The sequence below is a fragment of the Lasioglossum baleicum genome, unplaced genomic scaffold, assembly GCF_051020765.1.
Source record: "Lasioglossum baleicum unplaced genomic scaffold, iyLasBale1 scaffold0031, whole genome shotgun sequence".
NCBI lineage: Eukaryota > Metazoa > Arthropoda > Insecta > Hymenoptera > Halictidae > Lasioglossum > Lasioglossum baleicum.
This window is the reverse complement of record NW_027469091.1, coordinates 547,684-619,772: the sequence shown is the minus strand read 5'-3', so window position 1 is coordinate 619,772 and position 72,089 is coordinate 547,684. Positions and strand designations below refer to the sequence as shown.

The 72,089-nt window shown below is 41.9% G+C and overlaps 2 protein-coding genes and 1 long non-coding RNA gene across 3 annotated transcripts; 2 read left to right on the top strand and 1 right to left on the bottom strand.

The window, feature by feature from the left end:
- The first annotated feature begins 36,716 nt into the window (after positions 1–36,716).
- On the top strand, positions 36,717–39,055 carry LOC143219489 (uncharacterized). The gene is made up of 2 exons (XM_076445437.1): positions 36,717–36,868; positions 36,940–39,055. Exons 1-2 carry the CDS (start codon positions 36,717–36,719, stop codon positions 39,053–39,055), a joined length of 2,268 nt encoding a protein of 755 aa, XP_076301552.1.
- Positions 39,056–40,931: 1,876 nt separating this feature from the next.
- Positions 40,932–44,567, top strand: LOC143219488 (uncharacterized). The gene has a single exon (XM_076445436.1). The coding sequence runs from the start codon at positions 40,932–40,934 to the stop codon at positions 44,565–44,567; it is 3,636 nt and encodes a 1,211-aa protein (XP_076301551.1).
- Positions 44,568–59,217: 14,650 nt separating this feature from the next.
- LOC143219500 (uncharacterized) lies at positions 59,218–60,084 on the bottom strand. Its single transcript, XR_013011361.1, has 3 exons — positions 60,000–60,084; positions 59,629–59,904; positions 59,218–59,324 (listed from the first exon to the last, which is right to left on the bottom strand). It is a non-coding gene; the product is annotated as an uncharacterized LOC143219500 (long non-coding RNA).
- Positions 60,085–72,089: the final 12,005 nt, after the last annotated feature.

Genomic DNA, 72,089 nt, shown 5'->3' with positions numbered 1-72,089 from the left:
CAATGTAAATAACTTTGTCTAATAAGATTTTACTAAAATTGATTTTAAACTTTCTCTTCAAAATAGATCAGTCGACTTACTGTTGTATTTTACAACATCTCACCCAGCTAATTTTTGGTAGCCTACTTGTATTTGTATTTTAGGCACTATTGTGTATCTAGATTTTACTAAAAATTGATTCTCAATTTTATTTTCAAAATAAATTACAGTCGAAATCCCAATTTGTTTTTAACTTTTGCATTTCTAATTTTTGGTTACTTACTTGTGATCACAGTGTAAATAACTTTGTCTAATCAGATTTTACTAAAATTGATTTTAAACTTTCTCTTCAAAATAGATCAGTCGACTTACTGTTGTATTTTACAACTTCTCATCTAGCTAATTTTTGGTAGCCTACTTGTATTTGCATTTTAGGCACTATTGTGTATCTAGATTTTACTAAAAATTGATTCTCAATTTTATTTTCAAAATAAATTACAGTCGAAATCCCAATTTGTTTTTAACTTTTGCGTTTCTAATTTTTGGTTACTTACTTGTGATCACAGTGTAAATTACTTTGTCTAATCAGATTTTTCTAAAATCGATTTTAAAATTTCTCTTCAAAATAGATCCGTTGACTTACTGTTTTCTTTTACAACTTCTCACCTAGCTAATTTTCGGTAGCCTACTTGTAGTTGCATTTTAAATCCTATTGTCTAACTAGATTTTACTAAAATTCATTTTAAATTTTATTTTCAAGATAGAGCAAAGTCGAATTCCTACCCTATATTCAAGCTTTTTACCTGTCTAATTTTTGATTACTTATTTGCTATCACAGTTGTTACGGATGACGAACAGGTGTTCAATATCATCTCTGGCAGAAACCGTCCTAGATAAACGAACAGAGCTACCCTAGATAAATCTACATAATTGTTTAGGTTAGTTTAGGGCCCAAACGTACGCACGACCAACTGGTCGTTGACAAAATACGAATGTTCACTTGAAGGGTACTGACAAGTACCATCCGTCATTGCAGGGCTATATAAGCCCTTACATTTCTACTCTCGTGGGCTAGTACTGTCGTAATCACGAATAGTGTCGCGTCGTGCTGCATCTCGGAAGTCAACTACCAGTGAGATCGGACGTTCGTTCCTTTTGAATCAAAGTTTAACCGTACAGATTCCGCGAGTTCGGTCTAAAATCTGTTAGGCAGTGACAAGTTTGCTCCGAGTCCCCCGCATTGCCGGTGCGTCAACACCGTGCGTCTTAGCTTAGGTAATATCACCTTTCAATTTCTTTCCTATTCTAAATTCAGTTCATTCGCGACACAAGTACACTTGTAGAACGAAACTCTATAGTAGGAATATATTTGTCTTCTTTGATAATTAACTCAAATTCATTAAACCCATAATTATCGTCCAATATCCTAACCAAGTGATTAAACGTCCCCACATGATACATTCTTACCGCTCGGATTGTATCAATTAAATTATACTAGTTACGAGGCTTACTAATTATCCTAGCAATTCCCTGATTAACCATCAGGCTCTTTCGCGACATTCCAATTGTCCGAACAGAGATTTATCCAACCTAGCGGCTCCCCAGTTTTGCATTGGGTTCGTCCTCATCCTAACAGCTCCCTGATTTCGCATCAGGTTCGTCTGTGCTATTATACAACCTCCTAGCAGCTCCCCGGTTTTGCATCGGGTTCGTCTGCGTTTGACTCCATTCCTAGAGGCTCCCTGACTTCGCGTCAGGTTCGTCCTCGCTGTCAATAATCCTAGCGGCTCCTCAATTTCGCATTGGGTTCGTCCGCGTTCCTTAACTAACAAATTTATATCATATTCCTAGGGTAATAACCCTTCGCCGGCCACTCGTGCTGCTAGCGGCCCTGGCTCGTAACACAGTGCAAATAACTTTGTCTAATCGGATTTTACTAGAATTGATTTTGAACTTTCTCTTCAAAATAGATCAGTCGAATTTCTGTTTTATTTTTCAACTTTTCACTTAGCTAATTTTTGGTCGGCTACTTGTATTTGCATTTTAAACACTATTGTCTATCTAGATTTTACTAAAATTGATTTTAAATTTTATGTTCAAAATAGATCAAACTCGAGGTCCTAATTTGTTTTTAAACTTTTGCCTTTCTAATTTTTGGTTACTTATTTGTGATCACAATGTAACCAACTTTGCCTAATTGGATTTTACTAAAATTGGTTTTAATTTTTTTCTTCGAAAATAGCTATTGATCTAGATCAGTCGCATTTCTGCTTTACTTTACATCTAATTTTTGGTAGCCTACTTGTATTTGCTTTTTTAGATAATATTGCCTAACTACATTTTATGATAATTAATTTTCAATTTTATTTCCAAAATAGATCAAAGCCGAATTCCTACTCTATATTTAAGCTTTTACCTGTCCAATTTTTGGTTACCTACTTGCAGTCGCAATGTAAATAACTTTGTCTAATAAGGTTTTACTAAAATTTATTTTAAACTTTCTCTTCAAAATAGATCAGTCGACTTACTGACGTATTTTACAACATCTCACCTAGCTAATTTTTGGTAGCCTACTTGTATTTGCATTTTAGGCACTATTGTGTATCTAGATTTTACTAAAAATTGATTCTCAATTTTATTTTCAAAATAAATTACAGTCGAAATCCCAATTTGTTTTTAACTTTTGCATTTCTAATTTTTGGTTACTTACTTGTGATCACAGTGTAAATTACTTTGTCTAATCAGATTTTTCTAAAATCGATTTTAAAATTTCTCTTCAAAATAGATCCGTTGACTTACTGTTGTCTTTTACAACTTCTCAACTAGCTAATTTTTGGTAGCCTACTTGTATTTGCATTTTAGGCACTATTGTGTATCTAGATTTTACTAAAAATTGATTCTCAATTTTATTTTCAAAATAAATTACAGTCGAAATCCCAATTTGTTTTTAACTTTTGCGTTTCTAATTTTTGGTTACTTGCTTGTGATCACAGTGTAAATTACTTTGTCTAATCAGATTTTTCTAAAATCGATTTTAAAATTTCTCTTCAAAATAGATCCGTTGACTTACTGTTGTCTTTTACAACTTCTCACCTAGCTAATTTTCGGTAGCCTACTTGTGGTTGCATTTTAAATCCTATTGTCTAACTAGATTTTACTAAAATTCATTTTAAATTTTATTTTCAAGATAGAGCAAAGTCGAATTCCTACCCTATATTCAAGCTTTTTACCTGTCTAATTTTTGATTACTTATTTGCTATCACAGTTGTTACGGATGACGAACAGGTGTTCAATATCATCTCTGGCAGAAACCGTCCTAGATAAACGAACAGAGCTACCCTAGATAAATCTACATAATTGTTTAGGTTAGTTTAGGGCCCAAACGTACGCACGACCAACTGGTCGTTGACAAAATACGAATGTTCACCTGAAGGGTACTGACAAGTACCATCCGTCATTGCAGGGCTATATAAGCCCTTACATTTCTACTCTCGTGGGCTAGTACTGTCGTAATCACGAATAGTGTCGCGTCGTGCTGCATCTCGGAAGTCAACTACCAGTGAGATCGGACGTTCGTTCCTTTTGAATCAAAGTTTAACCGTACAGATTCCGCGAGTTCGGTCTAAAATCTGTTAGGCAGTGACAAGGTTGCTCCGAGTCCCCCGCATTGCCGGTGCGTCAACACCGTGCGTCTTAGCTTAGGTAATATCACCTTTCAATTTCTTTCCTATTCTAAATTCAGTTCATTCGCGACACAAGTACACTTGTAAAACGAAACTCTATTTGTAAGAATATATTTGTCTTCTTTGATAATTAGCTCAAATTCATTAAACCCATAATTATCGTCCAATATCCTAACCAAGTGATTAAACGTCCCCACATGATACAATCTTACCGCTCGGATTGTATCAATTAAATTATACTAGTTACGAGGCTTACTAATTATCCTAGCAATTCCCTGTTTAACCATCAGGCTCTTTCGCGACATTCCAATTGTCCGAACAGAGATTTATCCAACCTAGCGGCTCCCCAGTTTTGCATTGGGTTCGTCCTCATCCTAACAGCTCCCTGATTTCGCATCAGGTTCGTCTGTGCTATTATACAACCTCCTAGCAGCTCCCCGGTTTTGCATCGGGTTCGTCTGCGTTTGACTCCATTCCTAGAGGCTCCCTGACTTCGCGTCAGGTTCGTCCTCGCTGTCAATAATCCTAGCGGCTCCTCAATTTCGCATTGGGTTCGTCCGCGTTCCTTAACTAACAAATTTATATCATATTCCTAGGGTAATAACCCTTCGCCGGCCACTCGTGCTGCTCGCGGCCCTGGCTCGTAACACAGTGCAAATAACTTTGTCTAATCGGATTTTACTAGAATTGATTTTGAACTTTCTCTTCAAAATAGATCAGTCGAATTTCTGTTTTATTTTTCAACTTTTCACTTAGCTAATTTTTGGTCGGCTACTTGTATTTGCATTTTAAACACTATTGTCTATCTAGATTTTACTAAAATTGATTTAAAATTTTATGTTCAAAATAGATCAAACTCGAGGTCCTAATTTGTTTTTAAACTTTTGCCTTTCTAATTTTTGGTTACTTATTTGTGATCACAATGTAACCAAATTTGCCTAATTGAATTTTACTAAAATTGGTTTTAATTTTTTTCTTCGAAAATAGCTATTGATCTAGATCAGTCGCATTTCTGCTTTACTTTACATCTAATTTTTGGTAGCCTACTTGTATTTGCTTTTTTAGATAATATTGCCTAACTAGATTTTACTACCATTGATTTTAAATTTTATTTTCAAAATAGACCAAAGTCGGATTCCTACTCTATATTTAAGCTTTTACCTGTCTACTTTTTGGGTACATGCGTGTGACAGCATTGTAAATAATATTGTCTAACTGGATTTTAGTGAATTTATTTTAGATTTTATTTTCAAAGTAGAGAGATCCCAGTCGAATTCCTACTCTATTTTAGACTTTTACCTGTCTACTTTTTGGTTACTTTCTTGTGATCACAGCGTAGATATCTTTGCCTAATTAGGTTTTACTAAAATTGATTTTGAATTTTATTCAGTCGCAATTCTGCTTTATTTTACAATTTTCTAATAATTTTTTTTTTATTTGGTAGCCTACTTGTATTTGCTTTTAAATAGTATTGCCTAACTACATTTTATGATAATTAATTTTGAATTTTATTTCCAAAATAGATCAAAGCCGAATTCCTACTCTATATTTAAGCTTTTACCTGTCCAATTTTTGGTTACCTACTTGCAGTCGCAATGTAAATAACTTTGTCTAATAAGATTTTACTAAAATTGATTTTAAACTTTTTCTTCAAAATAGATCAGTCGACTTACTGATGTATTTTACAACATCTCACCTAGCTAATTTTTGGTAGCCTACTTGTATTTGCATTTTAGGCACTATTGTCTATCTAGATTTTACTAAAATTGATTTTAAATTTTATTTTCAAAATAAATTAAAGTCGAAATCCCAATTTGTTTTTAACTTTTGCATTTCTAATTTTTGGTTACTTACTTGTGATCACAGTGTAAATAACTTTGTCTAATCAGATTTTACTAAAATTGATTTTAAACTTTCTCTTCAAAATAGATCAGTCGACTTACTGTTGTATTTTACAACTTCTCATCTAGCTAATTTTTGGTAGCCTACTTGTATTTGCATTTTAGGCACTATTGTGTATCTAGATTTTACTAAAAATTGATTCTCAATTTTATTTTCAAAATAAATTACAGTCGAAATCCCAATTTGTTTTTAACTTTTGCGTTTCTAATTTTTGGTTACTTACTTGTGATCACAGTGTAAATTACTTTGTCTAATCAGATTTTTCTAAAATCGATTTTAAAATTTCTCTTCAAAATAGATCCGTTGACTTACTGTTTTCTTTTACAACTTCTCACCTAGCTAATTTTCGGTAGCCTACTTGTAGTTGCATTTTAAATCCTATTGTCTAACTAGATTTTACTAAAATTCATTTTAAATTTTATTTTCAAGATAGAGCAAAGTCGAATTCCTACCCTATATTCAAGCTTTTTACCTGTCTAATTTTTGATTACTTATTTGCTATCACAGTTGTTACGGATGACGAACAGGTGTTCAATATCATCTCTGGCAGAAACCGTCCTAGATAAACGAACAGAGCTACCCTAGATAAATCTACATAATTGTTTAGGTTAGTTTAGGGCCCAAACGTACGCACGACCAACTGGTCGTTGACAAAATACGAATGTTCACCTGAAGGGTACTGACAAGTACCATCCGTCATTGCAGGGCTATATAAGCCCTTACATTTCTACTCTCGTGGGCTAGTACTGTCGTAATCACGAATAGTGTCGCGTCGTGCTGCATCTCGGAAGTCAACTACCAGTGAGATCGGACGTTCGTTCCTTTTGAATCAAAGTTTAACCGTACAGATTCCGCGAGTTCGGTCTAAAATCTGTTAGGCAGTGACAAGGTTGCTCCGAGTCCCCCGCATTGCCGGTGCGTCAACACCGTGCGTCTTAGCTTAGGTAATATCACCTTTCAATTTCTTTCCTATTCTAAATTCAGTTCATTCGCGACACAAGTACACTTGTAAAACGAAACTCTATTTGTAAGAATATATTTGTCTTCTTTGATAATTAGCTCAAATTCATTAAACCCATAATTATCGTCCAATATCCTAACCAAGTGATTAAACGTCCCCACATGATACAATCTTACCGCTCGGATTGTATCAATTAAATTATACTAGTTACGAGGCTTACTAATTATCCTAGCAATTCCCTGTTTAACCATCAGGCTCTTTCGCGACATTCCAATTGTCCGAACAGAGATTTATCCAACCTAGCGGCTCCCCAGTTTTGCATTGGGTTCGTCCTCATCCTAACAGCTCCCTGATTTCGCATCAGGTTCGTCTGTGCTATTATACAACCTCCTAGCAGCTCCCCGGTTTTGAATCGGGTTCGTCTGCGTTTGACTCCATTCCTAGAGGCTCCCTGACTTCGCGTCAGGTTCGTCCTCGCTGTCAATAATCCTAGCGGCTCCTCAATTTCGCATTGGGTTCGTCCGCGTTCCTTAACTAACAAATTTATATCATATTCCTAGGGTAATAACCCTTCGCCGGCCACTCGTGCTGCTCGCGGCCCTGGCTCGTAACACAGTGCAAATAACTTTGTCTAATCGGATTTTACTAGAATTGATTTTGAACTTTCTCTTCAAAATAGATCAGTCGAATTTCTGTTTTATTTTTCAACTTTTCACTTAGCTAATTTTTGGTCGGCTACTTGTATTTGCATTTTAAACACTATTGTCTATCTAGATTTTACTAAAATTGATTTAAAATTTTATGTTCAAAATAGATCAAACTCGAGGTCCTAATTTGTTTTTAAACTTTTGCCTTTCTAATTTTTGGTTACTTATTTGTGATCACAATGTAACCAAATTTGCCTAATTGAATTTTACTAAAATTGGTTTTAATTTTTTTCTTCGAAAATAGCTATTGATCTAGATCAGTCGCATTTCTGCTTTACTTTACATCTAATTTTTGGTAGCCTACTTGTATTTGCTTTTTTAGATAATATTGCCTAACTAGATTTTACTACCATTGATTTTAAATTTTATTTTCAAAATAGACCAAAGTCGGATTCCTACTCTATATTTAAGCTTTTACCTGTCTACTTTTTGGGTACATGCGTGTGACAGCATTGTAAATAATATTGTCTAACTGGATTTTAGTGAATTTATTTTAGATTTTATTTTCAAAGTAGAGAGATCCCAGTCGAATTCCTACTCTATTTTAGACTTTTACCTGTCTACTTTTTGGTTACTTTCTTGTGATCACAGCGTAGATATCTTTGCCTAATTAGGTTTTACTAAAATTGATTTTGAATTTTATTCAGTCGCAATTCTGCTTTATTTTACAATTTTCTAATAATTTTTTTTTTATTTGGTAGCCTACTTGTATTTGCTTTTAAATAGTATTGCCTAACTACATTTTATGATAATTAATTTTGAATTTTATTTCCAAAATAGATCAAAGCCGAATTCCTACTCTATATTTAAGCTTTTACCTGTCCAATTTTTGGTTACCTACTTGCAGTCGCAATGTAAATAACTTTGTCTAATAAGATTTTACTAAAATTGATTTTAAACTTTCTCTTCAAAATAGATCAGTCGACTTACTGTTGTATTTTACAACATCTCACCCAGCTAATTTTTGGTAGCCTACTTGTATTTGTATTTTAGGCACTATTGTGTATCTAGATTTTACTAAAAATTGATTCTCAATTTTATTTTCAAAATAAATTACAGTCGAAATCCCAATTTGTTTTTAACTTTTGCATTTCTAATTTTTGGTTACTTACTTGTGATCACAGTGTAAATAACTTTCTCTAATCAGATTTTACTAAAATTGATTTTAAACTTTCTCTTCAAAATAGATCAGTCGACTTACTGTTGTATTTTACAACTTCTCATCTAGCTAATTTTTGGTAGCCTACTTGTATTTGCATTTTAGGCACTATTGTGTATCTAGATTTTACTAAAAATTGATTCTCAATTTTATTTTCAAAATAAATTACAGTCGAAATCCCAATTTGTTTTTAACTTTTGCGTTTCTAATTTTTGGTTACTTGTGATCACAGTGTAAATTACTTTGTCTAATCAGATTTTTCTAAAATCGATTTTAAAATTTCTCTTCAAAATAGATCCGTTGACTTACTGTTTTCTTTTACAACTTCTCACCTAGCTAATTTTCGGTAGCCTACTTGTAGTTGCATTTTAAATCCTATTGTCTAACTAGATTTTACTAAAATTCATTTTAAATTTTATTTTCAAGATAGAGCAAAGTCGAATTCCTACCCTATATTCAAGCTTTTTACCTGTCTAATTTTTGATTACTTATTTGCTATCACAGTTGTTACGGATGACGAACAGGTGTTCAATATCATCTCTGGCAGAAACCGTCCTAGATAAACGAACAGAGCTACCCTAGATAAATCTACATAATTGTTTAGGTTAGTTTAGGGCCCAAACGTACGCACGACCAACTGGTCGTTGACAAAATACGAATGTTCACCTGAAGGGTACTGACAAGTACCATCCGTCATTGCAGGGCTATATAAGCCCTTACATTTCTACTCTCGTGGGCTAGTACTGTCGTAATCACGAATAGTGTCGCGTCGTGCTGCATCTCGGAAGTCAACTACCAGTGAGATCGGACGTTCGTTCCTTTTGAATCAAAGTTTAACCGTACAGATTCCGCGAGTTCGGTCTAAAATCTGTTAGGCAGTGACAAGGTTGCTCCGAGTCCCCCGCATTGCCGGTGCGTCAACACCGTGCGTCTTAGCTTAGGTAATATCACCTTTCAATTTCTTTCCTATTCTAAATTCAGTTCATTCGCGACACAAGTACACTTGTAAAACGAAACTCTATTTGTAAGAATATATTTGTCTTCTTTGATAATTAGCTCAAATTCATTAAACCCATAATTATCGTCCAATATCCTAACCAAGTGATTAAACGTCCCCACATGATACAATCTTACCGCTCGGATAGTATCAATTAAATTATACTAGTTACGAGGCTTACTAATTATCCTAGCAATTCCCTGTTTAACCATCAGGCTCTTTCGCGACATTCCAATTGTCCGAACAGAGATTTATCCAACCTAGCGGCTCCCCAGTTTTGCATTGGGTTCGTCCTCATCCTAACAGCTCCCTGATTTCCCATCAGGTTCGTCTGTGCTATTATACAACCTCCTAGCAGCTCCCCGGTTTTGCATCGGGTTCGTCTGCGTTTGACTCCATTCCTAGAGGCTCCCTGACTTCGCGTCAGGTTCGTCCTCGCTGTCAATAATCCTAGCGGCTCCTCAATTTCGCATTGGGTTCGTCCGCGTTCCTTAACTAACAAATTTATGTCATATTCCTAGGGTAATAACCCTTCGCCGGCCACTCGTGCTGCTCGCGGCCCTGGCTCGTAACACAGTGCAAATAACTTTGTCTAATCGGATTTTACTAGAATTGATTTTGAACTTTCTCTTCAAAATAGATCAGTCGAATTTCTGTTTTATTTTTCAACTTTTCACTTAGCTAATTTTTGGTCGGCTACTTGTATTTGCATTTTAAACACTATTGTCTATCTGGATTTTACTAAAATTGATTTAAAATTTTATGTTCAAAATAGATCAAACTCGAGGTCCTAATTTGTTTTTAAACTTTTGCCTTTCTAATTTTTGGTTACTTATTTGTGATCACAATGTAACCAAATTTGCCTAATTGGATTTTACTAAAATTGGTTTTAATTTTTTTCTTCGAAAATAGCTATTGATCTAGATAAGTCGCATTTCTGCTTTACTTTACATCTAATTTTTGGTAGCCTACTTGTATTTGCTTTTTTAGATAATATTGCCTAACTAGATTTTACTACCATTGATTTTAAATTTTATTTTCAAAATAGACCAAAGTCGGATTCCTACTCTATATTTAAGCTTTTACCTGTCTACTTTTTGGTTACTTGCGTGTGACAGCATTGTAAATAATATTGTCTAACTGGATTTTAGTGAATTTATTTTAGATTTTATTATCAAAGTAGAGAGATCCCAGTCGAATTCCTACTTTATTTTAGACTTTTACCTGTCTACTTTTTGGTTACTTTCTTGTGATCACAGCGTAGATATCTTTGCCTAATTAGGTTTTACTAAAATTGATTTTGAATTTTATTCAGTCGCAATTCTGCTTTATTTTACAATTTTCTAATAATTTTTTTTTTATTTGGTAGCCTACTTGTATTTGCTTTTAAATAGTATTGCCTAACTACATTTTATGATAATTAATTTTGAATTTTATTTCCAAAATAGATCAAAGCCGAATTCCTACTCTATATTTAAGCTTTTACCTGTCCAATTTTTGGTTACCTACTTGCAGTCGCAATGTAAATAACTTTGTCTAATAAGATTTTACTAAAATTGATTTTAAACTTTTTCTTCAAAATAGATCAGTCGACTTACTGATGTATTTTACAACATCTCACCTAGCTAATTTTTGGTAGCCTACTTGTATTTGCATTTTAGGCACTATTGTCTATCTAGATTTTACTAAAATTGATTTTAAATTTTATTTTCAAAATAAATTAAAGTCGAAATCCCAATTTGTTTTTAACTTTTGCATTTCTAATTTTTGGTTACTTACTTGTGATCACAGTGTAAATAACTTTGTCTAATCAGATTTTACTAAAATTGATTTTAAACTTTCTCTTCAAAATAGATCAGTCGACTTACTGTTGTATTTTACAACTTCTCATCTAGCTAATTTTTGGTAGCCTACTTGTATTTGCATTTTAGGCACTATTGTGTATCTAGATTTTACTAAAAATTGATTCTCAATTTTATTTTCAAAATAAATTACAGTCGAAATCCCAATTTGTTTTTAACTTTTGCGTTTCTAATTTTTGGTTACTTACTTGTGATCACAGTGTAAATTACTTTGTCTAATCAGATTTTTCTAAAATCGATTTTAAAATTTCTCTTCAAAATAGATCCGTTGACTTACTGTTTTCTTTTACAACTTCTCACCTAGCTAATTTTCGGTAGCCTACTTGTAGTTGCATTTTAAATCCTATTGTCTAACTAGATTTTACTAAAATTCATTTTAAATTTTATTTTCAAGATAGAGCAAAGTCGAATTCCTACCCTATATTCAAGCTTTTTACCTGTCTAATTTTTGATTACTTATTTGCTATCACAGTTGTTACGGATGACGAACAGGTGTTCAATATCATCTCTGGCAGAAACCGTCCTAGATAAACGAACAGAGCTACCCTAGATAAATCTACATAATTGTTTAGGTTAGTTTAGGGCCCAAACGTACTCACGACCAACTGGTCGTTGACAAAATACGAATGTTCACCTGAAGGGTACTGACAAGTACCATCCGTCATTGCAGGGCTATATAAGCCCTTACATTTCTACTCTCGTGGGCTAGTACTGTCGTAATCACGAATAGTGTCGCGTCGTGCTGCATCTCGGAAGTCAACTACCAGTGAGATCGGACGTTCGTTCCTTTTGAATCAAAGTTTAACCGTACAGATTCCGCGAGTTCGGTCTAAAATCTGTTAGGCAGTGACAAGTTTGCTCCGAGTCCCCCGCATTGCCGGTGCGTCAACACCGTGCGTCTTAGCTTAGGTAATATCACCTTTCAATTTCTTTCCTATTCTAAATTCAGTTCATTCGCGACACAAGTACACTTGTAGAACGAAACTCTATAGTAAGAATATATTTGTCTTCTTTGATAATTAGCTCAAATTCATTAAACCCATAATTATCGTCCAATATCCTAACCAAGTGATTAAACGTCCCCACATGATACATTCTTACCGCTCGGATTGTATCAATTAAATTATACTAGTTACGAGGCTTACTAATTATCCTAGCAATTCCCTGATTAACCATCAGGCTCTTTCGCGACATTCCAATTGTCCGAACAGAGATTTATCCAACCTAGCGGCTCCCCAGTTTTGCATTGGGTTCGTCCTCATCCTAACAGCTCCCTGATTTCGCATCAGGTTCGTCTGTGCTATTATACAACCTCCTAGCAGCTCCCCGGTTTTGCATCGGGTTCGTCTGCGTTTGACTCCATTCCTAGAGGCTCCCTGACTTCGCGTCAGGTTCGTCCTCGCTGTCAATAATCCTAGCGGCTCCTCAATTTCGCATTGGGTTCGTCCGCGTTCCTTAACTAACAAATTTATATCATATTTCTAGGGTAATAACCCTTCGCCGGCCACTCGTGCTGCTCGCGGCCCTGGCTCGTAACACAGTGCAAATAACTTTGTCTAATCGGATTTTACTAGAATTGATTTTGAACTTTCTCTTCAAAATAGATTAGTCGAATTTCTGTTTTATTTTTCAACTTTTCACTTAGCTAATTTTTGGTCGGCTACTTGTATTTGCATTTTAAACACTATTGTCTATCTAGATTTTACTAAAATTGATTTTAAATTTTATGTTCAAAATAGATCAAACTCGAGGTCCTAATTTGTTTTTAAACTTTTGCCTTTCTAATTTTTGGTTACTTATTTGTGATCACAATGTAACCAACTTTGCCTAATTGGATTTTACTAAAATTGGTTTTAATTTTTTTCTTTGAAAATAGCTATTGATCTAGATCAGTCGCATTTCTGCTTTACTTTACATCTAATTTTTGGTAGCCTACTTGTATTTGCTTTTTTAGATAATATTGCCTAACTAGATTTTACTACCATTGATTTTAAATTTTATTTTCAAAATAGACCAAAGTCGGATTCCTACTCTATATTTAAGCTTTTACCTGTCTACTTTTTGGTTACTTGCGTGTGACAGCATTGTAAATAATATTGTCTAACTGGATTTTAGTGAATTTATTTTAGATTTTATTATCAAAGTAGAGAGATCCCAGTCGAATTCCTACTTTATTTTAGACTTTTACCTGTCTACTTTTTGGTTACTTTCTTGTGATCACAGCGTAGATATCTTTGCCTAATTAGGTTTTACTAAAATTGATTTTGAATTTTATTCAGTCGCAATTCTGCTTTATTTTACAATTTTCTAATAATTTTTTTTTTATTTGGTAGCCTACTTGTATTTGCTTTTAAATAGTATTGCCTAACTACATTTTATGATAATTAATTTTGAATTTTATTTCCAAAATAGATCAAAGCCGAATTCCTACTCTATATTTTAGCTTTTACCTGTCCAATTTTTGGTTACCTACTTGCAGTCGCAATGTAAATAACTTTGTCTAATAAGATTTTACTAAAATTGATTTTAAACTTTCTCTTCAAAATAGACAGTCGACTTACTGTTGTATTTTACAACATCTCACCCAGCTAATTTTTGGTAGCCTACTTGTATTTGTATTTTAGGCACTATTGTGTATCTAGATTTTACTAAAAATTGATTCTCAATTTTATTTTCAAAATAAATTACAGTCGAAATCCCAATTTGTTTTTAACTTTTGCATTTCTAATTTTTGGTTACTTACTTGTGATCACAGTGTAAATAACTTTGTCTAATCAGATTTTACTAAAATTGATTTTAAACTTTCTCTTCAAAATAGATCAGTCGACTTACTGTTGTATTTTACAACTTCTCATCTAGCTAATTTTTGGTAGCCTACTTGTATTTGCATTTTAGGCACTATTGTGTATCTAGATTTTACTAAAAATTGATTCTCAATTTTATTTTCAAAATAAATTACAGTCGAAATCCCAATTTGTTTTTAACTTTTGCGTTTCTAATTTTTGGTTACTTGTGATCACAGTGTAAATTACTTTGTCTAATCAGATTTTTCTAAAATCGATTTTAAAATTTCTCTTCAAAATAGATCCGTTGACTTACTGTTTTCTTTTACAACTTCTCACCTAGCTAATTTTCGGTAGCCTACTTGTAGTTGCATTTTAAATCCTATTGTCTAACTAGATTTTACTAAAATTCATTTTAAATTTTATTTTCAAGATAGAGCAAAGTCGAATTCCTACCCTATATTCAAGCTTTTTACCTGTCTAATTTTTGATTACTTATTTGCTATCACAGTTGTTACGGATGACGAACAGGTGTTCAATATCATCTCTGGCAGAAACCGTCCTAGATAAACGAACAGAGCTACCCTAGATAAATCTACATAATTGTTTAGGTTAGTTTAGGGCCCAAACGTACGCACGACCAACTGGTCGTTGACAAAATACGAATGTTCACCTGAAGGGTACTGACAAGTACCATCCGTCATTGCAGGGCTATATAAGCCCTTACATTTCTACTCTCGTGGGCTAGTACTGTCGTAATCACGAATAGTGTCGCGTCGTGCTGCATCTCGGAAGTCAACTACCAGTGAGATCGGACGTTCGTTCCTTTTGAATCAAAGTTTAACCGTACAGATTCCGCGAGTTCGGTCTAAAATCTGTTAGGCAGTGACAAGGTTGCTCCGAGTCCCCCGCATTGCCGGTGCGTCAACACCGTGCGTCTTAGCTTAGGTAATATCACCTTTCAATTTCTTTCCTATTCTAAATTCAGTTCATTCGCGACACAAGTACACTTGTAAAACGAAACTCTATTTGTAAGAATATATTTGTCTTCTTTGATAATTAGCTCAAATTCATTAAACCCATAATTATCGTCCAATATCCTAACCAAGTGATTAAACGTCCCCACATGATACAATCTTACCGCTCGGATTGTATCAATTAAATTATACTAGTTACGAGGCTTACTAATTATCCTAGCAATTCCCTGTTTAACCATCAGGCTCTTTCGCGACATTCCAATTGTCCGAACAGAGATTTATCCAACCTAGCGGCTCCCCAGTTTTGCATTGGGTTCGTCCTCATCCTAACAGCTCCCTGATTTCGCATCAGGTTCGTCTGTGCTATTATACAACCTCCTAGCAGCTCCCCGGTTTTGCATCGGGTTCGTCTGCGTTTGACTCCATTCCTAGAGGCTCCCTGACTTCGCGTCAGGTTCGTCCTCGCTGTCAATAATCCTAGCGGCTCCTCAATTTCGCATTGGGTTCGTCCGCGTTCCTTAACTAACAAATTTATATCATATTCCTAGGGTAATAACCCTTCGCCGGCCACTCGTGCTGCTCGCGGCCCTGGCTCGTAACACAGTGCAAATAACTTTGTCTAATCGGATTTTACTAGAATTGATTTTGAACTTTCTCTTCAAAATAGATCAGTCGAATTTCTGTTTTATTTTTCAACTTTTCACTTAGCTAATTTTTGGTCGGCTACTTGTATTTGCATTTTAAACACTATTGTCTATCTAGATTTTACTAAAATTGATTTAAAATTTTATGTTCAAAATAGATCAAACTCGAGGTCCTAATTTGTTTTTAAACTTTTGCCTTTCTAATTTTTGGTTACTTATTTGTGATCACAATGTAACCAAATTTGCCTAATTGAATTTTACTAAAATTGGTTTTAATTTTTTTCTTCGAAAATAGCTATTGATCTAGATCAGTCGCATTTCTGCTTTACTTTACATCTAATTTTTGGTAGCCTACTTGTATTTGCTTTTTTAGATAATATTGCCTAACTAGATTTTACTACCATTGATTTTAAATTTTATTTTCAAAATAGACCAAAGTCGGATTCCTACTCTATATTTAAGCTTTTACCTGTCTACTTTTTGGGTACATGCGTGTGACAGCATTGTAAATAATATTGTCTAACTGGATTTTAGTGAATTTATTTTAGATTTTATTTTCAAAGTAGAGAGATCCCAGTCGAATTCCTACTCTATTTTAGACTTTTACCTGTCTACTTTTTGGTTACTTTCTTGTGATCACAGCGTAGATATCTTTGCCTAATTAGGTTTTACTAAAATTGATTTTGAATTTTATTCAGTCGCAATTCTGCTTTATTTTACAATTTTCTAATAATTTTTTTTTTATTTGGTAGCCTACTTGTATTTGCTTTTAAATAGTATTGCCTAACTACATTTTATGATAATTAATTTTGAATTTTATTTCCAAAATAGATCAAAGCCGAATTCCTACTCTATATTTAAGCTTTTACCTGTCCAATTTTTGGTTACCTACTTGCAGTCGCAATGTAAATAACTTTGTCTAATAAGATTTTACTAAAATTGATTTTAAACTTTCTCTTCAAAATAGATCAGTCGACTTACTGTTGTATTTTACAACATCTCACCCAGCTAATTTTTGGTAGCCTACTTGTATTTGTATTTTAGGCACTATTGTGTATCTAGATTTTACTAAAAATTGATTCTCAATTTTATTTTCAAAATAAATTACAGTCGAAATCCCAATTTGTTTTTAACTTTTGCATTTCTAATTTTTGGTTACTTACTTGTGATCACAGTGTAAATAACTTTCTCTAATCAGATTTTACTAAAATTGATTTTAAACTTTCTCTTCAAAATAGATCAGTCGACTTACTGTTGTATTTTACAACTTCTCATCTAGCTAATTTTTGGTAGCCTACTTGTATTTGCATTTTAGGCACTATTGTGTATCTAGATTTTACTAAAAATTGATTCTCAATTTTATTTTCAAAATAAATTACAGTCGAAATCCCAATTTGTTTTTAACTTTTGCGTTTCTAATTTTTGGTTACTTGTGATCACAGTGTAAATTACTTTGTCTAATCAGATTTTTCTAAAATCGATTTTAAAATTTCTCTTCAAAATAGATCCGTTGACTTACTGTTTTCTTTTACAACTTCTCACCTAGCTAATTTTCGGTAGCCTACTTGTAGTTGCATTTTAAATCCTATTGTCTAACTAGATTTTACTAAAATTCATTTTAAATTTTATTTTCAAGATAGAGCAAAGTCGAATTCCTACCCTATATTCAAGCTTTTTACCTGTCTAATTTTTGATTACTTATTTGCTATCACAGTTGTTACGGATGACGAACAGGTGTTCAATATCATCTCTGGCAGAAACCGTCCTAGATAAACGAACAGAGCTACCCTAGATAAATCTACATAATTGTTTAGGTTAGTTTAGGGCCCAAACGTACGCACGACCAACTGGTCGTTGACAAAATACGAATGTTCACCTGAAGGGTACTGACAAGTACCATCCGTCATTGCAGGGCTATATAAGCCCTTACATTTCTACTCTCGTGGGCTAGTACTGTCGTAATCACGAATAGTGTCGCGTCGTGCTGCATCTCGGAAGTCAACTACCAGTGAGATCGGACGTTCGTTCCTTTTGAATCAAAGTTTAACCGTACAGATTCCGCGAGTTCGGTCTAAAATCTGTTAGGCAGTGACAAGGTTGCTCCGAGTCCCCCGCATTGCCGGTGCGTCAACACCGTGCGTCTTAGCTTAGGTAATATCACCTTTCAATTTCTTTCCTATTCTAAATTCAGTTCATTCGCGACACAAGTACACTTGTAAAACGAAACTCTATTTGTAAGAATATATTTGTCTTCTTTGATAATTAGCTCAAATTCATTAAACCCATAATTATCGTCCAATATCCTAACCAAGTGATTAAACGTCCCCACATGATACAATCTTACCGCTCGGATTGTATCAATTAAATTATACTAGTTACGAGGCTTACTAATTATCCTAGCAATTCCCTGTTTAACCATCAGGCTCTTTCGCGACATTCCAATTGTCCGAACAGAGATTTATCCAACCTAGCGGCTCCCCAGTTTTGCATTGGGTTCGTCCTCATCCTAACAGCTCCCTGATTTCGCATCAGGTTCGTCTGTGCTATTATACAACCTCCTAGCAGCTCCCCGGTTTTGCATCGGGTTCGTCTGCGTTTGACTCCATTCCTAGAGGCTCCCTGACTTCGCGTCAGGTTCGTCCTCGCTGTCAATAATCCTAGCGGCTCCTCAATTTCGCATTGGGTTCGTCCGCGTTCCTTAACTAACAAATTTATATCATATTCCTAGGGTAATAACCCTTCGCCGGCCACTCGTGCTGCTCGCGGCCCTGGCTCGTAACACAGTGCAAATAACTTTGTCTAATCGGATTTTACTAGAATTGATTTTGAACTTTCTCTTCAAAATAGATCAGTCGAATTTCTGTTTTATTTTTCAACTTTTCACTTAGCTAATTTTTGGTCGGCTACTTGTATTTGCATTTTAAACACTATTGTCTATCTAGATTTTACTAAAATTGATTTAAAATTTTATGTTCAAAATAGATCAAACTCGAGGTCCTAATTTGTTTTTAAACTTTTGCCTTTCTAATTTTTGGTTACTTATTTGTGATCACAATGTAACCAAATTTGCCTAATTGAATTTTACTAAAATTGGTTTTAATTTTTTTCTTCGAAAATAGCTATTGATCTAGATCAGTCGCATTTCTGCTTTACTTTACATCTAATTTTTGGTAGCCTACTTGTATTTGCTTTTTTAGATAATATTGCCTAACTAGATTTTACTACCATTGATTTTAAATTTTATTTTCAAAATAGACCAAAGTCGGATTCCTACTCTATATTTAAGCTTTTACCTGTCTACTTTTTGGGTACATGCGTGTGACAGCATTGTAAATAATATTGTCTAACTGGATTTTAGTGAATTTATTTTAGATTTTATTTTCAAAGTAGAGAGATCCCAGTCGAATTCCTACTCTATTTTAGACTTTTACCTGTCTACTTTTTGGTTACTTTCTTGTGATCACAGCGTAGATATCTTTGCCTAATTAGGTTTTACTAAAATTGATTTTGAATTTTATTCAGTCGCAATTCTGCTTTATTTTACAATTTTCTAATAATTTTTTTTTTATTTGGTAGCCTACTTGTATTTGCTTTTAAATAGTATTGCCTAACTACATTTTATGATAATTAATTTTGAATTTTATTTCCAAAATAGATCAAAGCCGAATTCCTACCCTATATTCAAGCTTTTTACCTGTCTAATTTTTGATTACTTATTTGCTATCACAGTTGTTACGGATGACGAACAGGTGTTCAATATCATCTCTGGCAGAAACCGTCCTAGATAAACGAACAGAGCTACCCTAGATAAATCTACATAATTGTTTAGGTTAGTTTAGGGCCCAAACGTACGCACGACCAACTGGTCGTTGACAAAATACGAATGTTCACCTGAAGGGTACTGACAAGTACCATCCGTCATTGCAGGGCTATATAAGCCCTTACATTTCTACTCTCGTGGGCTAGTACTGTCGTAATCACGAATAGTGTCGCGTCGTGCTGCATCTCGGAAGTCAACTACCAGTGAGATCGGACGTTCGTTCCTTTTGAATCAAAGTTTAACCGTACAGATTCCGCGAGTTCGGTCTAAAATCTGTTAGGCAGTGACAAGGTTGCTCCGAGTCCCCCGCATTGCCGGTGCGTCAACACCGTGCGTCTTAGCTTAGGTAATATCACCTTTCAATTTCTTTCCTATTCTAAATTCAGTTCATTCGCGACACAAGTACACTTGTAAAACGAAACTCTATTTGTAAGAATATATTTGTCTTCTTTGATAATTAGCTCAAATTCATTAAACCCATAATTATCGTCCAATATCCTAACCAAGTGATTAAACGTCCCCACATGATACAATCTTACCGCTCGGATTGTATCAATTAAATTATACTAGTTACGAGGCTTACTAATTATCCTAGCAATTCCCTGTTTAACCATCAGGCTCTTTCGCGACATTCCAATTGTCCGAACAGAGATTTATCCAACCTAGCGGCTCCCCAGTTTTGCATTGGGTTCGTCCTCATCCTAACAGCTCCCTGATTTCGCATCAGGTTCGTCTGTGCTATTATACAACCTCCTAGCAGCTCCCCGGTTTTGCATCGGGTTCGTCTGCGTTTGACTCCATTCCTAGAGGCTCCCTGACTTCGCGTCAGGTTCGTCCTCGCTGTCAATAATCCTAGCGGCTCCTCAATTTCGCATTGGGTTCGTCCGCGTTCCTTAACTAACAAATTTATATCATATTCCTAGGGTAATAACCCTTCGCCGGCCACTCGTGCTGCTCGCGGCCCTGGCTCGTAACACAGTGCAAATAACTTTGTCTAATCGGATTTTACTAGAATTGATTTTGAACTTTCTCTTCAAAATAGATCAGTCGAATTTCTGTTTTATTTTTCAACTTTTCACTTAGCTAATTTTTGGTCGGCTACTTGTATTTGCATTTTAAACACTATTGTCTATCTAGATTTTACTAAAATTGATTTAAAATTTTATGTTCAAAATAGATCAAACTCGAGGTCCTAATTTGTTTTTAAACTTTTGCCTTTCTAATTTTTGGTTACTTATTTGTGATCACAATGTAACCAAATTTGCCTAATTGAATTTTACTAAAATTGGTTTTAATTTTTTTCTTCGAAAATAGCTATTGATCTAGATCAGTCGCATTTCTGCTTTACTTTACATCTAATTTTTGGTAGCCTACTTGTATTTGCTTTTTTAGATAATATTGCCTAACTAGATTTTACTACCATTGATTTTAAATTTTATTTTCAAAATAGACCAAAGTCGGATTCCTACTCTATATTTAAGCTTTTACCTGTCTACTTTTTGGGTACATGCGTGTGACAGCATTGTAAATAATATTGTCTAACTGGATTTTAGTGAATTTATTTTAGATTTTATTTTCAAAGTAGAGAGATCCCAGTCGAATTCCTACTCTATTTTAGACTTTTACCTGTCTACTTTTTGGTTACTTTCTTGTGATCACAGCGTAGATATCTTTGCCTAATTAGGTTTTACTAAAATTGATTTTGAATTTTATTCAGTCGCAATTCTGCTTTATTTTACAATTTTCTAATAATTTTTTTTTTATTTGGTAGCCTACTTGTATTTGCTTTTAAATAGTATTGCCTAACTACATTTTATGATAATTAATTTTGAATTTTATTTCCAAAATAGATCAAAGCCGAATTCCTACTCTATATTTAAGCTTTTACCTGTCCAATTTTTGGTTACCTACTTGCAGTCGCAATGTAAATAACTTTGTCTAATAAGATTTTACTAAAATTGATTTTAAACTTTCTCTTCAAAATAGATCAGTCGACTTACTGTTGTATTTTACAACATCTCACCCAGCTAATTTTTGGTAGCCTACTTGTATTTGTATTTTAGGCACTATTGTGTATCTAGATTTTACTAAAAATTGATTCTCAATTTTATTTTCAAAATAAATTACAGTCGAAATCCCAATTTGTTTTTAACTTTTGCATTTCTAATTTTTGGTTACTTACTTGTGATCACAGTGTAAATAACTTTCTCTAATCAGATTTTACTAAAATTGATTTTAAACTTTCTCTTCAAAATAGATCAGTCGACTTACTGTTGTATTTTACAACTTCTCATCTAGCTAATTTTTGGTAGCCTACTTGTATTTGCATTTTAGGCACTATTGTGTATCTAGATTTTACTAAAAATTGATTCTCAATTTTATTTTCAAAATAAATTACAGTCGAAATCCCAATTTGTTTTTAACTTTTGCGTTTCTAATTTTTGGTTACTTGTGATCACAGTGTAAATTACTTTGTCTAATCAGATTTTTCTAAAATCGATTTTAAAATTTCTCTTCAAAATAGATCCGTTGACTTACTGTTTTCTTTTACAACTTCTCACCTAGCTAATTTTCGGTAGCCTACTTGTAGTTGCATTTTAAATCCTATTGTCTAACTAGATTTTACTAAAATTCATTTTAAATTTTATTTTCAAGATAGAGCAAAGTCGAATTCCTACCCTATATTCAAGCTTTTTACCTGTCTAATTTTTGATTACTTATTTGCTATCACAGTTGTTACGGATGACGAACAGGTGTTCAATATCATCTCTGGCAGAAACCGTCCTAGATAAACGAACAGAGCTACCCTAGATAAATCTACATAATTGTTTAGGTTAGTTTAGGGCCCAAACGTACGCACGACCAACTGGTCGTTGACAAAATACGAATGTTCACCTGAAGGGTACTGACAAGTACCATCCGTCATTGCAGGGCTATATAAGCCCTTACATTTCTACTCTCGTGGGCTAGTACTGTCGTAATCACGAATAGTGTCGCGTCGTGCTGCATCTCGGAAGTCAACTACCAGTGAGATCGGACGTTCGTTCCTTTTGAATCAAAGTTTAACCGTACAGATTCCGCGAGTTCGGTCTAAAATCTGTTAGGCAGTGACAAGGTTGCTCCGAGTCCCCCGCATTGCCGGTGCGTCAACACCGTGCGTCTTAGCTTAGGTAATATCACCTTTCAATTTCTTTCCTATTCTAAATTCAGTTCATTCGCGACACAAGTACACTTGTAAAACGAAACTCTATTTGTAAGAATATATTTGTCTTCTTTGATAATTAGCTCAAATTCATTAAACCCATAATTATCGTCCAATATCCTAACCAAGTGATTAAACGTCCCCACATGATACAATCTTACCGCTCGGATTGTATCAATTAAATTATACTAGTTACGAGGCTTACTAATTATCCTAGCAATTCCCTGTTTAACCATCAGGCTCTTTCGCGACATTCCAATTGTCCGAACAGAGATTTATCCAACCTAGCGGCTCCCCAGTTTTGCATTGGGTTCGTCCTCATCCTAACAGCTCCCTGATTTCGCATCAGGTTCGTCTGTGCTATTATACAACCTCCTAGCAGCTCCCCGGTTTTGCATCGGGTTCGTCTGCGTTTGACTCCATTCCTAGAGGCTCCCTGACTTCGCGTCAGGTTCGTCCTCGCTGTCAATAATCCTAGCGGCTCCTCAATTTCGCATTGGGTTCGTCCGCGTTCCTTAACTAACAAATTTATATCATATTCCTAGGGTAATAACCCTTCGCCGGCCACTCGTGCTGCTCGCGGCCCTGGCTCGTAACACAGTGCAAATAACTTTGTCTAATCGGATTTTACTAGAATTGATTTTGAACTTTCTCTTCAAAATAGATCAGTCGAATTTCTGTTTTATTTTTCAACTTTTCACTTAGCTAATTTTTGGTCGGCTACTTGTATTTGCATTTTAAACACTATTGTCTATCTAGATTTTACTAAAATTGATTTAAAATTTTATGTTCAAAATAGATCAAACTCGAGGTCCTAATTTGTTTTTAAACTTTTGCCTTTCTAATTTTTGGTTACTTATTTGTGATCACAATGTAACCAAATTTGCCTAATTGAATTTTACTAAAATTGGTTTTAATTTTTTTCTTCGAAAATAGCTATTGATCTAGATCAGTCGCATTTCTGCTTTACTTTACATCTAATTTTTGGTAGCCTACTTGTATTTGCTTTTTTAGATAATATTGCCTAACTAGATTTTACTACCATTGATTTTAAATTTTATTTTCAAAATAGACCAAAGTCGGATTCCTACTCTATATTTAAGCTTTTACCTGTCTACTTTTTGGGTACATGCGTGTGACAGCATTGTAAATAATATTGTCTAACTGGATTTTAGTGAATTTATTTTAGATTTTATTTTCAAAGTAGAGAGATCCCAGTCGAATTCCTACTCTATTTTAGACTTTTACCTGTCTACTTTTTGGTTACTTTCTTGTGATCACAGCGTAGATATCTTTGCCTAATTAGGTTTTACTAAAATTGATTTTGAATTTTATTCAGTCGCAATTCTGCTTTATTTTACAATTTTCTAATAATTTTTTTTTTATTTGGTAGCCTACTTGTATTTGCTTTTAAATAGTATTGCCTAACTACATTTTATGATAATTAATTTTGAATTTTATTTCCAAAATAGATCAAAGCCGAATTCCTACTCTATATTTAAGCTTTTACCTGTCCAATTTTTGGTTACCTACTTGCAGTCGCAATGTAAATAACTTTGTCTAATAAGATTTTACTAAAATTGATTTTAAACTTTTTCTTCAAAATAGATCAGTCGACTTACTGATGTATTTTACAACATCTCACCTAGCTAATTTTTGGTAGCCTACTTGTATTTGCATTTTAGGCACTATTGTCTATCTAGATTATACTAAAATTGATTTTAAATTTTATTTTCAAAATAAATTAAAGTCGAAATCCCAATTTGTTTTTAACTTTTGCATTTCTAATTTTTGGTTACTTACTTGTGATCACAGTGTAAATAACTTTGTCTAATCAGATTTTACTAAAATTGATTTTAAACTTTCTCTTCAAAATAGATCAGTCGACTTACTGTTGTATTTTACAACTTCTCATCTAGCTAATTTTTGGTAGCCTACTTGTATTTGCATTTTAGGCACTATTGTGTATCTAGATTTTACTAAAAATTGATTCTCAATTTTATTTTCAAAATAAATTACAGTCGAAATCCCAATTTGTTTTTAACTTTTGCGTTTCTAATTTTTGGTTACTTACTTGTGATCACAGTGTAAATTACTTTGTCTAATCAGATTTTTCTAAAATCGATTTTAAAATTTCTCTTCAAAATAGATCCGTTGACTTACTGTTTTCTTTTACAACTTCTCACCTAGCTAATTTTCGGTAGCCTACTTGTAGTTGCATTTTAAATCCTATTGTCTAACTAGATTTTACTAAAATTCATTTTAAATTTTATTTTCAAGATAGAGCAAAGTCGAATTCCTACCCTATATTCAAGCTTTTTACCTGTCTAATTTTTGATTACTTATTTGCTATCACAGTTGTTACGGATGACGAACAGGTGTTCAATATCATCTCTGGCAGAAACCGTCCTAGATAAACGAACAGAGCTACCCTAGATAAATCTACATAATTGTTTAGGTTAGTTTAGGGCCCAAACGTACGCACGACCAACTGGTCGTTGACAAAATACGAATGTTCACCTGAAGGGTACTGACAAGTACCATCCGTCATTGCAGGGCTATATAAGCCCTTACATTTCTACTCTCGTGGGCTAGTACTGTCGTAATCACGAATAGTGTCGCGTCGTGCTGCATCTCGGAAGTCAACTACCAGTGAGATCGGACGTTCGTTCCTTTTGAATCAAAGTTTAACCGTACAGATTCCGCGAGTTCGGTCTGCCCGGTGCAGGTCTGTTACAAAACAATAAATAAACAAAAACAAATCACTAGGATGGTTTACAAAAAAGGAATCCAGGTTAAATCACGACAGGAGTAAGCAATAAGGTGTTTTATATACTTACTTACTGGATTTGGCGTTGTTCAATGGAGGTGAACTGAGCAGCAGGCGGGAGATATGACAGTGAGTTCAACTTGCAATCTGAAACCTTTTTTTTTTCATCGTGTGGAAATGCGTAACGCATACCCCGACCCTCCTGGGGGGGTGTCGGGGTTATGTGGGGCTCCCTCGAGGAGGGGGTCACCGAGCCAACCAGGCTCGCCGATCCCCTCCCCCAGAGTACCCACTAAAACCACACGCCCGCCCTAAGCTATATGGGAAGTGCCTGGATCATGCGAGTATTCAACAGGACACTTCCCAGCTCACATGCATCCCGAGGGGAGGGGTTAGCTCCCCCCATGCCTACTCTAACCGGACCCCGGGCGGAGGGACCCGCCCGGTGTCCCCATCCCTGGAGCCTTCGGATTGGGCTTCCCGAGCCCCAGCTCGGTCCACCCACAGCTCCCGGAGACTTTCTGCCCTGCTCGAGCGGTGGACCCGAGGGTCCTCGCCCGGTCAAGGCAGGAAGGCGCCGACACCGGTAAGAGAGGGTCGTCGGAGGCGCATCCGGACGCCCCGACCCTCCCCACCCCACCCCCCACGCGCCCTCCCCCGGAACTAGCGTTCGGGGGGTGGCCGGCACCCCTCCACTAATGTCTCGGGGTGCCGGGCCAGCTCGGGGGAGATTAACTCCCCCCGGGGCGCGAACACCCCGCACCGCTAACGGAACTCCAGCCCCCCCGGGAGGGGGAGGCATAAGTTGACGCGGGGAGGGGAACACTCCCCGCACCCTCCCCCCCTCCCCGTCCCACAACTCGGGGGACCCGCTGCGTCGCGGGGAGAAGTCCCCCGCGCCGCTACAACTGACCCCGACGCCCTCCCACCTCTCCCTAAGGGGGCGGACGTGGCTCGACGGCGCGGAGGGCGTCCCCTCGCCATCCTCCTCCTCGCGGAGCCCGGGTCTCTTTCCCGGGCCCGCTCGGCCGCCTCCTTCTGGGACATTACTGTCTCGCAGAAGGAGGCGACTCCTTTCCACGACCTCTGGCTCCCGGTCAAGTGGTCGAACAAGACCGGGAGCGAGAGGTCCCAACCTTCCACCGCTGCTCTAAGGACACGGCGCGGTCCGGCCCAAGCTGGACACTCCTCGAGTGTATGTTGGGCCGTGTCCACCTCCTCGCCGCAGTGGTGGCACTGCGCCGCTGGCTCCCGCCCCATCCTTACCAGATACTCACCGAAACAGCCCTGTCCGGTGAGCACCTGCGTGAGGCGGAAGGTCAACCCCACTCGCCTCCCGCACCATGTATCGAACATGAGCAGGAGGGCCCGAACTGTCGGACGCGTCCAGGACGCAAGCATGCTTCGCCATCTTTCGAACACGTCCGCACGGGACTGGCGTCTCCGCACTCCTCCCCAGGGGGCGGCGGGATGCGCAGGCGATCCGGTATACGATCGCCCGCTACGCCGCCACCAAATGGAAGGGGGGGAACCACGGCCAGGAGGCCCGCCACCTCTGTCGAGACGGTGGGGTATCCCCGTATGGCCCGCAGGGACAGCCGACGCCGCACTCTTTCCAAGAGCGTGACGCTGCGTCGGCCATCCTCGAGCGAGCGGTGCCACACGGGTGCCCCATACGGGGCAATGCTCCGCACCACTCCTATGTAGAGGCGGCGTACACTCAACTGCGGCACCCCGATATTGGGCAGCAACCGCGGAAGCGCAGTTGCTGTCTTTTCGAGTCGGGGGGCCAGAAGTTCGAAATGCTCTTTGAAACGCCAGCGACCGTCGATGGTCAGGCCCAGATACTTCATGGTGGGCCCGACCTCGACGAGGGTATCCACGACCCGGATCCGGAATCCTTGGGGCGGCCGCCGCGTCCGAGATGGTTTGTATAACCACATGGCCTCGGTCTTTGCGGCGGCAACGACAAGCCCCATCCCCCGGATCCGTCCAACCACGCAGTCCAGGGCGGACTCGATGAGGCGTCCCGCCTCCTCCCAGGTCCTCCCCTCGGCGTAGGGCAGGGTGTCGTCCGGCATAGCATATGACACCCGTGCCGGAGGGGAGGGAGACCCGCAGAACCGCATCGAATGCTAGGATCCACAGGAGCGGTCCGAGGATCGACCCCTGTGGAACACCGCGGCATATCTCCCTCAGGTACGCCCCATACCGGCCGGCAATATACACCTCCCTCTCGCGGAGGTAGTCCCGGAGCTCTTCCCGGAGATAGAGGGGAACCCGGAAATGCTCTAGGGCGTCCTCTATCTCCTTCCAGGGGAGGGTGTTGAACGCATTGGATTTGTCCAATGACACGGCGATGAACACCCTGTCCCGAGCGACGGCACTTTCCCGGAGGAGACGCAGATGCTCCAACGCATCTATCGTTGAGCGCCCCCTCGGGAACCCAAACTGTCCGTCGCTCAGCCCGGGATCAATCCGCGAAAGGTGCTCTCGGAGGCGGGCGGCAATTATTCTTTCGAACAGCTTGCCCGCCTCGTCGAGTAACCATATCGGCCGGTAAGCAGAGGGAGACTCTGCGGGCTTACCATCCTTGTGGAGGAGGACGAGGATCGTCTCTTTCCAACACTTGGGGAAGACTCCCCGACTCAGGCACGCATCCAAGATGCTCCTGTAAGCCGGGGCGAGGGCCTTTAGCGCCGAAGCCATTATACCGCCAGGAACACCATCGGGGCCGGGGGCTTTCTTGCCCTTAGCCCGGCGCTCCTGGATGGCCTGGTCGAGCTCCCAATCGGAGACCCGGAGTTCGTCCGACCAATCATTGGCCGGCACCGGGGCGCGCTCACCACTCCCCTCACCACCATTATTATTGGGGGGGAAGAGGGTGTCAACGACGCGCCCCAAGAACTCCGGTTCCATCGTCTCCGCGACAGGGGGCGCCCTGGGACGGAGCTTCCCAAGCACCATTCTATATGGGCGCCCCCACGGATCGTCACGGAGCGTAAGCAAGAGCTCGCTCCAGGCCTTGGCCGCGGTAATCGCGTGCTTGAGGGCCTCGGCGGACGATCTGTACTCCCTGTACAGCCCGTCCACCGTCGACTCCGAGTCGCCGCCGAGGAAATGGCGGCGCTGAGCACGGACGTACCGGCGGCGGGCTTGACCTGCCAAGCTGCGAATCTCGGCCAACTCGCCAGTACACGGACTTTCGCGGGGGACAGGCCCTAACCCGGGGCATAGCTGCGTCGCAGATCATCTGCAACGCGCCCCGGAACCATGCCTCCCCCTCTTCTGGGCCGCGCTCCCTGGCCGGAAGTCAGGCGGAGCCGATAATCACGGCCCTCAGCAGGTCCCCGTCTAGCTGCTTCGTCGCCCATCTGGGCGCCGAAAGGGCGCTACTTCGCTGGAGGAGGGGCGTGTCCGCCGGCGGGTCCGAATCCACAGCCACGTCCATCATGACGTAGCTGTGGTTCGAAAGGGTTTCCCCCTCCCAGACCCGCCAAATTGACACTCGGCGCGAGGCGGAAGCGGTCGCGAGTGAGACGTCCACGACCGACCAACCGTTCCACCTCGCGCACGTCGGCACGGAGCCCCGGTTTAGCAGCCGGAACTCCAGCCCCTCCATCCAGTCCTCTACGACTCCGCCTCGAGGCTCCGTCCTGGGGTTCCCCCAACTGGTAGAACGCGCGTTGAGGTCCCCCAGGACCAACACCGGACCGGTTAAATGAGGGGTCATCATGTCCGTCAACCGGTCCAAATACGCCTCGAACTCGGCGGAGCCACAATTCGGCGAACAGTAGCACCCGACGACTAGCAGTCTTCCCCACTTAACCAACACCGCCCCCCGACTCCGTTCGACCCCGGAGAAAGGGGGCAACCTCGCCGACTGGCGAACCTAAATCGCCACGGAACCCTCCAGATCCCCGAACCATTGTGGGTGGTCGGGGACTTCGTAGGGCTCCGCGGTAACTGCCAGGCCAACCTTGAGCTCCGCCAGGCGTTGGACCATCAGGTCCTATGCCCGGCGGCAATTGTTGAGGTTGGCCTGGAGAACCACCTGGGAGCATCCGCGAGCCGTAGTAGCCATTACATTGAGCACGCGGATACTCCTGTCCCAGCCGACTCATTGCCGGCAGGGGAAGCAGAGTTCTCCCCTACGCCCTGAGTCGGCTCCACCTCCATGTCCTTGTCCTTGGAGGACGGCGCCACACCGCCGCCCCGCTTGGACCCCTTCTTTTTCGAAGGCGGGGAGCACGCCTTGCTCCCCGCTTTATGATTCGCGGGCCTGCCCGCCCCCGCGCACACTGCGCAGTGGGGTGCGGACTGGCAAGCGGCTGCACGGTGGGACGGATCCCCGCACCGGTAGCAGTGGCCGCTCCGGTCTACTTCCGCGGTACACCGCTGCCTCACATGCCCGAGGGCGAGACAGCGGAAACACTGCAACGGGCGGGCGGCCAAGACGACCACCCGCGCGAGGGTCCATCCCACCCTTACGGTTTTGGCCTTTTCAATGGCCAAGGCCGCCACTGCCGGGCACTGCACCCAAATGGTGCCGAGTCCTCCGGTCGGGATCTTGATAGTCCCGACCTTCACGGACTCGGGGGTGCAGCCCCCGGCTCTCGCCACCGCCTCGACTACCTCCTGAGGGGTTACCGAGAGGTCCTGGCCGCTCAGAAGGAACTCCGCCTTTTTGACGGGCCTGGCGACCCTCACCTCCATACCCCTCAGTGCCGAAGTCATCCCGGCGGCGAGGGCATCCGCCTTCGCGCCCCCATCGGCACCGGTTACCTGAATGATCAGGCCCCCAGTGACTGCCCGCTTCCACTGCAGGGTCTCGATACCCAGGGCGCCGAGATCGACGCCCTGACGAGCCATGCGTATGGCCTCCTCATAGGTGGCCTTACTGTCCTCCGGGACGGTGATCGTCACTGCTGCGGAACGGGGAGGGGCCGCTACTCGAGGAGGCGCCTTTGTCGCAAGCCCAGTCCCGCCCTTAGGGGCGGGAGCCGCGGATTGGGCGGATGTGGCTTTGGCCTTCCGCCTCTCCTTTCTCCCCACCACCTCGGACCAAGTTCCCTCCTTAGGGGGGAGCGGTGCACCTTCACGAGTGCTCAGGGGGGTGGGGGAGGCCTTGGCATCCCCCTGTCCTTCCTTCTTCTTCTTCCCCTTCTTCTTCTTCTTCTTCGTCGTCGTCCTCACCTCCGGTCCCCCAACAGGAGGGACAAAGTCGAGGGGCCGGGGACCATCGGATGGGGTAGTAGTCGATGGGGGGTAGCGGTCCCCGGACACCGAACGAAACTCCTCGCGGAGCGCCATTAATTTGGCGTCCATGAGGGCCCCGATACGGGCCAGATGGACCGCCTCCCTGGTTGGCGCCGGCCCCGACGAAGAGGGCAGCGGGGCCTTATCCGGGGGGTCAACCACTCCGGGGTGGAGCGGCAGCGAAGGTGCACCAGGCACGGGGGTGGGCACAGCCTGCCGCTTCTTCACCGCCATCAGCTCCGTCTTGAGGACGGCCAGGGTGTCTGTAACACCCCCCAACTTGCGCTTCAGCGCACCGTTTTCCCCTCTGAGGGCGCGGTTCTCCGCCTGGACGCTTCCCCAGAGGGCTACAGGCAGCTCATCCGCACCCTCTCCAGAGGGGGCGCCACCTCTACCGGAGGTGGAGGAGGAGGAGGCTCCCTGCCGCCCCCTACTCACCAGCTCCCTCATCCCCGCCTCGACCAGCCGGGCCGCATCCTTCAGGGCCCGGACCGCGGTGCCCTTTAGATTGCCGCTTTTGAGGGCGGTGGCCTCGACCAATCGGCCGGCGGCCACCACCTAAGCGGCAATTTCGCCGGGGAGAAGGTCCCGCAGATCGAGCTGGCGCTCTTGTACGGAGGGCGCGCCCTTGCCGCGGGGCCTTTTCGTCCCCTCCTCATCGGAGTCCTCCGTCACGATGGACGACGCGGGACGCTTCCCTGACGTCCGCAATGACGCCTGGGATTTCATCGACGCCCTATCGTCATCCATCGGGCGGAAAGACGGCCCCGGTTCGTCTCCCTCCCCCACCAGGACGGATCGGACCGACGGGAGACCCCTCCTCTCCCTCCTCCATCCCACAATTTGTTTTTTTAAGAAGGCCTTCCATGGCAAAATTTCGTTAAATCTAACGACGGTTCGCCCATCATGGGACCCCTAGCGCATGGGGGCACTTCCCCGCCGATAAAGCACCCTAATTAAACCATGTCGAAGCCGAGAAGCGACTTGTCAGCTGGCAAAGCCTATCAACATGGGGAAACAAGACTTTACAAAAGGTTAAAATAAAATGCTAAAGGTTTTACGTCACCCCTATTGAAGGAGCGTACCGGATCCGAACCGGATATTGCTCCAACTTCAGGCTAGACGGTGCGCTGGTTTGCCCCCCAACGCACAGGGTACGAGGAAATACTGGCCAGGTTATCCTCCATTTCTACGCCCAGTTAACACGGCTTCAACCCCCGGCTAGGCTCCAGTCAGCTGGGAGTAGCGGTTCTTCCACGTTAAACATATGCGTGTTGCCACACACAGAGGTCAGGTACTAACATATCTCCCAGCCCCGGTCGGGAGGCTACTACTCCTCCCTTGGTTTGTCTACGGGGAATATCCACCGTGCACCGGCCGCAGCCACATTCACACACACATTCATACCGTACCCAGGGACGCTGGCCGGACTGTGAATGCTCACAGAAAAGAGAATCAGGCAACGTCCCGGAGTACACCCCTCGCTCCGTTAGCACACGCCGAAACGTGTCCCAGGGTCCACCACGAGGAGGTGGAACGAGAGGGTTTAGACCTTGGACATCCCTCAAATAGAGAGAACGGACCGACAGTGAATCTGAATCACCACTGTAGACGCCCAAGGTCCTAGGACCCCATCCTATGCCCCTAACCTAACATAACCTAACCTTTTTTTAAATAAATATTTCCTTCTTTATTCAGGAAAAAGAACCATCACCTAATAAAATAATCTATTTGCACGCACTCGTACGCTAAAATTCGCAATTAACCTAACCTTATAGTTGAAATTCTAATAAACACAACGTTGATTCACTATACTCTAATCACGCACTCTCATTAACTAAAAATTCCCGGAATTCTAGGTGAATCCCAAAAATCCCAAAGAAATAAATCAAAAAATAGAAAACAAAAAACCGGGTTTTTGGGCTTCCTTGATCCTTGCGGATGTCGTCCACCCAAAGTTTCGCTGAATTTCGCGAGTCCGGAAACTTTCAGGGAAAGGAGCCTGATTTCAAGTTCATTAAAGAAACCTGAAGTTTTTGGACTCCTCCAAATTTGAATTTTCTAAAAATTTATTCGGATTTGAATTATCCTCCCTATTCTCTATCTATCCCTAAAAGGGCGACCCTAAAATCCTATTATTTATTTTAGTCCGGAAACTTTGAGGCCAAAATTTGGCCCGAAATTCTCCGGACTTTTCCCGTATGATACTCTGCACGAGAGTCCGGGAACTTATGGTTCCAGCCACAAACCGTTATTACCCAGATTCGGATCAAACTTTACTAAAAACTCTAAAAACTCTCAGGGGTTCCTCCCCGGGGATGCCCCTCATTCGCCCCCGTACCTCGCACAAGGAAAACGTCCACCAAAAGCCACAAATTCACGGGGGGAGCACAGCTAGAGTCCTCCTAACTCACAACTTCACTACGAAGTTGGGAGGAACATTTTAACCACTCTGTTGTCTCTCTCTTTACTCTCTTTGTCGCCAAATAAGGAGAGAAAGAGCTATAATCTAGACTAGTTGTTATTTGTCTTGGATTCACTGCACTTTTACCACTCTCTCCCCGTGTACCACCCACGCTTTCCGTTGACGTCCCCCAGCACCCGCGGCCGACTGGCTTCGGACGAGCACCTGCCGAGGGCTACTATCGTTCGTATAAACTACTACTTTCAATTATCAACACTCTTTGTTATAGAAATCTCGAAAAAGAAACTTTCTCATGCACACTGTGGTAGAACGAAAACGATAACGAAACGAGAACGCGTCCACTCTCCACAGTAATTCAAACCGCTCTGCAACCGGGCAAAATTGTTTAACAGTAGAGTATATAAGCCGGTTCTACGATCAAGATCGTAGAACCGGCATGATATTAAGCGCCGTTTCTACGATCATGATTTAGAACCGGCATGATATTAAGCGCCGTTTCTACGATCATGATTTAGAACCGGCAGCCGGTTCTACATTCTTTGGACAAGGGGGGATGGGGGAGGGGGGAAACTTGGGTGCCGGTTCTACAATAGATATTAGAATCGGCATAACATTAAGCGCCGGTTCCACTATAATTGGGAGGTAGGGGGCGGGGGAAATATGTGTATGCCGGTTCAACAATCAAAGGGCTTACCACCTATTTATTTATTTATTGTATAATGCGTTCAATCGACACACACACACACACACGCACACACACACACACACACGCACAGAGCTACTCTACTTTACCGATTCGTAACTCTCCAGCAATTTCAAAAATGTTACCCTCCCCACCATCAATGGCTATGTACCCGAGAAGATTGTACGCATTACCGCAACTTCACAATCCCTACTTTACCGATAACATAGCTATTCTACAATTATAAAAATGTACTTTTATTCTAATAAGGATTGAGGTGAGAAGAGTTAGTAGTATGTAGACGTTACTAAAAAAAAAGTTGTTTTTATTTTTAACATGTAAAAATACATTAGAATCAACAACAACAACAACAACAACAACAACAACTCTTTACTGCATTATTCAATTGCTTATGGGAACCTCACCCTGTTTCCAATTATGCATTTGTACATTACACGCGAAACACTCCGCCCAATCAACGAATTCCATGCAGAAGAATTCTGCTGCTGCTGCTGCAAGATCAGTAGGAGTGACAATACGATGGTATTGTCAGTTGTTAAAACTCTCCAGTCTTTCATATTCAAATCAATAATCAAGCAGCGGTTGTTCCATATTGGGAATATAAAGGTAAATACCATTATGTAAAAGTTACGTTTGTACTGCTGCAATATAGAAAAATAATAATATTATTATACTTAGTACAATAATTAACTGTTGAAAAAGTATTAGATGTATATTCCAAAATATTATACTCACTACTAAGTAATTAACTGTTGTTAAAAAAAGTGTAGGATGTACCTTCAATGTGTAACTCGTTTGCGTTATAACTTCATATGAACTCGCGGAGATCGGTTTTTATACCGACGAAGTGTTATCGTCTGTAGACCTATCATTTCTTATTAATTGATCAATGCATCACCGTTACAACAAATTATACAACCTCTTTGACTCTTGTATTACGCATTAATTCATACAATCATGCTTGAGAGGTATTATCTGTTGTAGACGGCAGACTATTTGCTTTGCATACTAATTGGCTAGCGATATGGTATGCAACGATCTCACCTTGACCGTCTGCAGAGTTCATTGAAACGAATATTTGTAAATATTCCAAAGCTATCTACCGACTACAACCAATTACCGCTGACAAAAGAGACATGAATGGCGTAGCCAAGTGCCTGATTGGTTGGGTTGTAGGATCATGCATTCTATTGGTCGAAGCGGTTACACGCACTACTACTGCTACGCAGAACGATAGACTCTACCTACTGTATTGGCTGAAGCGATCACATACACTACTACTGCCACGCAGAACGATAGACTCCTCCTGCTTCTGTACCACCCCCTCTTCCCCCGGAGACTTTCCTGACCAAGAAGCATTATCTTAATGAATGCGTTGCATAGCTTAATACACAGCTATAAAGTATACCTGTTTTTGTCAGTGATCTGATTTTTATGTATACAGTTGGACAAATATTGCGCATATGTCGAGCTATACAATATAGTCTATCGACTGTACAAATCAATTACAGTTTAACAAGTTTTCAGACAGCGGTGAGACAAAGTACATATTGGTTTAATACACAGCTATAAAGTATTCCATGTTTTTGTCAGTTATCTGATGTTTATGTATACAGTTGGATAAATATTGCGCATATGTCGATACAGTTGGATAAATATTGCGCATATGTCGATACAGTTGGATAAATATTGCGCATATGTCGAGCTATATATAGTCTATCGACTGTACAAGTCAATTACAGTTTAAGAAGTTTTCAGACAGCTGTGACAAAGTACATATTGAAATCAGCTAAAAGAGAAAAAAGCGTGTTGAGACAGAGTGTATCGAATCAACAATTTCAAACGTTTTTTGTCTACTGTTTTGATATCAATTGCGATATTTTAGCAACTTTGAATCGTATTACATAAAATGAGAAAAACAATACAAAAATTTTAAAAAATTTTAAAATGTTTGATAGATATGTCAAATATGATTTGAAATATCGATGAGTATCAAGATTGGTTTAGTGTGTACAACGATTCGTTGCAATGTTGTATTAATTATTTATCATGTATGAAGAAGAAAATGCCAGTAGGTATGAAATTTTCCGTAACATCAATAATGTGCCGTATGAAGAGCTTGAACATTGCATTGAATCATCGTCTTTCAACGCTCCGTATTGGTAGAGGTTTACACGATCGTGCGAGAAAATCAACTCTTCGATGGGAAAACGTTGAATCAGCGTTTGAAAATCGTATATCCACGGGTATCGTAATCAATGTTGAACATATAGATCCTCGTCAATTTCTACAACATGCTAGACAAATGGTCATTAATCGGATTAGTGAATTGTTAAACGTTCACTTTTCGCTGAAAGTAAACATTATGTTTGAGGCGGAATTTGTGCTACGTAACCAGGTGTCAGTGAAAAGTTTTGGTACTCGAAATTTTGCACTGTTTCAAACAAGTAATCTACGCAAGTGGTATATAAAAGATGTTGTACCAATTATATTAACATCGATGGAGGAGTTTCAAGAACGAGACAGCGGATGGACATTAACTACAATACTACATTTAATAGTTAATTGTAATAAATATCAACCATTACAAGCTGGTTGCATCGATGCGGTTATACCTCGAACAATAATTGCAAAAAGAGCTGTTACCAATGTAATCAGTAATGATAATGCCTGTTTTTTTGGGCTATAGTAGCAGGTCTATATCCAAACCAAAATAATTCATCACGCACATCATCATATCCACACTACAAAAATGTGCCTTCAAACATTGATGAATTTCAAACACCTATGTCGTTCAAAGACATTAGAAAATTTGAAAGAAAAAATTGTATTTCAGTGAATGTGTTTGAATGGACTGAAAACAATAAAGTTGAAACGTTTCATATGACCAAGCAGAAGCTACAAAGACACGTCAATTTACTGCTTTTACGAAATCGTGAATTGAAGCATACACATTATGCTTGCATTAAACAGTTGTCACGATTGGTTTCATCACAGCTCAGTAAGCGGGAACATCGGAAGTATATTTGCGATCGGTATATGTTGTGAAATTAAAAAACAAATTTTTTAATGTTTTTAGTAAATAACTAAATCAGTATTCTTCCAGGTGCTTACAATATTTCCATACGCAACAGAGATTAGACGAACATTCAAACGATTGTGAGCTGATGAATGATTGTGCTTTGGAGCTTCCTTCTACAGAAGAAGACAAGTGGTTACGATTTAAGAATTATACGAATAAAGAACAGACACCATTCATCATCTATGCTGATTTGGAATGTTTGTTGGATAAACAGAATAGACAATATAGTAGGTCACGCGAACAGTATCAACATCATAATGCATTCAGTATAGGCTATTACATGCATTGTAGTTACGATGCTTCTTTGTGCAAATATAACGCTTATCGTGATAAAGAAGGTTATTCCACATGGTTTGCTACAGAGTTACATAAAATAAGTAACGAATTATTGCCAATATTTAATAATATAGTACCAATGAGCAATCTAACAAAAATGCAAAATCTAATGTTTAAGACAGCTACACATTGTCACATATGTGAGAAACCATTTGTTAGATCTGAGACTAAAATACGTGATCATTGCCATTTTACCGGTATGTATCATGGTCCAGCACATAGAGTTTGTAATTTAGGCTATAAAACATCGTGTGTGATACCGGTGGTTTTTCACAATTTATCAGGTTATGATGCACATTTTATAATCAAAGAACTGGCAAACGCGTTTCCAGGGAAGATAGATGTTTTACCGTTGACAAAAGAGAAGTATATCTCGTTTACAAAAAACTGTGAAATACCGGATAATATTATTGATGGTAAGACAATCAATGTACGGTTTATAAAATTTCGTTTTATCGGTTCACTCAAATTCTTGAATTCTAGTCTTGAGAAGCTGTCATCATACTTAGATAAAAATAAATTAAATGTTTTACGAAGTCAATTTACACATCTATCCGATAATGATTTTGACCTGTTAACCAGAAAAGGTGTGTTTCCATATGACTATGTATCAACATATGATAAATTAAATGATACATGTTTACCATCTCACGATTCATTTTACAATCAGTTGAACGACAGCGAGATTACAGACATTGATTATCATCATGCGAATACGGTTTGGTCACGGTTTAGTATAAAAACCTTAGGACAGTATAGTGATTTGTACTTAAAAGTGGATATTTTGTTGTTGGCTGATGTTTTCGAAAATTTTCGCAACGAATGTTTCAAGAATTATAAACTTGATCCGGCGCATTATTACACGCTCCCCTGTTTCGCATGGGACGTAATGTTAAAAACGACTGGTGTCGAATTGGAATTATTCACTGATGTAGACATGCTTTTGTTCGTGGAACGAGGAATACTCGGTGGATTGAGTCAATGTTCTCACAGATATGCGATCGCGAATAATAAGTATTTACCTACATATGATCCTAATAAGCCATCCACATATCTAATGTATTTTGATGTTAACAATTTGTATGGTTGGGCTATGTCACAACCTCTACCGCACAGAGAGTTTCGATGGATTAATGATGATGATGATCAGTTAAATAATTTTGATATTCAATCAATTCCAATTGACAGCCCCGTAGGATACATTGTGGAAGTGGATATAGAGTATCCGCGCGAAATACATGATCTTCATTCCGATCTTCCATTTTGTCCAAATCACTATACATCGACGGTTGGTTCGAATCAGAAAAAATTGATGGCAACGCTTCACGATAAGGAGCGATACGTTGTTCACTATCGATATCTGCAACAATGTTTGAAGCATAACCTGAAATTACGAAAAATTCATAGAATTCTAGAGTTTAAACAGTCACCATGGTTGCGCAGCTATATTGATTTGAACACTACATTACGCACAAACGCAACCAATGAGTTTTCAAAGAATTTATTTAAATTAATGAATAATGCGGTATCTGGAAAAACAATGGAAAATGTTCGAAATCATGTTAATGTGCAATTAATGTCTCGATGGAACGGACGATACGGCGTCGAACGATTAATATCCAGACCAAATTTCCACAGTTGCACAGTTTTTTCTGAGGATTTTGTAGCTGTTCAGATGAAAAAAATGATTGTTAAATTTTACAAGCCTATGTATATAGGCATGTCTGTGCTTGATATATCAAAAACACACTTGTACAGCTTTCATTACGATTATATGTTGCCCAATTTCCAACAAAATGGGTAAGATTTTGTACACAGACACGGACAGTTTAATATATGAGATTACTTGCGATGATGCGTATAAGATGTTGAAACATGATATTCATAAATATGACACTAGTAATTATAATGTAAACAATGTGTATGATGTTCCTATAGCAAACAAAAAAGTACTAGGATTGATGAAGGATGAGAGCGGTGGTAAAATTATGACAGAGTTTGTAGGTCTTCGCTCAAAAATGTATGCTATTCGCGTGCGTGATGATAATGATACATGTTGTGAAACGAAAAAAATAAAAGGTATCCGAACTAATGTTACTGTTAAGAGTATAAGTTTCACAGATTAAATGAATTGTCTTACAAAATGTATCGAAAAAAGTATTAATCATAAACATATAATATCAGTACAGCATCAGGTGTATTCAGTATCGGAAATGAAATTGGCATTAAGTCCATACGATGATAAGCGATATATTTGTACAGATTTAATTAATACTTTTCCTTGGGGGCATTACAGCATAAATTGAACTTACTACAAATTATTATAGTTTTTAAAGATTGTTTACATGCTGATTGGTAAAAATTTATTCTAAAAGACTTATTACACTCGATGTACATCTGATGAGCCCAAGGATTATTTGTCTGTCATTGTGAAGATTCTTTTGTTGCAATCTGAATGGTAGGGATAGCAATACTCAACTCTTCATTATGTTATCGACACTTGGTATTTGTGTTTCGCTAATAAGGTTGTTGCGTCGCCAGCTTCAATTTCAGTCTGGGTTTACGCTACGGTCGCATTAGCTCAGGTCATCTTTGAGAAAAGTCTCCTATTGCCTCTTTAGCAAATTTATTACTTTACGACCAGGGTACGACTGTTTAGTGTCAGCGGATTTCATGGGAAAATCAGCTCGGCTGTACCGCACTCGATGGCACGTGACGTAGCATAGGCCCACTTGTAGCACTAGGGGACCCGTAATTTATGGGACGGTTTAGAGATGCTCGGGACTTGGTGTCGTCTTACGTGGACCGACTTTTCCGAACGTCGATATTTGGAACAATGTAACAATTCGTGGGCGTTGCATAACGTCCAAAACCGCCCCAAATGCGCTTATTGGCTCCCCACTATACAACCCTATCCGTGGAGGGAACTTCTCTAGTCGCGTTTTTCTGACTTCTGCAGTTTTCTTCAGATTCAATCGAACCATCGCTCTATTAACATCGCTCTCGTTCATTGTACAAGTAACTATTCTACCTTGTTAAATACATATATTGTTACCAAACAGTGTTTCGATTATTGCCGTGATAAATATCACGAGAACCTTAAACCAGCTCGCATAATTCCTAAAGACTGTGCGAGCACGCGTCACATCGCGATCACTACAATTTTCGCGACGTTGGTGACGCCACAACATGGTCCTTCGAGCCGGATCAGAGCCTGAACGAGCATAAACGACAAAACTGAACGTGTTCGACGAAGTTTGGTGCATTGACCACATTGAGTGGGAAAAGGTAACCGCGGAAGCGTAGCCATTCCAAATTACGCACTACAGAAGAAGAAGGCATCGAGGAGACGCAGCAGCCTCTCAATAATTGGCATATTGGGGAAGTTCCTGTCCATCGGGAATCATCCCACAACGCAGCCAACATCAGACGTCATTCGACATCCTATTTATGGGGATCCTGTAATCCCGAAGCAGAGGACATCGCTGGGGAAAAAGGTGCAACTTCTCTTCCACACCATCTAGTCCGACATCGTCTACGAAGCAGCCATCGCATTCCCTACAACTTGCGAGGGCTGTAATATCATCGTTCGGTAAGCTCTGAATCACCTTTACTATCCTTCTACTATAACTATCGCAGTCCTTGACTCTATGTCCATTTTTTTTAATATCGCCGAAATTATGTCTGAACAAATTAAAACCCTTAAACGCCAGTGTGCGTCAATTAAGGCTCAATTAACGAGGGTAAAAAATGCGCTGACTGATTCTATGGAGCCAGCCACAGTAAATGTACGAAAATCCAAGATAGCTGAACTTTACGATAATTTTCACAGTGTGATTATCCAACTCGAATCCCTCGACGAATCAAGCGATTACCAAAGCCAGATTATAGAATTTGAAGATTCGTATTATACTTGTGCCGAAGCATTAGAGAAACTGCAAATGTCTAATGTCCAATCAACTTCGCGAGTGTCAGATACAAGGCGAAATGATGTTGATGATAACGTAAGGGGTAGTGGAATTTTGCCGAAAATTAAATTACGTCCATTTGATGGTAATCTTATCGAATGGCAAAGTTTTCACGATTCTTTTCTATCAATGGTCCATGAAAACAAGGACTTACTAGACGTGCAAAAATTTCATTATTTGAAGCACTCCTTACATGGAGAAATAGCAAGCGTTATTGATACGCTAAACGCCTCTAAGGAAAATTATTTGGTAGCATGGGCCCTATTGGTAAAACGGTGTACTCAACCACGAAGAATCATACACGCTCATTTAAAATCATTGTTTGAATTGCCAAGCCTTACGCATGATGATCCGATAGCGTTACGCTCATTAATTAACGCAACGGAAAAGCATGTAAATGCTCTAAAGGCTATTTCGGTACCCGTCAATAGTTGGAACGAAATACTGACTTATATAGTCACTTCAAAATTGGATAAGACGACTCGTCGCGAATGGGATCGCTCCTTGAATGATGAGGATCTTCCGAAGCTTGATGATCTATTAACCTTTCTTGTGAAATTTTCTCGTGACGATGCCGCTCAACAGGTTAAAGATGCATGCGAAACAGTTAGAGCAAAACTACCTGCTAGGGCAAACAATAAAGTCGCAAATCAGGAGCGCAGTTTTCGATCAGGGCAGCATAGTTATGTTTCAACGCAAGAAAAAATCGTTAAATGTCAACTCTGTAGCAATTCGCATAACATTCAAAATTGTGAACGCTTTTTAAGTTTATCAGTAAACGATCGCTTTAAGGTAGCAAAGGATGCCAAATTATGCATCAATTGTTTAAGGGCTGGTCATTCGTGCAACAAATGTTACGGTGGCAGTTGCAGGAAATGTCAGCGCAAACATCATACTCTATTACATCGCTCCGAGGATGTTAATAATAGCTTAGCATCTAATTCATGTATAGCTCCAACCGAGCAATCGCATACGTCATTGACTGCTTCTATTCCATCAGAAGTTTTATTGTCTACGGTACGCGCCTTTATAATGGACAGTCAAAATGTTCAACATGATTGCAGAATTTTATTAGATTCGGGATCGCAAGTAAATTTTATAACCGAGGAATTAGCAAATAGATTAAAGTTATCCAAAACAAACATTGATGTGCCAGTATTTGGTATAAATCAAGTGGAATCGCGTATCAAATATACCGTACGAACTACTATCGCTTCCAAAACATCGAATTATAAGGCAAAAATAGGATTTTATACAATTCCACAAATTGCATGTTATCTGCCTACGCAACAAATTAATTGTTCCACTATAAATATTCCGAAGAATATTCAGCTAGCTGATCCGGAATATCATAAACCGTCAAAAATAGATGCATTATTGGGCGCTGAATTATTTTATAAATTGCTATCTGTTGGTCAAATTTATTTACTTAAAAAATCGCTTATTTTACAAAAAACTGTTATGGGGTGGATCTTATCTGGATCAATTCCTTCTAGCAAGCCTACTTTGAATTCGATAAATTGCCATTTATCTACTTCATCCATAGATGACCAAATCGCAAAATTTTGGGAACTTGAGGAGTGTCCTACAAGTAAAATTGCTTCTAAAGAGGAAGAATTATGTGAGGCTCATTTTCGAGAACATACAAGTCGCAATTCCTCAGGACGTTATGTCGTACGTTTGCCGTTTGCACCAAATAAATCAGATTTAAGAACCTCATATGAAATAGCCTTGAAGAGATTTTATAATTTAGAGAAACGTCTAATTCGCAATACTGCTTTAAAACAAGAGTATTCAAAGTTTATACAGGAATATCGAGTCTTAGGCCATATGACTGATATTACCAAAAATGATTGTAGGACAGATGGTTATTATTTGCCCCATCATCCCGTATTCAAACAATCTAGTTTAACTACAAAACTTAGGGTAGTGTTCGACGCTTCTGCCGCCACTTCGAATGGGCTCTCTTTAAATGATGTTCTATTGGTGGGGCCTACAATACAGGATGATCTATTCTCTCTCATAATACGTTTTCGTTTACACAATTACGTTTTGACTGCCGACATTGAAAAAATGTATAGGCAAGTGCTTGTGCAACAGGATGATGCTGCTTATCAGAAAATCCTGTGGCGTGAAAATATTAACGAACAAATAAAAATTTTTAGACTTGACACTGTTACATATGGCACAGCATCAGCATCGTTCCTTGCGATACGCGCTCTGCATCAATTAGTGCAAGATGAGGGAACACATTATCCATTAGCATCTAAATCCATTATCAATGATTTTTATGTAGACGATCTGCTAACTGGAGCTTCTACCTATGAAGAAGCTGTTAAATTACGAGACGAATTATTAAAACTGACTAGCAAGGCTAAATTTCATTTAAGACAATGGGCTTCGAACGAGCCGACTTTACTGAAGGGTCTAGTGGATAAATCCTCAAAGGACACACACGAGATAAATTCTAATTCAATTATCAAGGCGCTCGGTGTGCTTTGGAACTCATCTACCGACGTTATTACATATTCGACAAATATTAATACTAACAATTCTCAGGTTACAAAAAGGATAATTTTGTCAAGTACGGCGCAATTATTTGATCCACTGGGTTTATTAGGGCCTGTCATTGTTAAGGCCAAAATGATCATGCAGGATTTATGGAAGGCTAAATTAGATTGGGATGAGTCAGTCCCGCAATATATACATTCAGATTGGGAAGACTATAAACAGCAATTGTCATGTTTATCGCAATTCAAAATGCCACGAAAAATTATTGCAACAGCGGCAACAGAAATTCAACTTCATGGATTTTGCGACGCTAGTGAAAAGGCTTACGGTGCCTGTATATATATTCGTTCTCGACAATCAGATGGTATTATTACCGTTCGATTAATCGCATCCAAGTCGCGCGTGGCTCCTTTAAAGTCAACTACAATTCCAAGATTAGAATTATGCGCTGCAGTATTGCTATCGAAATTATACGTAAATGTAATAAATGCGCTTGGCATACAATTTAGTTGCACAAGGCTCTGGACGGATTCGACAATTGTCTTATGTTGGATAAATAAATCGTCAAACACTTTAAAAACTTTCGTAGCCAATCGTGTATCAAGGATACAAGACGTTACACAAGCGAGTGATTGGGGATATGTACCTTCGCAACAAAATCCAGCAGATGCTGTTTCACGTGGTCAAAATCCAATAGAATTCCTAAATAATGAATTATGGATTCAAGGTCCTTCATGGTTACATCAACCAGAAGAAACATGGCTATTGTCACCAATTCTTTCAACAAACGTGCCCGAATTACGGACAATTACTACATTGACGTTATTGATTTTATAATAATGCTTCCAAAAAATGCATTTGAAATGACAAGATTAATGTTGAAGAATTAAATCACGCACACGATCAAATAATAAAGATTTTACAGCATGAGCAGTTTAAGAAAGAAATAGATACACTGAACTCGGGCAAGGCACTCGACAAACGCAGCAAAATTCTCAATTTAAATCCCTTCTTAGATGAGCGAGGGATTCTTCGTGTAGGCGGAAGATTACATCTTTCGCATTTAGAGTACAATCAAAAGCATCCGATTTTGCTACCACGGGCACACCATGTTACCAAATTAATCATTCGCGAGCATCACATTAAAAATTATCATAGTGGTGTGCAATCCACATTAAATGCAGTCCGAGAAAGGTATTGGATCATCGATGGGAAAAACTTCACGCGTTATATAATCCGAATGTGCATTAGATGTCAGAGGGCTCGCCTTTCGGACATAAACTATATTATGGGAAATTTGCCAAAAAATCGCATACAACAAAGTAGGCCATTCGAAATTGTGGGTATAGATTATTGTGGACCCTTATTTGTCAAGGTGTAACGGTTCTGCTTCCGACGGAGAAGTCGTCGCGGCGTCGTATCCTCTCGTGGTGGAATAACTCGTCGAGCCGGGTTCGTCTACCGGCGAGAGAATCGACTGAAGCTGAAAATGGACGAGGTGCGCGGGACGTGAAATAACGACAACGTGTATGTGTATTTTACGGGCCTCACTGCTCGTACATTCGCGTAACCTTGTGTCTCATGGACGGTCTTACGGACCCGTGATTCTAGGGACGATCCTTGCGTGATCGTTCATCGCGACGCGACGCGTATTCGTGGACCTGGTGCTTGTGCCGGCGACTGGGTTCAGACAGGAGTGGTCGGGAAACCCTGCCACGAGTCTGGAAAATCCCGTGGCGGTTCTACGGTAAATGAAGAGAAAGCTGCCCCTTCATTTAGACGTCTCCGGTAGCTGTCGGAGTTCTCGGGATGCTGCCCGAGAGGTTTGCTCAGGATGCTGCCTGAGCGGCAGAGAGGGATGCTGCCCTCTCTGTTTGGCGTGTATGCTGTCACGCCGGTGGGAACTAGGTTAGGTAGGAAGGTGTTCCTGGGATACTGCCCAGGCTGGAAAAAGCGGGGCGTGCCTCGTTTACATCGCCTTTTATAGGCGGCGGTTGGTGGTGAGGGGAATGGTGCGGGGAGAACGGATGTGTGACGTCGAGTTTCCGTATCCGTTAAGATGGCGGAACCTCGACGTCCGTTTCCCGCCGAATATGGCCTGGAGCGCGGGGATCGTGCATCGTACGCGGACGACGCGTTCGGTAATCCTCGGCGTCGCTCGGTTGTGTTCGGCGCGTGTCTAATAGTAACAGGCCTGCACCGTACAGGTCTGTTACAAAGGAAAAGAAATTTCGAAATCGCGGAAAGGTAAAAGTGTATGTTTGCGTATTTGTATGCTTTGCAACAAAGGCAGCGCACATGGAATTGGTCAGTGATTTGACCACGGAATCGTTTATAGCCTGCCTAAAACGCTTTTTCTCTCGACGTGGTAAATCACGTCATATATATTCTGATAATGCTACCAATTTTGTGGGTGCAAACAACGAGTTAAAAAATATTCTTGATTACTTAAAAAATGAGACTCTTGCTAGTGGGGTAACACAATATTTGACAAACGAAGGTGTCACGTGACATTTTTCTCCCCCGCGATCACCTCATTTTGGTGGTCTGTGGGAAGCGTTAGTTAAATCCTTTAAACACCATTTAATTCGCACTGTTGGTGATCAATTATTCACATACGAGAAATTAAATACGTATATAATTGAAATTGAGGCGATATTAAACTCCCGACCGTTAACTCCTATGTCTTCTGATCCAAATGACACATCTGCCCTCACCCCTGCACACTTCCTAATAGGTGATTCGCTAAAGAGCATACCTGAGCATGATTTACAGCATATACCCTCAAATAGGTTGTCAATATGGCAACACATCCAAAAGGGTGAAACAGCATTTTTGAACGAGATGGCATAAGGAGTATGTAAACCAACTAAATATACGTAGCAAATGGCGAGCTTCATCATCGCAGCAACCAAGGATTGGGGATCTTGTAATCCTGAAGGAAGACAACATTCCGCCAATGCAATGGCATTTGGGACGTATTATCGAGCTCCATCCCGGCGCTGATAAAGTCACAAGAGTTTTGACCGTAAAAACTACGAACGGAACATACAAACGTAGTGTTAAACGAGTATGCCCACTCTTTATGGACTCTTAATCATATTATTTCCGTTTGTGTTTTGCGACGTTGTCCCTTTTTCGAACGGTTTTATGGCCGACGAAAAACGGTCAACCCCGAGATTTTATAGGCTCTGAGACCGGGCCGTGCGCGGCCGTGCGGACACGGTCCTCTCGGTGCAAAGGCGGAACTCGGTGGAGGCTTGAACGAACAACGCGACGATAGTTCGGGCGCCAGGTATTTAGAAAATACCACGCGAAACACGATGGTGACCTCGAACTCGGGGAAGCCGAGTCCGAGAGTCAAGCCCCCCTCGAAACGCGGTCTGACATAATGACGCGAACGGCCAGATGATTCGAGCGCAGGAGATAACGGGGACAGCCCTCACGGCAGGACGGATCTCGCAGGTGAAGAATCAACAAACGGAATTGGCTCTTAATCTTTAATGGTCACGAAAGTAAAAGATACAGGCGAGCGGCCACGAGGCCGCGAACCGGGAGCCCGCGCTCCTTGTACACTTTAGCGGAAGATGATCGTTCGCTGAGCGCGTTAGTCTATCGTGATTCTATCGCGGACGTACGATGCTACGGTACAATATTCGATTTGTTCGTCGATACAAGATTCCGCGAGGCGCGGATGAACGGCGCAATTCCTACGACTGTCGCGAGAGTCCGAGGCGAAGCGAAATTGCCGACGTGCGATGGATAATCCACGGCCGTACGCGGGATTCGAGGCGCGTAGACCGCCGCGGTTCACGCGTAATTCCGCCTACGCTTCTACCGTCGCCGACTATCCGAACCGAATACTATTCGAAACTTATTCGATACCGACACAACTCCCGAGGAAGACTTCCGATTTACGAAATTAAGGGGAATTCTTGTCGCGAAGGCTCACAGCGTCCTTGAGGAGGACGCGAGCGAAGGCTCGAGGCGCCCTGCGCCTCGGCTCTTACGAAATCTCCGAGGACGAGACGAACACGTGTCGTCCTCGCGCGAATAACACGAGCCACCACGATTAACGAATCGAGGAATCACAGAATCGGCTTACCGTTGACGATATTTACGCTAGCCGCTACCGATGGACGTCGTAGGCCTCGCTGAAGGTTGCCCCTCGACCGAAATTCCGAGCTGGATCCGGAAAAGCCACCCGCGACGCGAAACTAAGCGGTATTCGGTAGTTGCAAGGACGAGATTATTTGAAGCGAAACGCGACTATACTCGATGAGCCTCTGTGCGACAGTGGTTCCTCGATCCGCATCGACGGAACGCATCGATCCTGGTTCCCCCCACTCCGAGCGTATTGCCGAATTTTCCGATAGGTGCCGTACGCAACGCAACTAGGTTGTCGCAGGATCGCAACTACGAAAAAGTCCTAGGGCCCCAGACTTTACGCGACCCCTTAATTTACCGCGACCTTTGAATTCCCGCTCGCCCTCGGCGAGCGGTTCGCATAATCCTCGGCAGCCAATTCGACACACCACCCACGCTGAGATCCTAGTTGAGCGGGATGAGACGGCGGCGGGACTCGGGCATGCTGTTGTTCGCTATAGGATCTCTTCGTCCCACGACGGCGCCTCCGGGTTTGTTCGCCCGTGTGTGATGACTTATTTTGCTGCTTCCGGCGCCGGATTTGTTCGTTGGCCATCCTTTTATTCGGTCTTTGATCCTTCGGCACCTTTTCGGACTCGTACGCTTTCTTTATGATCGATAATTGCCTGAAACGTCGTACTCCGTACGCACAACAGATGGCATTAGTACGGTGCACGAAATCGGAAGATTTTCCTCTCGGAGTGCTCTTATGGCCTGCGGGTGGCTTACGTAACCGAAAAAGGTCGGTCCAGTCCACACGTAATTCGGCTGTTTGACCGAGTTCAAACGGCGAAGTGACGTCGCACGCTTGCAACGTCACAGTTTATAGTACTTATTACTCTTCGTATTTTAATAGCTATGGTACTCATTTTTAAGCACTAGTATTACTTTGGATCAACATCAAGATCCATATATTATTTTTGCGTTATTTTTGATTATTATAGTTTTCAATCAGCGATGGAAGCGCATCGATCCAACGATATTTTCCACTCAATGAGAAAAATTTCCACATGCTGTTCTTCAGTGTACGATTGAATCGTTCAACTACTGAAGCCTTCATTGTGCTAAACGTCGAATAATGATGAATGTTGTGTTTTCTAAGATATTCTTGAAACATCGCATTGTATAATTCTTTACCCATATCAGTGTGCAAGTTGTTAGGTGATCTACCATCCTTCTTCAACACGAAAGCGAAAGCTTTACACACATCGTTAGCATTTTTACTCTTCAACAGAACCGCCCATGCATATTTACTGAACACATCAATTATCGTAAAAATATATCGATGACCTCGATTATCTCGAGCATATGGTTGAACTTCTACGATATCAACTTGCCAGAGATCATCGAATCCTCGCACTATCACTCGTCTACGTGGGAAATAACGTCTTGCTGGAGCATGCAGTTCATCAACTAATTGCACCTTTTCTTTACTCATGTTTGACATCCTCTTTATTTCACGTTTATTTTTTGTCTAAAAAAAAGAATTCCTCTTCCTTGTTATGTAGCGTTGTACCATCCTCTTCCATTCATGTTTTTTTTGTTTTTTTTTATTTCTTGTCCACAAATTTCTCTTCCTTGTTATGCCGTATTTGCGTATAAATCTCATCAAATTTCTCATTCAAAGTTTTCGTAAAATCTTCATGAGCTTTATTCCGTTCTTCAATCGATGCAATCATTTTTTTGTGCAAGCTATCATTGTACGCGATGAATCGTTCATTTAATTCCTCATCAGTTTCATACCCACCAGTTTCAAATTTTTGACGCATATCCTGCACAGCTTGTTCCAGAAGCAACAACTTTCCTTGATTCAATTTGTTTGCATTCGCTGTTTCCTTTGCATCATTGATTTTATCAATCAACATATTCTTCAAGTTCACCAATTTTCTATCCATGGTTTTGTAACAACCTGGTTTCGTCGTCACGTCGGAGACTTCCTCTTCGTCCTTATAGCTCGCCGATCCAGAGTTCGATGTTCAACGAGAGGAAAAATGTCGATGGGGAACTGGACGTGGTACGCGGGTTCGAAATAACGACACAGGCGGTTTCACTGACATGCTCGCTGCCGGCGAGTTCGCGAGCGCGGTTTCCGGGTTTCGGTCTTCGCGAATGTTCACTCGGTGATCGCGACTTTCAGGTACGAATGCGCGTAACTTTCTCGGACGCGCAGATCGCGGTTTTCAAGTACGGGACGCGTAACCGAGACAGGTAAACGGGTAATCAGGACGGTAGGGAAATCCCTGCCCGAGTCAGGTCGGTCGAATATTTGACGTGACGGTTCGCCATACGCCATAATCCTCTCGGGCGGTTCTACGGCGACGAGTGATGGTTCATCGTGCTCGTCGTTCGTTCTTGTCGACGGTACGCCTTAGCAAGATCGCTGGTGGTACACCTTGGCGAAAAGAGAGTGACGGTACGTCGTGCTCTGGGTGTGATACAGGAACGGGACGTTTTCGGGAAGGAAGGAGGGTTCCCTGCCTGACTCGTGTCGGTCGGATTTCAACGTGGTGGTTCACCGTGCGTCTAGGTCCTCTCAGGCGGTTCTACGGCGACGAGTGATGGTTCATCGTGCTCGTCGTTCGTTCTCGTGGACGGTACGCCTTGACGAGGAGGCTAGTGGTACACCTTGGCCTTTCAGAGTGGCGGTACGCCTTACTCTACTTCGGTGGAACGTAGTTCGTCACCGGTGGAATGCTCCCATGGAACAGGAATACAGGTTAACAAAATGGCGGTGCGCCGTATTTCGTTTGGTGGAACGTAGTTCGTCACCGGAACGGGTACTTACAGAGGATATTAACAGGAACGATCCGATCTGAGTCGTGTCTCAGTTAAGAAGGCGCTCCCGCGGTTGCGTAGCAGCTTTTATAGCTGTTCGTTTGGTGGTTCGGGCGACGGTGCGGTGCTGAACTTCGCGAATGTTCTCTCGATCGTTCTCACGCGCGTAGGAAAAACTGTCGACTCGTTCCCATCGGTATTCGCTTCGTGGCGCGTGGCGCGTGTCGGTGGTGCGCGATGGTTCGGTTCGGTCTAGTTCGGCTCGGTTCGGTTTGATTCGGCGCGCCTTGATAGTCGGTTCTGCTAGTAACAGGCCTGCCCGGTGCAGGTCTGTACCAGTTTTATTGATTTCAAATTCAACGGTTAAAAGTCTATCGTTAAATTTATCAATATTTTTAGCAAAAGCGTTTAATTTTTCACGATCTGTTTTCCGTTCACGCTTCATTACTTCCATCAAGTCATCTTCTAGCTTGAAAAATTTATCACGAAAAAATTCCCTATAATCGACAGGTATTTCCGTTTTCTCAAACTCATTCAACTTTTCTTGATGTTGTTTCACATGTTTATCAATATCATTCAGCTTAGCTTCACACAATAACTCATTGTTAGTCACATTTCTACGTAGATTCTCAATCTTGTCATCAACGTTCTTACGGAGTTCATCAGTGAGCGTGGTTTTTATAATATCGATGCATGAATCTACATACTGTTTATTGTTGAATTATCATTATCTATTCCAATATTTTCCATACGTATGTATTTCACACCATCGATAGTTATTGCTTTCTTACCAAGATGATCATTTACGTAACCTTTCGATGCAACAGGAGCTTTCACATTTTCTATAGTTCGAGACTCTACATCTGTTTTGTCTAACGAACTTATAATAAATTCTAATAACATTTTATTGAAAGCAATTGCTTTGTTGTTGTTGTTGCTGTTGCTGTTGCTGTTGTTGTTGCCACTGCTGCTAACATCAGCCAATCCTGTTGCATCTTTCTTATGATCCTCCTTCATAGTAGCCGCGTTAAGTGTTCGGCGTCGACCGAAGGTCAGAGGCGCCTGAGGCCGGGACCGCTCAGCAATGAGCGCGCGAGGAACGGCGAGGATGAGGTGGTGTGAATGAGGGAGATGTAGATGCTCCGTGTGAAATTCACAATTGCACTTTATTGATGTCGAAAATTGACCGGTGGCACAATCGCCGGCGGATCGGTCAGCGGAAATCTTGAGCGTGCTAGCTTCTGCCCTGTAGTCGCGAGACGGAAATCTTGAACGCCCCTTAGTGAGGGTCGCCGCGGACAGATAATCTTCTGCGCGTACGTAGGAAATCTTGTCGCGGGGCAGATGCACGAAATCGCGATGAAAAAGGAAATTGATCCTAGTAGATTGAACCGACTTTTCGAATAAGAATATAAAGCGCAATTGATTAAATACGTGAAGCTAGTAACGACCGTGGTTGAAGAACTGTACAGCGAAAAAGAGACCGCTCCGCCAAGGGAGGGCCTTTAAATATTCTTCGAAACGGCAGGCGGGGTCGCACGCGATTGGTGCCGGATCGATCGCATGATCCGGGAAGACGCAACGTTCGAGATTCAAACCATGGGATTTACCGGTGATGGGCGCTTACAAACACTTCGCGGCCGTACGCAACGGTAACGAGCGATCGCTACGCGACTCTAAACATTATGAAAAAAGGCCAGAGCAAGTGTCGCTCGACGGTTGGCCATAATGTCTCGAATAAGTTCGGCGGATAATTGTTCATCGGAGTTCTTCATCATCGTTTTTTTTTTAACTTCCCGATTTTATAGGGAAGTTATTGTAATGACCCCGAAAATCGAAAATCGATTTTTTAGCAGATCTTCATGTTTCATGGTCATTGCAGTCATTTTAGACTATTTTCAGCAAAATGTTCGTATGTGTGTATGTGTGTGTGTGTGTGTGTGCGTATGTCCGTTTGTATGTTATCAAATTTTTCGTTAACGTTTTCAGAAAAAGTAACAACGCGATCAGGATGATGAATGATGCAATCGATGTGCCCCGCTGTAACTTAGAGCTGATTAGACTTTGGTCCATTTTGGTCAAGTAGTTTTTTAGTTTTTTTTTAAAGAAGTTCATTCAACAATGCAATTTATACGAGAGAACAGAAAGTTTCCACCGACGAAACAAACGTAATTACACAAAAAATTTTTTTTTCGATTTTTTTAAAATAAAAAGAAAATTAAAAAAAATTTTTTTTGTACCTTACGATGATGTTTCTGCTTACAATAATCGAAAATTATCCCAATGCAAGAGTGAGTTAATCATCTCTACTCCCGAGAATACATTTTCAAAGAATATCGATGAAAGTACAAAAAAAATTTATATTACAATCTTTAAAAAACCAATCAGTTCAGAACGAATTATTAACTGACAAGGGAACATATTCAGATGCGAAATTCGGATTTTGATAAAACTTTGGGAGTTTACAGTTCTTTGAAAAATATTTGACACGTATTTTTTTTTTATCGGCAACCATCCACTTTGAAGGGGTGAAAACAGCCCTCAAAGTTGGGGGTCAAAACCATATTTTTTGAGATATCTCGGAAACCAGAGGTCGAAAAAATTTAAATTTTTTTTAAAATTGTGTGTTTGTCAATGGGCAATGTAGTCGCGCAAGAAAATATTAACAAAAGTTTTTTGTTTAAACAATATATTAAAAATTTGATTTCTTTTTGTAGTTCCTCTTATTTATTGTTAGTTAATTTTAAAGTAAACTTGGGTGCGTGATCTTTGATCCAAAATAGGGGATACATGTTTCAGGATTTTCTTTTTTTTGCCATTTAACAATAATTATGCATAATGGAATATAGTCTTGCACCTGGCGTGTGGGGGAATTCTGGCTTGTTTTATCGAAATATAAGCATTTAGTATAAACGTATATAGTATTCTAAACAATACCACTGGATTACATGTCGTTTATTGTTTTATCAGCAGCTAAAGAAGGTGGCATAGGTACCAGCGTGACGCGATGCTAATTATCGCGGCGGAGTAAGGGTATCGACTGGTATGTATAGCCAATTCTCCTGCAAATTTCTCCGGTTGTTGGGTGTTTCCTTGTTATGATTGCTGTGATATGTTTCCATCAAAATGTTTATAATGTTCATCAGATTGACCTTCATGTTTGTAAAAACGAATCTAAAAATAAACAATCAGTAAAAGGAAATTATTTGAAGGAACCACAGTGTATTTGAAAAGGCTCCAGGTATATTTTGACCGAAAGCCCAACGACCGCAGAAATTCGCAGACGAATTGGCTATACATACCAGTTGGTACCCTTACTCCGCCGCGGTAATTAGCACCGCGTCACGCTGGTACCTACGCCACCTTCTTTAGCTGCTGATAAAACAATAAACGACATGTAATCCAGTGGTATTGTTTCAAATACTATATACGTTTATACTAAATGCTTATATTTCGATAAAACAAGCCAGAATTCCCCCACACGCCAGGTGCAAGACTATATTCCATTATGCATAATTATTGTTAAATGGCAAAAAAAAGAAAATCCTGAAACATGTATCCCCTATTTTGGATCAAAGATCACGCACCCAAGTTTACTTTAAAATTAACTAACAATAAATAAGAGGAACTACAAAAAGAAATCAAATTTTTAATATATTGTTTAAACAAACAACTTTTGTTCATATTTTCTTGCGCGACTACATTGCCCATTGAAAAACACACAATTTAAAAAAAAATTCAAATTTTTTCGACCTCTGGTTTCCGAGATATCTCAAAAAATATGGTTTTGACCCCCAACTTTGAGGGCTGTTTTCACCCCTTCAAAGTGGATGGTTGCCGATAAAAAAAAATACGTGTCAAATATTTTTCAAAGAACTATAAACTCCCAAAGTTTTATCAAAATCCGAATTTCGCATCTGAATATGTTCCCTTGTGAGATTAAATTGAAAATTAATATAAACTATATGATAATTATTAATAACATTGATGTTGAAAACGGATTGGTTAATGGAGCACACACACATGCGGAATATTAAAATTTATTACTTTTCAAGAAAATACTAAAATTCCGTCTATATTGTGGTTAGATTTTCAATTGGCCAGAGTAGGAGTGAAAGTAAGAACTCGTTATCGTGATTATATGAAAAATGCAAATATTCATCAAAATTTAACACCAATAATAAAAATATCGAATCAAGTAAATATGTCGAGTGAGGTAAAATGTCAAATCACACGTAGTCAATTTCTAGTGGTTCCTGCTGAAGCGATTACGATTCATAAAAGTCAGGGACAAACATACGAGAAAGTATGTTTGGATTTTAAAAAATCAGAAAGGCGAACTTTACAAATGTTGTATGTAGCACTGAGCAGAGTTTCAAAATTGAGCGCGGTTTATATAGTTTGGGACAATTTAAATTAACAGTATCGAAGAAAACCAAGATCAATACTGCAAACCCGGATAATGAGGAGTTGTATCGTTTGCGAAAAACTAATTAAGACAATTTATTTTGCAACATTAGTATGCTATAACAAGGAACCAAGCGAGCAACGAGCCTGCGATGTTCGTTTAATGCGACGCCATATAGCAAACATTTTGATAAGTAGAAAACTATTGAATTTCCCTGAAAACGTATAATCTTCTTAAAACGTACACTTAGTAATGATAATAATATACTACAACTAACTAATCGGGAAGTTCTTTGTGTGACTCTTGGAGAGTCACACACCAAATAACATCCGTACCACTAACCCTCTCGCTAGCTCGCAAAGCGAGCGAGCTACGACAACCCTACTTGCGAAGCTCGCGAAGCGAGCGAGCAACAACACCCCTCTAGTTTCTTGTTGATATGAGATGCGTCTGGCACGACGATATTTTTACGATTGTTTCCAATTAGGCTCGTATTGCAAGTTTTATTAAAAATACTGGTAGGTAGGTAGGTAGGTAGGTAGGTAGGCAGGGGGAATATGAATCATTTCTAAAAATAGAAATGACACAGCCGAGGTGAATCATGTTGTAAAATTAGACATGATGTAGATTGTGAAGAATGCATAGAATTGTGTATAGTATGTTGTAACAGACTAATGCTGTTGCGTAAAATATGTTGTAAGGGGATCTGTGCTAAAAATAGATTTCATAAAACACACACACATTAGTATATAAGTACTGCTTCATCGAGTCGTTCACTCTAGTCATTGTTAGCTATACCACCATCACGAAGTCGTTTATGCCATATTGAGTGTTACTGATCGTAAAGATGCTTATTAAGGTATGTCATTCAATATTTATTATATGAGAGTTATATTAAATTAATATTAAAATGTATTGTTACAGATAATAGAGTTTGTAATTGTAGTTATCGGTCTTACAACATATATGATTCCGATGGATTCTGAACCAATCAAACTTATGAATCAGAATTTACCATGGCTTGATAAGAAAGAAGCATACACTCAGATACTCGACAAGATGTTGGAAATACGTCATAATCTATCGTGCGTGATAGATATGGAATTAAACAATGTGATGCTAGACTACATGCCGGATAATATACCTGAAGAAGAGAGACCATATTTTCTTATTATGAATCCATTGTGTCGCACTTCCTCATCATCATCATCATCATCATCATCTAGAGGACGACGAAGTATCGATTCAAATAATGACATCAAATCCAATGAAACTGTAACTATACCTACGTGTGAAAAATATCTCGATGTATGTATGCATCAACATTATCACGATTATCGTAAAATTATGGATCGGAGGACAACGAACTTGGAATGGTTGACATTGTAATGAAAAAAACACTATAAACAAATATATTATATACATTTTATTGTGTAATAAATAACAATAAGTAATAATAAATACAGATTGTTTCAAATATTCTTGCTGAATTCTTCAGAGAGTGTTTCTCTGATCTCCGATTTTAATGTCTCTTTAACAGTTTTCAGATCTCTATTCAATTTCTCCACGATCTGATCCTTTTCATAGGCTACTACCGTATCCAGGTCTTTACCTAATTTTTCCTCGATCTCAATCTTCATACCGGCAACTACCGTATCCAGGTCTTTGCCTAATTTCTCCTTGATCTCAGTTTTCGCGTCAACCATCATTGCATCAACATATTTACCTAGTTCAGTATTAACTTCGGTCACTGTTGTTTTTATATCTCTAATCATTTTCTCCGTGACCTCAGACTTAAGCGTTTCTATATTAGCTATCAATTCTCTATCCAGTTTTTCCAAAATCTCAACCTTGGACTGTGATTCAACTGTATCCACATATAGTTTTGTTTGGGATTGGCCACGCGTGTCGTAGGATCGTGACGCACGATCCACCACGCAGCCCACGTATTGGCTGATCCTTGCGACATCGCGAGGATCGATGATCGATTAGCAGCGCGCCGCGCTATAGGCCATCGCCGTTGGATCGATTATCGACTGGGCTAATACAGTTTCTATTGGCCCAGCGGCTCGTATCGCAAAGTCATCGCCCCGACGGTGAGAGAGAACTTCTCGCTGCTGGTCGATCTAAAGCAATCGTTCTTGCTCTCTCTCACGGTAAACGTCGCGCGTCTCTTGACCGGTTTTCGCGAGTAAACATAGTTCGATTCGCCTATCTACGGGATTCACGGCGCTATATGTGAATCTGGCTATCTATTCAACTACAAAGGGAAACTCATCAGTTTTCATCTGAAATCTTTATTGTACTTCTCAGGCCAAAACGGGCTGTGTTTTGGCCCGTTACATCTTGTGTTTTTTGTACAAGTTCTCGGACATTTTGAACGTACCCGACTTGGGTGAATAAAGTTAAAGTTTGACCTCAGTGCTGAGTTCTATCCATCCTAATCCGTAACATTTGGTCCTTCGAGCCGGATACAGTGCTGCAGTGCAACTGAAAATTCAAACTAGACTTTGTTCGACCGTTCTGTGCTTCGACTTGTGCTCTGAAACAATGGATGACCTTATCGACCACCAGCATCGCATCGCGAGACGGACATCTCGCGTGGTGGCCAATCTAAGGAAGAAAGGAAAGGCCAATATCTACATGGAATTGCTTCAGACTGTCTGCCGCATGCTCGATCAACACTGGGCTGATTACTGCGAGGGCGATTCTGATATTAGAACCGCCTCGGAAACAGATGCCCAATTAACGGAGACCTCTTATTTCAAAGATGATGAGTTCGGTAAGTCCCGCATGACTTACCTCGAGCAGGTCGAATCTTTGCACGACATGATTGCCGAACTGAAAGCTGCTGCGACCGTTACGAAGTCGGCGATTTCAAATCCAACGGTCGTCGAGACTAGCTCTACAAGGTCACGCGCTGCGTTGACAACATCGTCTCTGCCAACGTTCGAGGGTCACTACAAGGACTGGCCAGCCTTTCGCTACTTGTTTACGTCGCTTGTAGCAAGCGACCCATCTCTGTCCTCACTGGAACTTCTGCATCATTTGAAGAATTGTTTACAAGGCGACGCCGCCGCAGTCTTCAAGAACGTTGCGACAAACGCAACCGACTTCCACGTGGTTTGGGAGAAACTAAACCATCTCTACCACAATCTTCTGCTTTGGGCACAAGCCCAATCTAAATCACTGGCCGACAGGATGCATCCGCCTCTACTCGGACCTCCTGATCACCAAAAATGGCAGCTGATCGGACGGAGACCTGCACAGGAAATAAAATTACTCAATTGCGATCTGAGAACCGTAACTTGCGGTCTGATTTGTGCACCGTACCTCGCACCCAGCTGTCACCTCGCTAAGGTGGAGGAGCCCCTCTACCCACTGGACTCTCGCATCAGAAGAGTCAGCTGCTTGGCTGACCATCTTCTAGGAGTGGACACACGTCCTGAGGCGGGACCTAAGTCGCCGGAACTCCGAGAGCTCCTCATGGCGGGCGGGTTTCAACATCGCACCTTCAACTGCAGGAGCCTCCTTGACGATCTCTCTACCTCCGAGCTGAAAGGATTCGGCGAATGGGACCTTACCACTCACTGCGTCTTCAGCAACAACGGACTCACTACCTCGGTCTGCTGCCAATTCTCCACTTCTTCATCCCTCGGGATTTCTGGGTTCCCCGAGCTAGCTGCGCTCGGAGGAAGATATCATCTTCATGTATCCCCTCAGGCTAAGTTGTGGGTCGAAGCTGCCCACAAACGATGCCAGCATGGGGGGACACAAACTGCTCTTTTCACTTTACGACAGAATCGCTGGAGACTCAGCTGGCTTCCATCGGAGTGCTGGATCCGCATGGCGGGCGGGTTTCCACGTCGCGCGTGGGCACCCAACTCCAGGAGCATTCTGGATGGTCACTCCACCGCAAAGCTGAAAGGAGTCGGTGGATGGGAAGCTCTCATCCTTCACTGCTTTTTCGGCATCAACTGGTTCTCGCTCTCTCGCTCTGGCCTCTGTCAGATTACTGCTGCTTCTCTCCAGAACTCTGGGTTCCCCGAGCGGACTGTGCTCGGCGGAACATCTCCACTGTACGTATCCCCTCTGGCTCACGTTGTGGGTCGAAGCTGCCCACAACCGAGGCCTTCATGGGGGAACACAACCCCCCTTGGCAACGCTACGCCAGGAGGGTTGGATCCTCAGCGGTCTTCTGTTGGTAACACCTTGTATCCATCGTAGCACCGTTTGTTTACTCAGCAAAGTGCAATCTGCTCAATCTAAAATTCAAAATTCTTCCGTTAGCTCTAACAACGTTCCCTTTTACAGATCTGAAAGCTATTATGATGCACCTACGCACCTTCGATCCAGGCAGGATCGTGGTCAGCGGAACTCCAGAGAAGGCAACTCCTGGAAATCTAATCTCCCTTCCTCTCCACACTTTGGAGAAATCCGGAAGGCTACGGTCAACTCAGCTAAGCACCACCGACGCAGGATAATCAGAAAGCAGCTACGATCCTTCGAGGAGCTGACCACGCTCCTGACTGGTATCGAAGCTTGCCGCCTCTCAAAATTCGTACTAACCTTGACAGACGACCCTGAGGATCCTGCAGCCCTGACGCCGGGGCACTTCTCAATCGGAGAGCGCATCACCGCTATTTCCGAGCCCAACCTCGAGGAGCCGCCAGTATCCAGGTTATCTCTATGGCATCTGGTTTTAGTCGCAACTTTGCGCCTCTTGACGTCGCCATTTCTTCGACCGGTGCCCAACCTGATCGCTCGGTTGTCGCCGGAAGACGAGGAAAGGGATACTGGAGGAACTCCAGAGGCTGGACTCCCACGCGGTTTTCCGATCCGTAGCTATAAGCGAATTATAGGTTAATCTACATCGTGGTGGATCACCTACACGATCCACTATTTTTCTAATTCAGCTATCTCAGCTGTCATTCACTCACCTCTGTATCACTGCTCCATCTAAGTTGTAATCTCGCCGATCATCACTTCATCTCACGATCACTTCACTCGGTGCCACTATTACTCGTAGTTTATTTCAGGTTACTACGCCGCGCGTTTCCGACCCATTCATCCTTCACAATTTCGTCAATGAATGACGAGACGGGCGGAATGTTTGGGATTGGCCACGCGTGTCGTAGGATCGTGACGCACGATCCACCACGCAGCCCACGTATTGGCTGATCCTTGCGACATCGCGAAGATCGATGATCGATTAGCAGCGCGCCGCGCTATAGGCCATCGCCGTCGGATCAATTATCGACTGGGCTAATACAGTTTCTATTGGCCCAGCGGCTCGTATCGCAAAGTCATCGCCCCGACGGTGAGAGAGAACTTCTCGCTGCTGGTCGATCTAAAGCAATCGTTCTTGCTCTCTCTCACGGTAAACGTCGCGCGTCTCTTGACCGGTTTTCGCGAGTAAACATAGTTCGATTCGCCTATCTACGGGATTCACGGCGCTATATGTGAATCTCGCTATCTATTCAACCACAAAGGGAAACTCATCAGTTTTCATCTGAAATCTTTATTGTACTTCTCAGGCCAAAACGGGCTGTGTTTTGGCCAGTTACATCTTGTGTTTTTTGTAGAAGTTCTCGGACATTTTGAACGTACCCGACTTGGGTGAATAAAGTTAAAGTTTGACCTCAGTGCTGAGTTCTATCCATCCTAATCCGTAACAAGTTTCTTAACTGCATCAGTATTCTCAAGAGGTACACCTATGCAGCATATACGAATCCCTTTCGTATCGTACAAATTATCATCGTTCAAACACACTGCAGTATCATGCACATCATTTTTAAATGATGGATAGAAAGTCTGACGAGTTTGCAACTTGTTCGTTAGCTTTTAATAATGTGCCGAATTTGTTGATAAACATTGTTTTTATAGTTGTTATTCTTCGATAGTAGCGATTAGCAACTAATTAGATTAATGTATGTACTATTTATTTATACTATTATATTTTAATTTATACTATTAAATTAGCCTCACGAAGTTCTTCGATTATGGATATTATTTCGTTGTTATGACCAGTGTGACCTGCATTCTTCGAAGACACTAATAATTTCAAACGATCGACTAGTTCGTTTGGATCATCCCAATGCATATAATCGATTGGATTGTTGGTGACTTTCATAGAAGTTGGAAGTCCCTTCCCGCTCCGCATTAAAAACAGTGGTCCTATAATATGTTTATATTTGTAACCTTTGTTCCCCATTATCTGATTTCCACGTCGATGTGCTTGTGTAGCAATTAGAATGTTTTTATAAGTTTGCTTATCTGTGCCTCGGTGAATAACTTGTCATCAGGTATTTTACTAAATATCAATTCGTAAAGACCTGGAGTCCCCATATACTTTTTACCGTTAATAATGACATCATCGTTGCCGGTTACATCGAACGTTGCGTTCCCAAGCATCAATGTACCGTTATCGGAAACATATACACCATATACTGTGTCAGAATGTTTAGGTGGTCCGGTAAAAAACTTTTGTAAATATTGACGCGCCAGAGGTCCTAGATTCTCGGATAGCTGTTGAGTTTCCTCTTCATGCGTTTTAGGATTTTCATAAATTTCACGCATAGAAGATTCCAAAGTTGGTGTTGCAGGCGATTCAGAGATATCTCGCCGCGGTATTGATAATTGAATCTCATCTTCGTTGTTGTTGTTACCTGTTTTTTTCACACGTTTCTCAGGCAGCGGTGTTGTAGCGGAACGAGGCGAACACTTCGTAATCCGTACGCGATGTCGCCGGTGACTACGCACAGCGCTGTGCGAGAAGGTGAAATACCGTGGAAAATAACTTGAACCAAACACAGAATTGACTGACTGCGAGCGGACTGTATGTATTTTTATGAAAAGAGAGAGTACAGAAGAAGATTGAGAACTGGCGTTATAATCCGTTTTATACAAAGTAGATTTTGATTGCGATTACTGGCGATTACAACGGTTCATCGATATCTGGTCCGTTTTCGAGGACCCGGAGATTCCTCAGAGCGGTGTCGTTGGATGATTGGCTCGACAGGATCACGCGAGTATGACGGATCGATGATTGGTGGATCATCCTCGCGTGATCCTGTCGATACCCGAAGTCGGAGCGCGAGCCGATGAGCGACTTCGCGTGAAATCGCGATCGAGCGCTGACGTCACGACGGGACGCATAACGAATGCGGGACAAATGACGGTGTGTCGAGCTCGCCGACGCTCGCTCGATTCGCTCGCGAACATACTGCCAGCCTTGAAATCTCGATTTCAACACAGTAATCGAGGGAGGCGCGAATATTGCCTTAAAGTAGGGTCGGACGCAGCCGACGCCGCAACGAAGGCGCTAGAATGCTTTTCATCATTTTTTTTTGTTAAAAAAACAAGCGAGTACTTGAGAACTAACATTGACGACACTGTAATTGTGTACAATGACGGTCGTGAGACCTAGATGCGATCTAATTCGAAGTCGAGGAACTGCTCACAGGCAGAGCGCAGAGTTGCACGATTGGTCGTTGGAATTCGGATTGAGCGGTGCGTACCGTGACGACTCGTGTGAGTCCATCCGACCCAGGGTGGAGCCGCGTGACTCGACCCAGCTTCCATTTACATGGGGGAGCTGTCGGATGTCGAATTAGGACTAGTTGTCCGAGTTCCAACGGGGTTCGAGTTTGTCGCCATCGACTACGCTGTTGGAGGGTGTTGACGTAGTCAGATTGCCACAATCTCCAAAAACGTTCGATTTTATGGCGAACTAATTGCCATCGCGACAGTCGATTTTCGTTGAGGTGTAAAACGGGAGGCTCCGGGGAAGTAGTTAGAGCAGACCCTATGAGGAAATGCCCCGGAGTCAATGGTTCGCAGTCGTCCAGTGCGTCGGAGAGGGGGGCGATCGGTCTCGAATTCACGCAGGCCTCGATTCGACATAGAAGCGTCGTGAACTCTTCAAAAGAGAGCATGCGATCGCCTAATACGCGGCGTAAATGGTGCTTTACACTGGGCACCCCAGCTTCCCACAACCCGCCGAAATGTGGTGCTACTGGAGGAATGAAGTGCCACGAAATCTTGTCGTGAGCCGATTTATTCTGAAAGTTAGGGTCGCGTAAAGCTGCGCGGTACGCGCGAGCCAATATCATTATTGGCGCCGGTGAAAGTCGTACCGTTATCTGAATACATGTCGGACGGAAGCCCACGCCGCGAACAGAATCGATCAAACGCGTTTAAAAACGCCGCGGTAGAGTAATCCCCGACAAGTTCTAAATGGATGGCACGACTGGCTAAGCAGATAAAGAGTGCGATGTACGCTTTCCGGGCTTTGATGCCTCGGCCGGCGGACGCTCGGACTTGAATTGGTCCGGCATAGTAAACGCCACAATGCGAAAAACATCGGGGAGGTGAATTTACTCTCGCGGCGGGCAAGCTACTCATGAGTTGCTCCGGAATTTTCGCTCGTTCGCGCACGCAGATTACACATCGGTGAATGACGCGTTTGACAAGAGATCGCGCGCTCAATATCCAAAATTCTCGACGGAGCGTGCTTAAGGCGAGCTGTAACCCTCCGTGTAATGTTCGAAGATGCGCTTGGGAGATGATTAAGTCGACTAACGAGTGAGAGGCCAACAGAACGGGGTGTTTTTGAGCAACGGGAATCTGAGCTTTGTGAAGTCGCCCTCCTACACGAAGTACGCCGTCGCTGTCGATAAAGGGATTAAGAGAAATGATTGAGCTTTTGGTGGAAACAGATCGACCGTGAGTGAGAGCTTCAAGCTCAGTTGGGAATTGTTCGCGTTGTATGGACTTTATCCAAAAGATGCGAGCTTCCGAGCACTCGTCGACTAACACGGTGCTACCGTTGGAGGAAAGCGGTGATGAAGTATTTTTCCGGGCGCGAAGGGCGTGAATGAATTTGAATATGTACGCGGTGATCCGGATTAACTTCGCCCAGGATGAGAAGCGAGAAGCGAGAGTCCATGGAGCAGTTTGTGAACAGGTGTGCACCGCTGCGGATCTTGCCTCCGAGAGAGGTTCGTCAGTGGGGGCCGGGGGATCGGAAGACCAACAGTGTTGAGGCCAGCGTAGCCATTGGGGGCCCGTCCACCACAATGGAAGATCGCGCAACTCCTGACCGATCAAACCGCGTGATGCGCAATCGGCTGGTTGCAAGACGTAGGTACGTGGCGCCATTCGGAATCGGGAACACGACATTGAATGTCGTGGACTCGGTGTGCAACGTAAGTTTTCCATCGCGATGGGTGATCGCGTAACCAGGCGAGAACGATGGACGAATCCGTCCAGCAGTAGCAGGAGATGGATCTCGAGCCCAGGGACGGGCGGACGAATTCTATGAGATGAGCTAATAGCACGGCCGCAGATAATTCGAGCCTCGGAATGGAGGTCGGAGTGATCGGCGCGACCTTTGACTTCCCAGTTAGGAGGGATATGACGGCCGTTCCGTTATGAGTGATGACTTTCAAATAGACGACCGCAGCATAAGCGTAGGACGAGGCGTCTGTAAACCCATGAAGTTCGACGGTATGGGCACTTGATAACAGGCCAGTCCATCTGGCTAAGCTAAGGTGGTGTAATTGTGATAAACCTGAATAGATGGTTTCCCATTGATTGACCAAATCTAACGAGAGGGGTTCGTCCCACTGGTGGTGACGACGCCATACAGTTTGCATGAATATCTTTGCTGTGATAGTCGCAGGGGTGACTCAGCCCAATGGATCGTATAATTTTGCAATGGTTGCAAGGATTGAACGTTTGGTACGCGGGGGAACCGCCGGCAACGCAATGTTGATTATAAACTGGTCGCGCGACGGGTTCCAAGAAACGCCAAGGACTTTTACGCTGTCGTCCACGGCGAGATCTTTTGAGCAAGCCAGCCCATGATTGGTTGGATCGATGTCCTGCAGGAGTGTGGGGGAATTACTTGCCCATTTCCGAAGTTCGAATTTACCTCGGCGAAGGAGACCAGTGAGCTGGCCACGAAGAGTGCGAACGGTGTCGAGTGTATCATCCCCGAATAAAACATCATCGACGTAAATTTGATCCTTTAGAATGGGAGTCGCGAGTGGAAAATCTGCGCCTTCGACGGAAGCGAGTTGCTGGAGGACTCGAAGTGCGTGAAATGGAGCGCATGTCATACCGTATGTGACGGTGCGTTACGAAAATTCATGAGGCGCCTGTGACGGAGAGTCATGCCAGAGGATTCGCTGGAAACTTGTATCGTGAGGGTCTACTAGGATTTGACGATACATTTTCGCAATATCAGCGGTGTACACGTAACGATGATGTCGCCATCGCAGGATGACGGATGGCAGATCCGTCAGAAGCTTCGGCCCGGAGAGCAAGAAATCGTTTAATGAGCGTCCATTTGATGTGAGTGCCGAAGCATTGAATACCACACGCAATTGCGTGGTCGAACTAGATGGCCGGAGAACTGGATGGTGCGGGATGTATATTGTGCGATCAGGGAGTGAGGAGCCGGTGTGCACGCGCTCCATATGGCCGAGTCTTTCGTAGTCGCTCATAAACGCTGAGTATTCTCGACGAAGTTCTGGGTTTTTCTGAAATTTGCGACTCAACGAACGATACATTTTTTCCGCGATTGGTCGCGACTGTCCGATATCGAATGGCGGGTCCTACTTGAATGGGAGCCGAACCTGAAAACGACCGTCTGACGTGCGCGAATGTGTGTTTCGAAAGTGTTCTTCACACTGTCGTTCCGACGCCGTTAATCGCGGTGTAGCGCGAGAAATGCACTCCACCTCCCAGAATCGCCGCAATTCCGCTTCGAGAGTGTCGATTGGAGTATCGGGGCTCGTGCAACGAATTGTCACATTGTGACTGAGGAGACTATGTGAAGGATCAAGATCGTCGGACCGGGATGGAATACGACCCGAAATCACCCACCCGAAAATCGACTGCTGTGCGATGGGCTGTCCATGCATTCCCTTACGGAGTCCGTTGAGGATTACGTCCCCAAATAAATCGGCGCCGATAATTATGCCTACTGGATGATGAGTTGAGGGATTCGCATCGGCCAACGGAAGACCGGCGAGATACGGAAGGGACGATGGATCCGGAATTGACTGTGCACGGTACTGTGTCAGCGAGGGCAAGACTAATGCGGTTGTGTAGAGCACGGGAGTGTTGGACGCTACCGGCGTAATTTGTATCGCGATGACCGAGCGAACGTCCTTAACGTCAACACCGCCTACAGCCGACACCTTTACGTTCGGCGGAATACGTTTCGCTCGCAGCGTCTGAACCAGATTTTCGGACACTAGAGTCGCTTCGGATCCCTGGTCCAGCAATGCGCGAACAATTGCTTCCTGTCCTGACGGGACACGTACTTTTACCCATGCGGTGGCTAAGAGTACGCGTGACGCGGAGCCGTGAGATGTTGACGCGCGGAGTGACGTCACGGCAGATTCGTCGAATAGTGTATGTTACGTCCCGGAGTCTGACTTTCGCGAAACTATCGTTCCGCGACCCATTCCCCTTACTGGATGCTCTCAAATGCGATACAACCTTTTGTCCACGCGGCACGTTACGTCCGACGTCTGACTGGGAACCACGACTTTCGCGAACATGCGTATTCTACTTAACGCTTACAGTAGATTCGCCCAAAGCGGCGGACGAGAGCAGAGATAACTGAGACGGCGCGAATCTTCGCAGGGAAATATTTAGCGACTTATCGGACAGTTGAGTATGACGATCGATGAGAGAATATAGGTAGGCTTCGTTTATGCGAACTGCTTTCGTTGCTCGTTGACGGCTGCAGTCGAATCAGGCTGGATCGTCGTAGAGAGGACGATGATCCTCACTCGTCCTGGGAAGATCACGTCGTCGGTGATCCTCGGTTGGCGGGAGATACCCCGCTGTTGTCCTCCGTCTCGCGTTCGTTGACGCGCACGAGCTTTCGTAATTGATAGCGACGAATGCGAATTGAATAGGAAAGTATCGCCAGCGCGAGGATGTAGGGAGAAGAACTAAGCGAGACTCACTTATTAAATTAATAACTGGGAATATATTTGTAACGTATGAAATGAAATTATAATGAACTAGAAGCGCGTGTTATAGCAGGACCGCTCAAAGGCGGATGAGAGCGAGGACTCGTCGGAGTCCGGACCGGGACATCCAGGAGGCGGCGAGCCTCGCTGGAGTCTTGAACGAACGTGTCAGACTGGCTGTCCGAATTGAACTGAATTAACTGAACTCTTTTTAGGATCGTGAGGTCGAATACATAGGTGTCTTATCTTCTACCGGATGTCTCGTTAGACATAACGCTATGGATGTTAAGAGAAGCGCGCGATTAATGATTACGGTGAATGCTACGTGATACTGTTACGGGGAATACATTAAGATATGATTATTATACAAGGGTTAAGATAAGAATGGGTATATGGTATGAGGTGAGAATCGGATCTGATGAACGGAGTGAAGTATGACTACTTATAACTAATCAATATTCTTAATAATTACGGTTACAATATCCTACTCTTATTGGCTATGCTTATAACCTATGGCAACACGTCGGCAGACGTGACAGTGTATACTGGTCCGAAACGTGGTTCGCCGTCACCGTTCGCGGGAGCGAGGAGGCTGACGTCATCGCGCGAGAGTCCGTTTCGTGGTGTAACGACGAGTGATGACGTTGTTGGCAAACGCGGCACGAATATTTACTAGTACATTCAGTGGTTGCATGTCGTTGACTGAGACAATTAAGACATCGTTCTAACCGAATAATGATCTCGCGACGTTTATTTTGAGGCTCGGCCAAATAAGATCGACAATTACTTAAATAATGTCGCGAATGACACAGAGGACACCCGGAATTTGATCCGTTGGAGGTGTGATCTGTACGCGGAGCGGACCCGATCGGCGTAGCAACGTGAAGACTGGTCGCGCTTGTCGTCGTCTCATCCGAACCGCTTACAATATTCAGAGATACTTCGTTGAGAATCTTAGTGCGCGACGCAATGTAATTCGACAACTCCGTAAACGTCGAGAAGCCGGGCTTCACCGCGGAAAAGGCAGTCCACTTCTCCAACGTAATTGTGTCTAGTTTGCGAGTGACCAGATGAACGAGCATGTCCTCACCGATTTGCTCAGGAGAACGATCGAGCTTTTTCAAACTTGATACAGCGGCGTTAGCGCGATCGATTAACGCTTGGAGTTCGCTCGCGGATTCCTGTTTAACGTGCGGTAGGTCGATGAGATTGCACAAGTGAGTCTTAATCAAAATACGCTTGCTTTCGAACCGCGAGGTTAAGGTGGCCCATGCGATTGAAAAATTATGGGAATTAACTGTGTTACGGATTAGGATGGATAAAACTCAGCACTGAGGTCAAACTTTAACTTTATTCACCCAAGTCGGGTACGTTCAAAATGTCCGAGAACTTGTACAAAAAACACAAGATGTAACGGGCCAAAACACAGCTCGTTTTGGCCTGAGAAGTTCAATAAAGAGTTCAGGTGAAAACTGATGAGTTTCCCTTTGTAGGTGGATAGATAGCGAGATACACATATAGCGCCGTGAATCCCGTAGATAGGCGAATCGAACTATATTTACTCGCGAAAACCGGTCAAGAGACGCGCGACGTTTACCGTGAGAGAGAGCAAGAACGATTGATTTAGATCGACCAGCAGCGAGAAGTTCTCTCTCACCGTCGGGGCGATGACTTTTCGATATGAGCCGCTGGGCCAATAGAAACTGTATTAGCCCAGTCGATAATCGATCCGACGGCAATGGCCTATAGCGCGGCGCGCTGCTAATCGATCATCGATCCTCGCGATGTCGCAAGGATCAGTCAATACGTGGGCTGCGTGGTGGATTGTGCGTCACGATCCTACGACACGCGTGGCCAATCCCAAACAAACTGAAATGTGCTTTATAGCCTCAAGCGCGGGACCAGTCAATGAGGAGACGAGATAATGCATGCGAGTGGAATCTGAGAGATCGCGATTCGCAATGATCAGGCCTTTAAAACGGTCCCGGAACGTTTCCCAGTTACTAAAATCGCCATCGAACGGAGGTAACGGAACGTGAGATAAGTGCGTGAGATCTAACGACGGCCTAACGGTTGAGATAAAGCCTTTATCGCTCGGAAATTGTAGTGGACTCACGACTTTCGGTTCCAGGGACGCTTTCGCTTCGAGCAGGTAGTCCTTGGCGATGAAGTAGGCTTCTTCCGTGGAGTCGAACTGCTCCTCCGTGAAGTACGGAGCTTCAGGCCGCTCCTCCTCAGGAGTCGAAGCGAGCAGGGCGAGATGACCTTCCTGGAACGCGAGCCACACGTCCTCGAGAATGGAGAGGCGGCCAAGGACCTTCTCCAGAGTCACGTTGGCTTGCCCGATCTTCTTGAAGTTCTCCACGGTCCGTAGGATCTTCCGCTGTAGCATCGCTTGGCGTGGATAGTCCCCCATGGTGGATGAATGGACGGCGGTCGAACTTTTCACCTTCTAATCCGGCTCGAAGGACCAAAATTTATGTAGCGGAACAAGGCGAACACTTCGTAATCCGTACGCGATGTCGCCGGTGACTACGCACAGCGCTGTGCGAGAAGGTGAAATACCGTGGAAAATAACTTGAACCAAACACAGAATTGACTGACTGCGAGCGGACTGTATGTATTTTTATGAAAAGAGAGAGTACAGAAGAAGATTGAGAACTGGCGTTATAATCCGTTTTATACAAAGTAGATGTTGATTGCGATTACTGGCGATTACAACGGTTCATCGATATCTGGTCCGTTTTCGAGGACCCGGAGATTCCTCAGAGCGGTGTCGTTGGATGATTGGCTCGACAGGATCACGCGAGTATGACGGATCGATGATTGGTGGATCATCCTCGCGTGATCCTGTCGATACCCGAAGTCGGAGCGCGAGCCGATGAGCGACTTCGCGTGAAATCGCGATCGAGCGCTGACGTCACGACGGGACGAATGACGGTGTGTCGAGCTCGCCGACGCTCGCTCGATTCGCTCGCGAACAGGTGTTAATGCAAATTTATCATTTTTGCGCTTCTGTATTCTTCTTTTTTTCACAGATTGCGGTGATGCTGCTATTTCCTTTGATAATGTATTGTTATTCTCGTTCACAGCAGTAGTTGTATTTTGTACTAGCTGTTTCAACGGTTCAACGATAGGTCGCAAATTTTCTTGTAACTGTGTCTCAGTTGCCATTTTCCCCATTTTTAAAGATAAATACTTTTTATGTATAGGGTCACTAGTTTTTGCTATCTCATTCATAATCTCAGATCGTCGCTTATTTTTACCCGTCAACGACATATTATTCTTTATAGCAATAAAAACTTATAACACGATGTATGTTCAAAGACTCTTATAGAGCAACTGTGATCGTCACATCACGACAAACTCATTAAATCCACGCCTATAGCGCCCTCAATTCATAGAGCTGTCTTTATCGATTACAAGAAATCTATATTTCTTACGCCAACAATTAGCGCAAAGTGTGCTAAACGTTTCGAACGACATATCGGTATTTACATGATCATGATGAATGTGTCGCAGATTGGTTGCATCTTGCTTGAATAGAATCAACAGATTGGCATTGTCACGGATCAAATGTTTAGGTATTCTAGCATACGATTGACACAGGTAGAAACAATCAACGTGCGAATGTCTACCCATTGAAAAATACTCTCTCATTACATCCTGATCATCGCACGCAACATCATCGAAGATAAATATTGAATCAGGGCGCGCCTCCGCGGGGGGAATTACATCAGTGTTGTCTGTGAAAGCAAAGTAACCCACATCCTCACCCACAGATGAGAAAAGTTTGCTTAAGTATTTATATTTAGGCTGAAGCGCAATGATTTTAAATATACGTAAACATTTGCAAATCGTAGTCCGTTCACGCTTTCCAACAGACTAATCATAACATACGTTTTACCACATCCAGAAGGACCGCTTATTACGCATCGAACATTATCTGGTAACAACACACCATGTTTTCGCATCGTATAGTTGTAGTGATCATCAAACACGTGACGCGTTGGAATATGAATATTCGTAGATTGTTTTATGAAACGCATGCTCTTCTCTTTTATGTTTTCCAGTTGAGAATGAAATGGTATTTATAGGGGTGAGGCTTTAACATCATTCATATCAGTGTTGTCAGTCATATTCGTGCATGAAAAAATCTGCTTAAGAGAGAGACAATATGGGTGCAAAAAAGAAAAATACGAAGAGGAGTAGGAAAAACACTAAACGAATTCTCCCGATCGCCAAGCGTGGTGGCTTTCTACCACTATTGTTACCTGCTTTGTCGGCTATAGGAGCATTGACTGGTGGTGCTGCAGGGGTGATTAAAACCATAAACGATGCTAAAGCTGCGAAGAAACAATTAGAGGAAGCGCAGCGACACAATCGTGCTATGGAAGGTCGTGGAATATATTTACGACCGTATACGAGTGGAAAAGGTTTATCGGAAAAGGAGAAAAAAAAGAAAAGAAGGAAAAAGAAAAAAAGACCCTATGACGGACGTTGATCTAATGATTGCATGTAAAAAATTACCATATTTTAGAGGTGTTTTTATGCGTAATGAATTGCGAGGGCGTGCATGTGTAAACGAGCGGGGAATAGTGAATTTAGATGACAGTCACGGGCCAGAGACGCATTGGGTCGCGTATGTAAAACGTGGTTCACACGTGAAATATTTTCACTGCTGATTCGTTATTTCGGGCCAACTACATCAATCATATATAATCACAAACGTTTTCAGAAGTATACTGAAAGCGTGTGTGGACAATTGTGTGTGAAATTTCTCAGTGAAACTTTGTTGTAGAATTTTTATAATAATGTCATTTACATTCACCCTGTCTGGAAGAAACAGTACATTGTCATCCAAGTATTTTCCGCCTATAGATCTTAGCAATGGAGGATACGAACTTGGATTGGTTGATTTGCAAACTTATTATACGATACCAAACATCAGTGCCAGTCTTGGAAACAATCGTTTCTACTTTGATGACAATGAGATCATCATACCTGATGGTTCATATGAATTGGATGCAATAA

What these genes read in the sequence shown, in the direction of transcription:
- LOC143219489 (XM_076445437.1), top strand. Translation starts at nt 36,717, where the DNA reads ATGACCAAGCAGAAGCTACAAAGACACGTCAATTTACTGCTTTTACGA. An exon ending in CGGAAGTATATTTGCGATCG is followed by an intron (nt 36,869 to 36,939) that starts GTATATGTTGTG and finishes GTATTCTTCCAG; the next exon opens with GTGCTTACAATATTTCCATA.
- LOC143219488 (XM_076445436.1), top strand. Translation starts at nt 40,932, where the DNA reads ATGTCTGAACAAATTAAAACCCTTAAACGCCAGTGTGCGTCAATTAAG.